A 72,089-nucleotide genomic window follows, 5' to 3' on the forward strand; every position below is an offset into this window, starting at 1 on the left:
TGCACTTTTTTTTTTACGCATTTCCGACACAAAACTAACTCCATATTTATACTCTGGCGTTAGACCCGTCTATCGCCAAAGATCTTGGAGTTTGCGTAATTTTTTAGCGTGGACACCTACCTTGCGTTAATGATATGCAAGGTAGGCGTTCCCGTCTAAAAAATGACTCCGAGGCATGTGCGCCGTATTTACACTCCCGGGCAAAAATCACGCCCGGGAGTTGGCGGGTCAAAAAAAATGACGTCCAGCCGTTTTAGTGTCATTTTTTAACGCCTGGTCAGGGCAGGCGTTAAGGGACCTGTGGGCTCGGAAGGAGCCCAGAGGTGCCCTCCCATGCCCCCAGGGACACCCCCTGCCACCCTTGCCCACCCCAGGAGGACACCCAAGGATGGAGGGTCCCATCCCAGGGAACTTAAGGTAAGTTCAGGTAAGTATTTATTTTTTATTTTTTTGTGGCATAGGGGGGCCTGATTTGTGCCCCCCTACATGCCACTATGCCCAATGACCATGCCCAGGGGACAGAAGTCCCCTGGGCATGGCCATTGGGCAAGGGGGCATGACTCCTGTCTTTGCTAAGACAGGAGTCATTTCAATGGGGGTTGGGAGTCAAAAAAAATGGCGCTAATTGGGTTGAGGCAAAAATTTTGCCTCAGCCTGACTTGCCCCATTTTTTGGCGCCCAAGCTCCATTTTCCCCTACGCCGGCGCTGCCTGGTGTAAGTCATTTTTTTTTACGCACACCAGGCAGCTCCGCCGGCTAACGTCATTCCATAAATACGGCGCCCGCATGGCGCTTTGGAATGGCGTTAGCCGGCGTTAAATTTTTTGACGCACAGCTGCGTTGGCGCAGTTGTGCGCCAAAAAGTATAAATACGGCCCTATGTTTTTTATTTTTTTTATTCCATGCCATCTAGTAGGCTTTCTGCCCCCGGGGTGTGGATTGGGGTAATTGCCCCATCTGCCCACTGGGGGGCAGAACAACTTTGGCCTCATTTCTTTGGGGTGGGGGTATGGCCATACCCAGACCCTCTTATTTTGAAAAAAAAATCTTCCCTGGTCTCTGTTGGCTAGGCAAATCTGCCACCAAGATTCATGAGATAAAGGGTAGATATTTAGCCTACAGGGTGCGGATAGATTAATTCCATTTCACAATAGCAAATATTTATGCGCCCAACACACAACAAGAGGCATTCATGACACAGGCTCTTTCTTCTACGCTATCCACCCCCGACACCGCTATACTCGTGAGAGGTGACTTCAACCTTGTTATGGACAACAAGCTAGATTGGTCAGGGCAATGACACGGGCAGACGGGGGCTCTTACTCCAGCAGGTCTACAATGGCTCGCAGACTGTGACTTAGATGATATCTGGCGGAAGGCTCATCCGCACCTTCGTGATTACACGTTTTACTCGGCTGCCACAAAGACTTATACAAGCATAGATTATTTTCTGGCTTCTTCAGAGTTCCGAGCCCGTGTTCAGGAGGACACAATAGAGCCCCATGCTCTGGCAGACCATGCCCTTATAACTTTAACGGCCCAACTTAATCTCAATCGCACTCGGGGTCCTGGCTGGCATATTCGGGACACACTCCTGCAGACTCAGAGTGTGGTAGATGCGTTGAGACACACGATCACTGACTATGTTAGCCGAAATGATGATGGGCATACCTCCTTATCGGTACTCTGGGAAGCTCTCAAAGCAGTAGTATGCGGAGAGGTGATTTCTCTCTCGGCAATGGAAAACAAGGCCCGTAGAGAAGAGAGGGCGTTGTTAGAGCAGAAGGTGGCTGCACTGGAGCACTCCCAGAAGCAGATGGGAGCCCCAAGAGCTTGGAGGGAATTGGAGAAAACCCACCTCCAACTGAAACGATTAGACTGGGATCGGGCCGAATATGCTATAGTGCGGCTCAAATATAAATATTACATTGGGGGCAACCGATGCGGGAAGCTTCTTGCCCACAAACTACGGGTGAAACATCATGCTAGCACCATTAGCACCGACATGCAAATAGCAGAAGTGTTCTCTGAATATTACAGAGAGTTACATGTGGCAGACACCGCTGTCACCCTAGATCCCTCTGTATACTTTACTGATTGCACAATCACTCCACTCTTGGAGAGCGATGCAGCTCTCCTCGACAGACCAATCCAGATAGAGGAAATGATCTCAGCCATTTCCCGCTTCAAGACAGGGAAATCGCTGGGTCCGAATGGCTACACCCCCCTCTTTTATAAAACGTTCTGCCCTGAACTGGCCCCAGCACTCGCACGACTCTTTAACTCCTTCACAGAGACCAACGCTCTGGCACCCAGCATGCTAAATGCGATTATCACTGTAATCCACAAGCCAGGAAAGGACCCAGAGAAGTGTGGCTCGTATCAGCCTATTTTAAACATAAATGCCAATTTGTTCGCTGGCATCTTGGCACAACGCCTCAACCCCTACATGCCCGGGTTAGTCGGCCCGGACCAGGCAGGTTTTAAACCTTATCGACAGTGCAGAGACAACACAAAGCAACTTTTACATCTTGTAGACAAAACGCACAGATCGCGTAGGGAGGCACTCCTCCTTACTATTGACGCAGAGAAGGCGTTTGATAGGGTGCACTGGCCCTATCTCTTCCAGGTGTTGGAGCACTTCGGGGTTGGACCGATCCTTCTGAAGTGGATAAAATGTGTTTATCAAGATCCCACGGGGGCGGTTCGAGTCAATGGCACGTTGTCTTCGCCATTCCCGATCCGACGAGGAACGACACAGGGATGTCCACTTTCCCCGCTTCTATTCGCTCTTTACATGGAGCCTTTAGCACAGAGATTGCGGGCCAATCCCCTAATAACGGGCTTTAAATTTGGGGGTGACCACCACCTTATTAGCCTTTATGCAGACGATGTGATCCATACTTTGTCAGAACCCATGGTCTCACTTCCGGCGCTAACGGACGCTTTGCACACTTTAGGTTCCACTTCAGGTTTCAAAGTGAATGCACAAAAATCACAAATTCTGAACTTGTCTGTCCCTCCTGCGCACGAGGAGGAATTACGCTCCAAATTCCCCTTTGTTTGGACATCTTCGCATGTCCCGTACCTGGGCATTGATCTAGCAATGAAGACCACAAAAACAGCCCACAAGAATTACGCTGCCCTCTCCAATGCTGTAATAAAGTACTTGGAGGTTTGGGGTAAACATAAACTCTCCTGGTTAGCCAGAATTGCTGCAATAAAAATGAGAATCCTACCGCGCATACTCTACCTATTCCAAGCACCCCCCCTTTCCCCGCCACCTAGAACCATAGCTACACTTCAGTCGGCGTTACTGAAATTCATATGGGACCGGAAACCTGCACGCATTCTGCGTCGCACATTGTACCTTCCTAAGATGGAGAGGGGCTGGCGGTCCTGTGTCTCTTGAAATACTATGAGGGGGCTCAGTTGCACTCTTTGCTAGAGTGGAACCGCCTGCTCACCGAGAAACACTGGTGTTTCATGGACGAAGCTGTTGCGGGTTCTCATATATGGAAGGAGCCCTGGCTGCAGCATAGGCACAGAGCTGTAGGGCTGTACTCTTCCCCTATCACTAACACGACCTTCTGGGTCTGGGACTCGGTGGCGACCAGAAACGGACTAACGACCTTTCCTTCCCCTATGACTCCGATTTGCGCCAATCCAGACTTCGCCCCCAGCCTAAAATCCGAGGGCTTTCAGAGATGGCATGAGGGGGGATGCAAGAGAGTGGGGGGCTTCTTCGACGCGGATAGCATTATACCCTTCGACTGCCTAAAGGAAGCATACAGGCAGATAGGTTGACATATTACCAGTTAAGACACTGGGTGCTCTGGCCAACAGTCAAGCCCTTAGTAGCGAGAACACTCATAGCATTCGAGAAGTGGTTATTGATCAAAAAAGATGACAAGAGGCTGATTTCCAAGACCTATAAGCACCTTCAAACTGTCACATCACTTCCTAAAACTAAGGGCCAAAAGAGGTGGGAGGCCGAGTTGGGGAGGGACCTGATGGAAGAGGAATGGGAAGGAATTCACTACAGGGCACACCACACAGCTCACAACATATCAGGTGCTGAAACAGCCTATAAAATAGCAACATATTGGTACTACACCCCGGCGAGAATTCACACATGAGATCCCACTAAAACTGAGCTCTGTTGAAGGGGGCACGGGCACGCTCCTACGCTTGCTATGGCACTGTCCCAAGCTGAAATGATACTGGAGTAGCATGCTAGATGAAATCAATAGAGTATTCCACATAGAAATTCCCAGCTTCCCTACTTACACTATCCTGGGCTTACCTAACCCTCTCACCTTTCCCCTCTGATCCTTACGAGGACAGCAGATTGCCCTCGCCCTCAACGCGTCTCACCAGCCGATACTAGCTCTGTGGGGGCACAGACAAGATTCCGTGCTACACATCATGGTTCCATAGACTATGGTTCATTTTAGCGATGGAGAAGCTATAGTTGGCAGCAGAAAGGCAAGCAGACGAAGCTGTCACACTATGGGAACCCTTTATACAGAATTCAATGAACTTACTTGCCCCACATATCTAAGGATCCTGCGCCTGATGAAAGACAAGTGATGCCAACAAGTACAGTCAGAACCACCTGTCAGGCTTCTGGGTCCTAGAGGGAATTGGATAACTAACTTGAGTGTCTGTGGGGGTGGGAGATGGTAGGACCTTGATGTAACGGCAAGGGGGGGCTACTTCATTTCCACCAGTTGTTTTTGTTGACTGTTGACTGTTTGGTACTACTGCATATGGGACACTGACGAAATCCTCATTAAATTGTCTGGAAGGGTTGTGTTATCAACGCTGCCTGCCTGTAAGGCTGTGCTATGGACACATATTGATGTGCCACCAACGCAAACTGCACACTGCTGCACACACTGAAAGAGCCAATTGTCCATCAAAATAGCATATGTATAGGGAGATTGCCCTTCCTGCACAGATACATCCACCTCCACAAGGCAGTTAGCCAGGTTCCCTGGAGCAAGTTCCGTAGTGTAGGTGCACGGATGCACATGAGCTACTAGCAGAGGGAACAACAAAGGCTTGCCTAGAAACAAGTCACCCATGGGACAATTGTGCATTGACAATACTGAACAGCTCAGTGCTGCCAACTTATGGAGATGTGTTGTGCATTGTCACCTACCAAATTCAAAGGGCCTCAGAGCTGCATTTCATCTGCAATGACATATGTCTAAATGGATGGATGTCCAGGCCATGTAGTGCAACCATAGCACTACCACATCTGAATCCGTTGTGTGTATGGATGTATCATGTCCCCTCCCGTGAAAGCACACTAAAACATGGGGGACACTACACAGAACAACAGTTCGGAAACAAAATCATAGATCCCAGGTCCATGAGCCAAACACAAGTTGTCATGTCAAACAACCCAGTGCAGAGAAGACCTCACAGAAGCTCAGGAACTCACACAATACCACAAACACATAAGTCACAGACGATACAAGATATCATCTGCCATGCTACATGACATTCCTGTTGCAAGCACTAACAAAATACTCACTCCTATTATCTTTTGCAGCGGATCAGGGTTATGGGATCCAGCCATGGATCATGACCCCATTCCCCAACCCAAGCACAGCAGCACAGCGTGCCTATAATGAGGCACATCGGAGCACACGCACCATTGTGGAAAAGACTTTTGGCATCCTGAAGTCCAAATTCAGGTGCCTGGACATCCAGAAGGCAGCCTCCTATACGCCCCACACATTGTGTAAAATATTACTGACCTGTGCTATCCTGCACAACATTTGTGTGAGGATGAGCATCCCATTATATGAGCCGTACCAAGAACTGCATGAGGAGGGAAAATGAGGGAGAAAATGAGGGGGAACAGCAGAACACAGCTGCAGGAATGCGCCTCAGACAGCAAATTGTACACAACTTTTTCACTTAATAGTCACTCTACACACCTTGTTAAGGTATGTAAATAAACACCTTACTTGATCACACAATCCTGCTCTGGTGTCTTCATTCTCCATGACATGTACATTAGGAATGTGAGTATTACCTCAGGGAGCATGTTACAAAGACAAATCTGACTACTTCTGATGCAACATCACTTGTGATACATATGATTGTACAGCAAAAATCACACACATAAAAAATACTCATCTCTTGAATGTCGCATATGAAGGACACAATCAATGGACCACAACATATGAGTCACATTCATGTTGCTAACATGGTCAACTGTAGCACATGACACACAACTATGACATCTCCAATCATAAGGTAAATAAGGGCCCCATACATGAGGCAGTGGGTGTGAAATATCAGTACAGGAATATATGAACAGACACCTGACATTACTAAGTGTGACACTTGCAATGTCTGCAAGGAGCTTGTGTGACAAGGGAGGACATCACTTGTGATAATGGATAGCATGATTGTCCCAGGTATGCCAAGCAATGTTCACGACACATGCCCTGTGCAGTCCATCCCTGGAAATCAGTCCTGACACTGCCAAGTGTTACGACTCTGCCATCCCATTTCTAGGGTGCGCTGTAAACTGACTATCCGTAGCCTGGGAATCATCATTCCCCCAGAGTCCCTTTCTGACTCCTGTTTGCTTCCCTTTTCTATATGGCATGCTATAGAAGAACTACGTTTGCTCCCATGGACTTCAGGTCACATAATGCACTGCCTGGTAGTCGGTAAGACCTGTAATCTTCTGTCCATTGCTTCCTATGGGAAAAGTCCAGTTGTTCCTTTATACTGGATTCTCTCCTCCAGAACTTGTGAGAGTCTGAAGCTGAGTACACCTGTAACTTATCTTGTGCAGCCCAGCCATGTGACTCCCGCCTGGGCCTGCTGCTGCCTGGAACTGCTTATAAGCTGCCATTTCCTGAAGCTCCTCATTGTGCATTGGAGTTCGATTCTTTTGTGTTCCAGACCCCTTGTTGGATTGTGTTCCAGTCCTGCTTCAGCCTGAACCTGCCCTATGTTTTCCCAGTCCTGGGCCTGCTTGTTCCAGCCAGAGTCTGCTCCCTGTTTCTTAGCCTTGTTCCTGTTTGTTTCCGCCAGAGCCTGCTTTCTGTTTCCCAGCCCTCTACCTGCTTGTTCCAGCTCTCTGTTTCCCAGTCCTGTTCTTGCCTGTTCCACCCCTCTGTTTTCCAGTCCTGTTCCTGCCTTTGCTTCACCCTGAGCCTGATCCCTGTTCCTGCCTTTGTCTCCTAGTTTGTTCCGTCTGTTTCTGTTTCCTCTTGGGTTATCGTGTCTGGTAAGTCTACAGTCCTCACCTGTGTATAATTGTTTTCCTTTGTACTGGGGTTGGCTCCTGGTTTCCAGGAGACAATTATAGCCCCCATCCTTTGTCTAGTGTTGCATGTAGTCTTTAGTGCCTAACAGTGACAGTGTGCTATTGCTGTTTTCTAGGAATTGCCGCTGTGTCTCCAGCTGGACCCACAAGGGATAGTCTTGTGTATCTAAGTACAATCCTTGTTTGTGCCCTAAGGGTCCAGAGACAGAATCACTTCTGCTGCCTCATTTCTATGGGGCTCGTGGAGTGACTATCTGTAAGAGTAATCTGCACAGGGGCATTGATGTTCCCTGTTGCTGTGGGAAGTTCTGAACCCTACCCTCTGTACAGCCTTAGTGATAACCCCAGCGTGTTTGTCCATTAATGATCCATCCCTTGTTTGTTCACACTAAGGTTGCTCTGCCTTCACTTTCCTGTTTTCCCCACCTTACCATAGCTGTCCTTTCCCCTTGTATGCCTTTAGCTGCTCTTCTGCTTTGGTACAATACCTCCTTGGGAGATACTCTTTGAACTCAAGGGGTGCCCCTACCAAAGTCCTGACTAGACCTGCCCGAAACCGTGATACCATGAAGCCCAATCCTGACACGGGGTACACATGCCCACACACTTGAACTGGACTCTTCTGTGGAATGCACATCTGAAAATATGTGAACACATGCAGCCAGGGCAGCAGGTTCACCACAGCAACACAAGTAACATAGCTAATTGTAATAAGTCAAACTGACTTGTACCAAACATTTTATGGGTGGAATTTAGGCACAGTGTCTCAAACGCAGTACGTACCAAACATGTACACATGTCAGACATGTGTATAGTCCACACACAAGTCACCATGAACTCATAACCAACAATTAATGACATATGAGGGGTAACATATCCTACATAGCACTCATCAGCCATCCTCAATGATACCTGAGTTTTGTTTGTCTTCTGAAATGGAATGTCCCCTAAATCAAACAACTACACACATCACATGAGTCAACACATGTTACAAACACATACCATGACTGTTGTATATCACTGATCATACATTTGCATGACATCCAAAGTATTGCATGTCGTTTCTTCAGAAACACACACATCGTTTTTACAGATCATTCACACCCAAATCACAAAGTAGCATGTTCTACCACATGTGGCCATACACTATATTATACACTGCAGGCCATACCATCCTATCTTCATGTTGATACAGGGTGCATCCATGTTAAATATTAGAAAATCACGCAATCACAGACAGTGCCAAAACGTTTAGTGTAAAAAAGTTTGACGCAAATGCGTCGAAAACACCCGCAAACGCAAACTAACCATACATGGGCCCTTAGAGTGAATTCCACCCGCGCACCACACTCATGCGGCTATCCATTAAAATTGAAGTATACAGGTAATGTGTGGTATTTTGCCGCACATGTACGTAATGCGTCAAAAATAGTCACGCAAACATCATATGCGTTAAAAAAATAACACATGACGTAAAACATGCTACAAGGGGACAGGAAGTGATGTAATAGGAAATCCTGCTTACAGGCATGGTATAGTGGGTGTACTTTCACTTTCACTCTCACTTTGCAGTCTGTGCAATTTGTTGACTATGTGGCTGTGTCTCGGTGTTGCTGGTGTGTTGATTGTGTTTACTGTATCTTGTGGTGTCTCTCTTGTTGTGCCTGTCGTGAAATCTGTTACGTGTACCAGTGTATGTGATTTTGTGTAGTTTAGTGTCTTTCAAATTGTATTTGTACTGTTGGGTGTCTGTCTGTGTGTTATATTAGTAGGGTTAGTTGGAGTTCTTAGGTTTGAGCAGTAAGTTTCCTTTATTTTCATTTATTTTCCTTTTTTGTTCAACATTTATTGTTTTAATTTGTGGTTGAGGGACATGTCAGGAAGGGCGAGGCTGACATGCATGGGGGAGGAGGAGCTTGGGAGCTTTGTGTGGCTGGTGTGTCACTTCCTACCTATGATGCTCAAAATAGGTGGCCGGGTGATCCAGGGGTATCACACAGAGTGAGGCTGCTGCACTGGTGCAAGGTGTTCTACCACCTGAAGAGGGTATACCATACCAGCCGGAATGAGCACCAGCTAAAGCATCGCTGGGCTGACCAGGTGGCCAGAGAGCAGGATCTGCTGGACCACCTGGGTGTGGTGATCGGTGGCCCTGTTGGTGAGTATAACATTGACAAATGTGTACAGTAGAATGCTCCTGAGTGACAGTAGCAGATGTGCTGGCATGCTGCATGCAATGTTTGTGGCCAGGTTGAATGCAACCAGAACAAAGTGTTAGTGTCCCAGTACTGAGATGGAGTCCACATGTCTATACATGTTAACAATGAAGGCCTGAGGTTTGTTGAGTCATGTACGACTATCACTTAGGGCCACATGTAGAAGATCTTTTTTATCATCACAAACAGCCCAGTTTGCAGAATTGGTCTGTTTTCGTCGAGAAAAAATGCTTTTTCCAATGCACAAACTCAACTTTGCCATTCCGCAATCACATTGCCGAAAAACAAAACAGGGTTTGCTAGTCTCATTGAGGAAGGGGCGTTCCCTTCCTATTTGCAAGTCGCAATCCGATGTATGATTGTTTTGTGACCGCGAATGCCGTCACAAAACAATGGCAGTTACCACCAGTTTCAAGCCAGTGCTCACCCATTCACAAAAGGGAAGGGGTCCGCTTTGTGAATACATGCAAAACCATTGGTTTGGAGCAGGCAGTGGTCCCATGGACCACTGCCTTAGCTGAACAAATGAAAATAAAAGTTATGATTTTTGTTTTTGACATGCATTCTGTTTACCCTTAATGAAAACAGGCTGCATTTAAAAAAAGAAAATACTGCTTTATTTAAAAACAATCACAGACATGGTGGTCTGCTGAGCCCAGCAGGCCACCATCCCCGTGAGTGCTGCCATTCCCAATCGGTTTGCAAATTGAGACCTACCTCATGAATATTCATGAGGTAGGTTATTTGCTACCCCATTTGTGAATTGCAAACAGTGTCATTGACAGTGTTGTACATCAGATTTTCCTACTCGCTAATTGCGAGTCGCTAAGTCTCGCAATTTGTGACTCACAAACCTGATCTTCGTACATGTGGCCTTTAGTAACACATTTAAAGTGCCATGGCAATACCTGTGCCCATGCATTCTGTCAATGATGATCAGATAAGACACTGTAAGCATACCACATTTCACTGGCTCTGGACACAAAGTGGGCAATACATGTTTACCGCTACATTGTCATCATTACACACACATGATCCCTGCCATTTTGTTGGCAAAGGGTGCATACCCGGCGTAGGGAACACTGCCAATGGGGCATTTGTTACCAACATACAACTGTGCCACATCTGTCATGAACCACTCAACGCATGATAATTGCAGACTGAAAATTGAGCCACATGTCCATCACACAGTAACTCAATATCCCTTGATGCATAAGCCACAATACCTGAGTCACTTGCATGCACCAGGGAAGTGCCATGGAAATTTTCACCCAAATACAAATAATGCCATGGAGTACCATCTTAAATGGATTGGCTACATATGGTTGTACTAGGGTTTTGCACCACATGATTGTTAGGCCCAGTGCATGTGTGCAGATGTGTGGCTATCACCCACCGGAGTGTCAGTGTCAATGTGAGTTTGCAATGGTGTGTCTCTTGTACTGTCTTCATGCAGGATCACCAGCTCACTCATGTAAAATGTTACACACTGTGATATGTTGTCCACTCGTATGTACAGTGATATGACATTGAGCAATAATTTCCATCCATGTCTTCCAGGTGGACCTGCCCTCTATACCATCGGAGAAGTGGCAAGATTTCAGGACCCAGACATATCCAGTAAGTGTGATAATGTCTGTCCCGTGTAGTGATTACGGCTGTTGTGTGAGTGACTCTTGTGTGTTGCATTCATTGCAAGATATGATGAGCTGGCATGTGATCAGATATCTTAGGCTGGATGGTGACATAGTGTTACGTGCAAGGGTTACCCATTCACAAGCATGTCGTATTTTGGGAATCTTGTGCTGCGCAATAGGCAGCAGTGTGTGAACAAGGTGATTAGTAGCCACAGGTAGGCCCACAAGTGACTTGGAAGTGCACCAGTGTCAGTATATTGGCACTGGGTCGTACCGTCATTCTCACAACACAGTGATGCATCAGTTACCCACACAAATTGGTGCATCCCTGTATTGTAAAGTGCATGTAGGACTGTATAGGTAAATGTCCCCCAGCATGTAGCCCCCTAAGTTGTACTCCATTTACGTGACACTTATGTGGTGTGTGATAGGTGTACATGCAGGTCAAGGCCAGACATGTGCTGGCATCAATGTGGGTGTTTTGGGAATTGTGTTGGCAGATCAGGTGTTGATGGGTGTCCACACCTGGACACATGAATGTAGATGTGAATGACCTATGGATACCTTATTCCTAGGTGTCAACCCTCCTCACATGTGTTCCACTCAATAAATCCATGTATAAGTGGCCATGCCTTCGTGGTTGACCTCAACAGTTGTGATGATGTATTGCATGCCCATTACCCCTGAGGCACAGGGGTAGAGGAACAACATATATGTAGGTAGATGTGATGGTCACAGTGTAGATGACAGTCATCTCATTCAAGCATGCATGTGTCTCAAACAACACTGACCCCTTATGATTAGCAACTGCATACCATGCTTCCAATTACATCTACTAGTCACTGGTGTTGTGTGCTTTGAAGTTGACTCAAATGATAAAGATTAGTGGGCCAGCGCCATGTGAAGTAGTTGCTGCCTTTGCATTGTGACAAATTGCACTAAATCAATGCACAGATCACTTTATTTGGTCCAACTCTTGTTGTGCTTTGCTTTGGTGTAAATTACATGATGGGTAGGCAGCATTGCCATTACATTCATCAGGGACATTGTATTATCTGGACTCTGATTCGGAGTGCATGCGCAAATCGAGGTAGAGTGTTAGAGTATCATCTGTACATGCATCACACAATGATGACACTGATGGTTGCCTGTCTCATTTTTTCAGCTGCAAACATGAATGTTATGGAACTCAGGGCATTCCAAAAGAGGGCAGTGCGATATCACCACACATTGGATGTTGAGTCTGGGTACCGTAAGATGGCACAACACTATCGTAAAGAGTGAACCACAGGGGAATGGCGGGCATTCAGCCAAGAGGGACTCGCATTGGCCACAAAGAGTGGACCGAGCACCACACCTACATAGGGGACCACAGCCGCCACCGTCACATCTGACCCACCTGCAGCACCATCAACGTCAGCACCACAGCCCACCAAACCTGCTGCAACGGACATGTCAGAAATAAAGGCCCACCAGAGGGATATGAAACAGGCCCTTTAAAAGCTGGACAGCCTACTGAAGGATGTGGACCAGAATACAAAGGGACTGAAGGACATCAAGAGGACAATCAGGAGGGCCAACCTATGAACTCTTGCCTTCCCTCACCCCTAGTTCAGTCCCCTCCCTCCTCATCCTCATCATGTTGTGTAGTGGGTTTAAGGGGTTAGTGATAGGTTAGCATAGGGTAGTTGTTTAGGTAGGATAAGTAGGTTGGGGAGTGGTTTTTCATATTATTACATGTTAGTTTGTGGGTGGGGGTTAATTTTGGGGTTTGTGTATATATATATATATATATATATATATATATATATATATATATATATATATATATATATATATATATATATATATATTGGGAGGAAGCATTTGTTATTAAAGTGAATTTCTGACCTCAACTTGCTGTCCAGGCATTTGTCTATATTTTTGGAGGAATTATGGATCCACGTCTGGACCGCCATTGATAAAGCAGCCTCGAGTTTCTGGCATCTGTGTGATATATATATATATATATATATATATATATATATATATATATATATCTTTGCATAAGTGTACAGTGCCAATTGTCTGTTAGCCTTGGGATTCCGTCCTGCATCCACATCCCTCTCTTGACATGTTAATTCCCACTTCCAACTGAGCTGTCACATTGGCAGCTACAACAAACCTAATTCTCAATGCATCTGCCATCCAATGTACCCACCACTCAAGGTGACTATGGTTCCCATTTATTGGACAGGTAGGTGTGCTTTTTAAGCTGTACTTTTTTGGATCCTGTGTCTGGATGTTGGGCACTGTGGGACGTCTGCTTGCAGCCTGAAGTTCATGTCAACACTGCTAAACTGAGCAGTGCCAATTTCAGATGAGGTCAAATATAACAATTTCACATCAATGTGTTTCCATTCTACTCCCAGCTGATGTTATTGGCCGAGCACTCTTACACAGCCATTCCTGCTGTATGTAGTGGGTGAGGCATGTATGTTTTAAAACAAATGACACATACACAGTGACTTGCTTGTAGGGGATGTGGCCAGCATTGACGTTCATCATGTAGATACCTTGTGCATAGATATCGGCCCACAATATTTCTGCACTCTTGTACTGACACTCTGTGACCATAGACATGTTACACGCATCACAAATCTCCAGCAAAGTAGATATGTCACATTACACAGCGACAAAGTGGTTGTGTATTTGCTGTTTTTTTTTAAGTGCAGTAGTGCAATAGTTACATTGTCCAGGTCTATGACCCCAATAGTGTAAATCATTCTATTGTGACACAACACAAGTGCAGGGTAGAGGGGCATGTCATTGAACATGCTGAGGTGAAGTGTCGTTCAGTTCAGGGGAATATGAATTGCCAATGGAGTAGTGTGAGACAATTGCAGTTCACTGTGGAAAGGTTAACAGTGTGTCGGTGAACAGTGCATGTCACCAACTGTAACAGCACTGGCATGTTGTAAAGCACAGGACAAAGGGAAATCACTGCCCATGTGGCATGGGCTGGTGCTACCGGGTGCTCCTATGGGTGAAGATGATCTGTTCCACATCTTCATCCTCTGATGTGTGTGTTGTCTCCTCTGCCCTTGATGGTGGTTGTGGTGGGTTTGAGGGGGCCACACACACTTCAGTGGTTGGAGAAATGGACACCAAAGTCCCAGCAGCTGCCATCTGTGGAACTACATATGGCATCACTGCAGCAAGGAGGAGCTGCTGATTACTGAGTATGGCTGCAACATCACTGTGGTAGGCAGCCATATCTGCCCTGAGGGAGGCCAGTTCCCGGTGCATGAAGTCCTGCTTGTTGTCATGCATACAACAGCAAGATTGGGAGGACAGATGCTGTGGCAACTCCCTCACGGCACTGGTTAGGTCCCTCACACACTGTTGGACTCCATGCAGTGGGGATTGTGTGCCTTGTTTGGCTGCTGTCTGTTCAGTGGCAGTTATCATGCACATGCGCATACTCTCAAGGCTGGCTACCATAGTTTGCATCCCCACCCGCACCTCCTTGGCCAGCTCCTGCTGGACTCCCACTACTTTTCTCTCAAAGGTGGTCCCTGTGTGTGCACTATGCCCCTACAATGTCTAAGCAAAACCTTAGACATTGTAAGTACAGGGTAGCCATAAGAGTATATGGTCTGGGAGTTTGTCAAACACGAACTCCACAGTTCCATAATGGCTACACTGAAATCTGGGAAGCTTGGAATCAAACTTCTCAGCACAATAAATGCACACTGATGCCAGTGTGCAATCTATTGTAACATACACCCAGAGGGCATCTTAGAGATGCCCTCTGAATACCAATCTGACTCCTAGTGTAGGTTGACCAGTTTCTGCCAGCCTGCCACACACCAGACATGTTGCTGGCCACATGGGGAGAGTGCCTTTGTCACTCTGTGGCCAGGAACAAAGCCTGTACTGGGTGGAGGTGCTTCTCACCTCCCCCTGCAGGAACTGTAACACCTGGCAGTGAGCCTCAAAGTCTCACCCCTTTTGTTACAGTGCCCCAGGGCATCCCAGCTAGTGGAGATGCCCTCCCCTCCAGCCACTGCCCCTACTTTTGGCAGCAAGGCTGGAGGAGATAATGAGAAAAACAAGGAGGAGTCACACACCAGTCAGCCCTTAAGGTGTCCTGAGCTGAGGTGACCCCTGCCTTTAGAAATCCTTCATCTTGAGTTTGGGGGATTCCCCCAATAGGATTAGGGATGTGCCCCCTCCCCTCAGGGAGGAGGCACAAAGAGGTTGTAGCCACCCCCAAGAACAGTAGCCATTGGCTACTGCCCTCCTAGACTTAAACACACCCCTAAATTTAGTATTTAGGGGCACCCCAGAACCTAGGAAACTAGATTCCTGCAACCTGAAGAAACAAGAAGGACTGCTGACCTACAAGCCTGCAGAGAAGACGGACGATGACAACTGCTTTGGCCCCAGCCCTACCAGTCTGTCTCCAACTTCAAAAACCTGCAAACAGCAACGCATCCGACAGGGACCAGCGACCTCTGAAGCCTCAGAGGACTTTCCTGGACTAAGGGACCAAGAAACTTCCGTGATCAGCGGCCCTGCTCAAAACCAGCTACTTCTTTGCAACAAAGAAGCAACTTCCAAAGACTGCACATTTCCCGCCAGAAGCGTGAGACTTCACACTCTGCACCCGACGCCCGGCTCGAGATCCAGAGAACAAACACCACAGGAAGGACTCCCCGGCGACTGTGAGCCTGTGAGTAGCCAGAGACGACCCCCCTGAATCCCCACAGCAACGCCTGCAGAGAGAATCCAGAGGCTCCCCCTGACCACGACTGCCTGTAACAAGGGACCCGACGCATGGAACCAGCACTGCACCCGCAGCCCCAGGACCTGAAGGAACCAAACCTCAGCGCAGGAGTGACCCCCAGGCGACCCTCTGCCTAGCCCTGGTGGTGGCTGTCCCAAGAAGCCCCCCCGGTGCCTGCCTGCACCGCTAGAGTGACCCCCGGGTCCCTCCATTGAAACCAATACAAAACCCGACTCCTGCTTTGCACCCCCTGCACCCCGCCGCCCCTGTGCCGCTGCAGGTGTGTTTTGTGTGCCTACTTGTGTCCCCCCAGTGCTCTACAAAGCCCCCCTGGTCTGCCCCCCCAAGGACGCAGGTACTTACCTGCTGGCAGACTGGAACCGGAGCACCCCTGTTCTCCATGGGCGCCTATGTGTTTTGGGCACCTCTTTGACCTCTGCACCTGACCGGCCGTAAGCTGCTGGTGTGGTAACTTTGGGGTTGCCTTGAAGCCTCAACGGTGGGCTGCCTATGCCCCAGGACTGAGACTTGTAAGTGTTTTACTTACCTCACCAACTAACCTTTACTTACCTCCTCCAGGAACTGTTGATTTTTACAGTGATTCCACTTTGAAAATAGCTTATTGTCATTTTTACAAAGACTGTATATGATATTGCTTTTATTCAAAGTTCCTAAAGTATCTAAGTGAAGTACCTTGCATTTAAAGTGTTTTCTATATAAAAACCTAGTGGCCTGGAGTAAGTCTTTGAGTGTGTGTTCCTCATTTATTGCCTGTGTGTGTACAACAAATGCTTAACACTGCCCTCTGATAAGCCTACTGCTCGACCACACTACCACAAAATAGAGCATTAGAATTATCAACTTCTGCTACTATCTTACCTCTAAGGGGAACCCTTGAACTCTTTGCACACTATTTCTTACTTTCAAATAGTGGATACAGAGCCAACTTCCTATATTGGTGGATCAGCAGTGGGGTCTAAGGCTTTGTGTTTTCTGGACTACTCAGCCAATACCTGATCACACGACTAAATTCCAAAAATTGTCATTAGAAACTGATTTTTGAAATTTTAGCTATTTTTCTAAATTGTTAAAAGTCCTGCTAGGGCCATGTGTAAGTCCATGTTAGCAGTTCTTTTAGAGTTTAAAGGTTTGGATTAAAGCTCTAGAAGTAGGTTTTAGATTCTTAAAAAGTTATCCCAACTTTTAGAGAAATAATGTCTAGCACAGATGAGATGGTGGTGGAACTCAACCTCACCCCTTACCTGCATCTAGGGATGTCAGAGTTAAGGACTCTCTGTAAGCTAAAAAAATATCAAGACTGGGTCCAACCGTACCAAAGTGAAGCTCCAGGAGCTTTTGGCAGAGTTTGCAAAAGACCACCCCTCTGAGAATAACCCTACAGAGTGGGAAGCTAGTGACCAGGAGGATGATTCCCTCCCTCCTGTCCTAGTTAGTGAGGCCAGGCAGGGTCCCTCAAACCCTGACTCCACGAGTGATAGTCAGAGATACTGGTTCTTCCACAGGGGAGACCAGTAACTCTGGAAGCATTGAGGGCAACCTCAATGAAGATGACCTCCTGTTAGTCAGGATGGCCAAAAGATTGGCTTTGGAGAGACAGCTCCTAGCCATAGAGAGGGAAAGACAAGAAATGGGTTTAGCTCCCATCAATGGTGGCAGCAACATAACTAGGGTCAGAGAAAATACTAATATGCTAAAAATCCCCAGAGGGATTGTAACAAAATATGAAGATGATGATGGCATCACCAAGTGGTTCACAGCTTTTGAGAGGGCTTGTGCAACCAGAAAAGTAAACAGATCTCACTGGGGTGCTCTCATTTGGGAAATGTTCACTGGAAAGTGTAGGGATAGATTCCTCACACTCTCTGGTAAAGATGCATAATCCTATGACCTCATGAAGGCTACCCTGATTGAGGGCTTAGGATTCTCAACTGAGGAGTACAGGATTAGGTTCAGGGGGCTCAAACATCCTCGAGCCAGACCTGGGTTGATTTTGTTGACTTCTCAGTTAAAACACTAAATGGTTGGATTAATGGCAGCGGTGTAAATGATTATGATGGACTGTATACCTTGTTTATGAAATAACATCTTTTAAGTAATTGTTTCAATGATAAACTGCATCAGCATCTGGTAGCCCTAGGTCCAATTTCTTCCCAAGAATTGGGAAAGAAGGCAGACCATTGGGTCAAGACAAGGGTGACCAAGACTTCCACAGGGGGTGACCAAAAGAAAGGGGTCACAAAGCCTCCCCAGGGGAAGAGTGTTGAGACATCCAAGGGAAAAAGTAAAGAGTCTTATACAGGACCCCAAAAACCTGCACAGGAGGGTGGGTCCAAAACCTCTTCACAATCCTCATTTGGGTACAAGGGTAAAAGCTTTGATCCCAAAAAGGTTTGGTGTCACAGCTGTAGCCAGCATGGACACCAAACTGGAGACAAGGCCTGTCCCAAGAAAGGTTCCACTTCAACTACTACTCCAGTTAGCACTGGAATAGCCAGTCTCCAGATGGGATCAAGTGTGCCCAGAGCAAATCAGGGGTCACATTGAATCTACATTAGTCTCAGAGGGTGGGGTGGACCTAGCCACACTTGCTGCCTGGCCTCCTAACATGCAAAAATACAGGCAGCAGCTCTTAATTAATGGGACTAGAGTAGAAGCCCTGAGGGATACAGGTGCCAGTGTGACTATGGCGACAAACAAACTGGTTTCCCCAGGACAATACCTGGCTGGACAAACTTATCCAGTCACCAGTGCTGACAATCAGACTAAAGTACATCCCATGGCTATGGTAACTTTAGAATGGGGAGGGGTCACTGGCCTGAAACAGGGGATAGTCTCTTCTGCTATACTAGTAGAAAGTCTACTTGGAAGTGATCTGGAGTCCTCAGCATGGGCTGAGGTAGAACTCAAAACCCATGCAGCCATGCTGGGTATCCCTGAACTGGTGTGTGTCAAGACAAGGGCACAGTGCAGGGCTCAGGGTGAAAAAGAAGTGTTGGAGTCTGGAATAATGGCCCAACCTTCCAAGAGAAAAGGAAAGAAGACTGGGGAACCAGCTTCAGCACAGAAAAAGAAACAGAACCTCTCTTCTCAGGAAGAAGTTCTATCTCCGAGGGAACTGAGTCCATGGAGCTAGAAACTCACCAGGTTGAGCTCTTCGGCCCAGGGGGACCCTCAAGGGAATAGCTGTGCAAGGGGCAAGAAACTTGTCCCTCTCTTGAAGGCCTAAGACGGCAAGCAGCTGAACAAGAAAAAGGAAATGTCAGTGGAACACACAGGGTCTATTGGGAAGATGGACTCCTTTACACTGAGGCAAGAGATCCCAAACCTGGTGCCACTAGGAGTTTAGGGAGTTCATTCTGACATTAGCCCATGACATTCCCCTTGCTGAGCATTTGGGACAAACCAAGACATGGGCGAGGTTAGTCAACCATTTCTATTGGCCCAACATGTCCCAGAAGGTAAAGGAGTTCTGTACCTCCTGTGTCACTTGTCAAGCCAGTGGTAAGATAGGTGGCCATCCAAAGGCCCCCCTCATTCTACTTCCAGTGGTGGGGGTCCCCTTTGAAAGAGTGGGAGTGGATATAGTGGGTCTACTTGAACCCCCCACAGCATCAGGGAATCGGTATATCCTAATAGTAGTGGATCATGCTACTAGGTACCCTGAGGCAATTCCCCTTAGGTCCACTACTGCCCCTACAGTAGCCAAAGCACTTATTGGTATTTTTACCAGAGTGGGATTTCTTAAGGAGGTGGTTTCTGACAGAGGTACCAACTTCATGTCAGCTTACCTGAAACACATGTGGAATGAGTGTGGGGTGACTTACAAATTCACCACACCATACCATCCACAAACCAATAGTCTTGTTGAGAGATTTAACAAGACATTGAAGGGCATGATCATGGGGCTCCCTGAAAAACTCAAAAGGAGATGGGATGTCCTCTTGCCATGCCTGCTTTTCACCTACAGAGTGGTGCCTCAGAAGGGAGCAGGATTTTCCCCCTTTCAACTTCTGTTTGGCCATCCTGTTAGGGGACCACTAGCTCTTGTAAGAGAAGGCTGGGAGAGACCTCTCCATGAGCCTAAACAAGATGTGGTGGACTATGTACTAGGCCTACTTTCAAGGATGGCAGAGTACACGGAAAGGCAAGCAAAAACCTGGAGGCCAGCCAACATTTCGAGAAGATGTGGTATGACCAAAAGGCTGCTATGGTTGAGTTTCAGCCAGGGCAGAAAGTCTGGGTTCTGGAGCCTGTGGCTCCCAGGGCACTTCAGGACAAATGGAGTGTCCCTTACTCAGTGCTAGAAAAGAAGAGTCAGGTCACCTACCTAGTGGACCTAGGCACTAGCAAGACCCCCAAGAGGGTGATCCATGTTAACCGCCTCAAACTCTTCCATGATAGGGCAGATGTAAACATGTTAATGGTTACAGATGAGGACCAGGAAGCAGAGAGTGAACCTCTCCCTGATCTCCTCTCCACTGACCCTAAAGATGGCACAGTAGATGGAGTGATCTATTCAGACACCCTCTCTGGCCAACAGCAGGCTGACTGCAGGCAAGTCCTCCAGCAGTTTGCTGGGCTCTTTTCCCTAACCCCGGGTCAGACACACCTGTGAACCATGATGTGGACACAGGAGACGGGATGCCTGTCAAAAACTAAATATTCAGACAGTCTGACCAAGTTAAGGAAAGCATCAAAGTGGAAGTCCACAAGATGCTGGAGTTGGGAGTGATTGAGCACTCTGACAGTCCCTGGGCTAGCCCAGTGGTCTTGGTCCCCAAACCTCACACAAAAGATGGCAAGAGAGAGATGAGGTTCTGTGTGGACTACAGAGGGCTTAATTCTGTCACCAAGACAGATGCTCATCCCATTCTTTAACAGCAGATGAGGTGATTGACACATTGGCTGCTGCCAAATACTTAAGTACCTTTGACTTAACAGCAGGGTACTGGCAAATAAGAATGGCATCAGGAGAAAAAGAGAAAACAGCATTCTCTACACCTGATGGGCACTACCAGTTTACCGTGATACCCTTTGGCTTAAAGAATGCCCCTGCCACCTTCCAAAGGTCGGTAAATCAAGTCCTTGCTGGCTTGGAGTCCTTTAGTGCAGCTTATCTTGATGATATTGCTGTCTTTAGCTCCAGCTGGCAGGATCACCTGGTCCACCTGAAGAAGGTTTTGCAGGCCCTCCAAGCAGCAGGCCTCGCTATCAAGGCATCTAAATGTCAGACAGGGCAGGGTACTGTGGTTTACTTGGGACACCTTGTAGGTGGAGGCCAAGTTCAGCCACTCCAACCCAAGATCCAGACTATTCTGGACTGGGTAGCTCCAATAACCCAGACTCAAGTCAGGGCATTCCTTTGCTTGACTGGGTACTATAGGAGGTTTGTGAAGGGATATGGATCAATAGTGAAACCCCTCACAGAACTTCCTCCAAGAAAATGCCCAAGAAAGTTAACTGGACCGTGGATTGTCAAAAGGCCTGTGACACCCTGATGCAAGCAATGTGCACAGCACCCATTTTGAACGCTCCAGATTACTCTAAGCAGTTCATTGTGCAGACAGATGCCTCTGAACATGGGATAGGAGCATTCCTGTCCCAAACAAATGATGATGGCCTTGACCAGCCTGTTGCTTTTATTAGCAGGAGGTTACTCACCAGGGAGCAGCGTTGGAGTGCCATTGAGAGGGAGGCCTTTGCTGTTGTCTGGTCCCTGAAGAAGTTGAGACCATACCTTTTTGGTACTCACTTCATAGTTCAAACTGACCACAGACCTCTCGGACGGCTAATGCAAATGAAAGGAGAAAACCCTAAACTGTTGAGGTGGTCCATATCCCTACAGGGAATGGACTTTGTAGTGGAACACACGACCTGGGACTGCCCATGCCAATGCTGATGGCCTTTCCAGGTTCTTCCACTTAGAAAATGAAGACTCTTGGGAAAGGTTAGTCTCATCCTCTTTCATTTGGGGGGGTTGTGTAAGGAAATGCCTCCTTGGCATGGTTAACCCCTAACTTTTTGCCTTTGCTGATGCTAAGTTTTGATTGAAAGTGTGCTGGGACCCTGCTAACCAGGCCCCAGCACCAGTGTTCTTTCCCTAAACTGTACCTTTGCTTCCACAATTGGCACAGCCCTGGCACTCAGATAAGTCCCTTGTAACTGGTACCCCTGGTACCAAGGGCCCTGATGCCAGGGAAGGTCTCTAAGGGCTGCAGCATGTCTGATGCCACCCTAGGGACCCCTCACTCAGCACATGCACACTGCCTCACAGCTTGTGTGTGGTGGTGGGGAGAAAATGACTTAGTCGACATGGCACTCCCCTCAGAGTGCCATGCCAACCTCACGCTGCCTGTGGCATAGGTAAGTCACCCCTCTAGCAGGCCTTACAGCCCTAAGGCAGGGTGCACTATACCACAGGTGAGGGCATATGTGCATGAGCACTATGTCCCTACAGTGTCTAAGCAAAACCTTAGATATTGTAAGTGCAGGGTAGCTTTAAGAGTATATGGTCCGGGAGTTTGTCAAACACGAACTCCACAGTTCCATAATGGCTACACTGAAATCTGGGAAGTTTGGTATCAAACTTCTCAGCACAATAAATGCACACTGATGCCAGTGTGCAATCTATTGTAACATACACCCAGAGGGCATCTTAGAGATGCCCTCCAAATACCAATCCGACTTCTAGTGTAGGCTGACCAGTTTCTGCCAGCCTGCCACACACCAGACATGTTGCTGGCCACATGGGGGGAGTGCCTTTGTCACTCTGTGGCCAGGAACAAAGCCTGTACTGGTTGGAGCTGCTTGTCACCTCCCCCTGCAGGAACTGTAACACCTGGCGGTGAGCCTCAAAGGCTCACCCCTTTTGTTACAGCGCCCCAGGGCATCCCAGCTATTGGAGATGCCCGCCCCTCCAGCCACTGCCCCCACTTTTGGCAGCAAGGCTGTAGGAGATAATTGGTCCAAGGAGGAGTCACCCACCAGTGAGGACAGCCCATAAGGTGTCCTGAGCTGAGGTGACCCCTGCCTTTAGAAATCCTCCATCTTGAGTTTGGAGGATTCCCCCGATAGGATTAGGGATGTGCCCCTCTCCCCTCAGGGAGGAGGCACAAAGAGGGTGTTGCCACCCTCAAGGACACTAGCCATTGGCTACTGCCCTCCCAGACCTAAACACACCCCTAAATTTAGTATTTAGGGGCACACCAGAACCTAGGAAAATAGATTCCTGCAACCTGAAGAAACAAGAAACACTGCTGACCTACAAGCCTGCAGAGAAGACGGACGACGACAACTGCTTTGGCCCCAGCCCTACCGGCCTGTCTCCAACTTCGAAAGCCTGCAAACAGCTACGCATCCGACAGGGACCAGCTTCCTCTGAAGCATCAGAGGACTGCCCTGGACTAAAGGACCAAGAAACTCCAGTGAGCAGCAGCCCTGCTCAAAACCAGCTACTTCTTTGCAACAAAGAAGCAACTTCCAAGGACTGCACGTTTCCCGCCGGAAGCGTGAGACTTCACACCCTGCACCAGGTGCCCCCGGCTCGAGATCCAGAGAACAAGCACCACAGGGAGGATTCCCTGGCGACTGCAGCCCGTGAGTAGCCAGAGACGACCGCCCTGAACCCCCACAGCAACACCTGCAGAGAGAATCCAGAGGCTCCCCCTGACGCCGACTGCCTGTAACAAGGGACCCGACGCATGGAACCAGCACTGCACCCGCAGCCCCCAGGACCTGAAGGAACCGAACCTCAGTGCAGGAGTGACCCCCAGGTTACCCTCTGCCTAGCCCAGGTGGTGGCTGTCCCGAGAAGCCCCCCCCCCCCTGTGCCTGCCTGCACCGCTAGAGTGACCCCTGGGTCCCTCCATTAAAACCAATACAAAGCCTGACGCCTGCTTTGCACACTGCACCCGACCGCCCCTGTGCCGCTGCGGGTGTGTTTTGTGTGCCTACTTGTGTCTCCCCAGTGCTTTACAAAAACCCCCTGGTCTGCCCCTCGAGGGTGCAGGTACTTACCTGGAGGCAGACTGGAACCGGAGTACCCCTGTTCTCCATAGGCGCTTATGTGTTTTGGGCACCTCTTTGACCTCTGCACCTGACCGGCCCTGAGCTGCTGGTGTGGTAACTTTGGGTTTGCCTTGAACCCCCAACGGTGGGCTGCCTATGCCCCAGAACTGAAACTTGTGTTTTACTTACCTCACCAACTAACCTTTACTTACCTCCCCCAGGAACTGTTGATTTTTGCAGTGTCCACTTTGAAAATAGCTTAGTGCCATTTTTACAAAGACTGTATATGATATTGCTTTTATTCAAAGTTCCTAAAGTATCTAAGAGAAGTACCTTGCATTTAATGTGTTTACTGTAAATCTTGAACCTGTGGTTCTTAAAATAAACTAAGAAAATATATTTTCCTATATAAAAACCTATTGGCCTCGAGAAAGTATTTGAGTGTGTGTTCCTCATTTATTGCCTGTGTGTGTACAACAAATGCTTAACACTACCCTCTGATAAGCCTACTGCTCAACCACACTACCACAAAATAGAGCATTAGAATTATCCAATTTTGCCACTATCTTACCTCTAAGGGGAACCCTTGGACTCAGTGCACACTATTTCTTACTTTGAAATAAATATTTGTATATACAGAGCCAACTTCCTACACTGTGTCATCAGAGTCCTCAGCTGTGTTTGAGCAGGCAGGTCATACTATTGGGGTGGTGGGTCGGTCATCTGGGATGTCTGCTACATGAATGCTCCTCCTTGCGACTGGAGATGGTGTCTGGAGGGTTCCCAGGACACCTTGGAGGGTTTCCTGGCTAATGATTGTCAGCTGGTCATCCAGATCATTAGGGTAGTCCAGGACAGGCAGATCCACAGGAGAGCCATTGTCCTCTGCAATGAGATATTGTACAATTAGGCCCATATTTATACTTTTTTAGCGCTGCATTTGCGCCTCTTTTTGACGGAAAAGCGGTGCAAACTTACCAAATACAATTGTATTTTGTAAGTTTGCCCCGCTTTTGCATAAAAAAATTACGCAAATGCGGCACTAAAAAGGTATAAATATTGGCCTTAGTGTGCCTGTGTTGTGCCAGTTGTAATGTGACGTCACAGACTTCCTATTGGTGGTACATGGTCATCTTGGTTCCCATGCATTGTTCCTGTCATTAATGTTCGCAGTCTCTCAGCCCTATGCCCCACCTGCATGTCACATGTAGTGAAGGGCAGTTTGGGCTATTGTCTGCGTCACTTCTTCTAGGTGTGAGTTCTTTCCAAATTGTGGATTGCCACCTTCTTGTCCCCATCAACCCTCCCTCTGCTTCCATTTGCATGGGGAAGCCTTGCAATGAATGTTGGTGTGCTGATGCCACAGCACCACACATGACAATATGGCCATGCCCCAGTCTTTCATTTTTCACATACACCTATGCGGTGCAGAGAGCTAGCACCACACCATGCACGGCATTTCCATGAGACAATGCCTGTGTTACCATTGGTAGTTTCTCATGTTGATGTTTGCGTATGTGTTCTACATTGCATTGCACTGATGGACCTGGCAGAGTTCCGTTTCCTCTTGTGACTTTGCGGGTGTGTTCGTCTTCCTAAACACATATGTCCTTCCCCTCAATGCAGTTGTCTTTGCACTGTGATACCTGAGATGTAGCATAGTGGCTTTGCAGCTTATTGTGACACAGGCACAGGGGTAAACCCAGTATGGGTATGAGATTACTGCTGTATATATCATTATGTATGTGAACAGTGCCTGATGGTGATTGAGTCTATGGACATGACCAGTTGACAGGAGTTGCACTTGGATAGGGATTGATTACGTAGTCATATTGCACCCTCATTTCGAGTGTGTTTGTTCTATGGGCACCTAACTGCGATTTCCTAATTGACCAGCGCAAACAGCACAGGTAGTTTTGGCAACTGTTGTCAATAAGGAATGCCGCTTGAGCCAATAGTCTGACACTGGGCATTTTCCTATAGTTTACATTCTGACAATACCAGCTGTCCTGTGACACCAGACCAGTTTTACGTTCTACCCTACCCTCCTGGCCTGCTTCAGCATTTCCACCTACCTTGGCATGGTGGTGTACCCCCATGCAAAGGTTGTTGGTGTTGTGTGTGCTGTGCCCCTGGATGCCCCTGCACAGCCCATGCACCTGGAATGGGCAGGGCAGGAAGTTCCATGCCCTGCCTCTGAGCCCTGCAAATCAGAGAGTGAAAAGGACAAACATGCAATGTATAGTAGCTATGTGCCTCCCCCTTCTCGCACTTGGCATTTTTGCATTTTGGTCCCACATGCAACTTACCCTGCATATTTGTTGTTTCCTGGTAGTCTGCGCTGTCCTGTCCTGCGATACGAGTGACGATTTCCTCCAGGATGGCGGCTGCAACCATCTCCTCCATCTCGTCCAGGTCCTCTTGTGGTGCTGGACTCTCACCTCCGGTCTGCAGTGCTGCCTTCCTGTTCCTAGCCATTTTCTCCTTTGTCCTGCGCTTGCAGTCATGCCAGCATTTCTTGCACTTAGTGACAGTTCGCCTGACCTCTGCCACACTGTTAATCTTGTCCACAATCTGCTGCCAAATTGCCTCTCTCCTTCCAATTGGCAATTTAGAGGTGATGAAGACTTGATGTTGGTGCTCCGTCACCTCTCTCACCAGTATGTCATGCTCCAATGTGCTGAAGCAACACTTCCTCTTTTCTTGTCTCTCCCCTGGGTCTTGTCAATGTCCTCCTGGCTGGTTCCTGGTTGTCTGGGGGTCTCCCTGGGGTCTCTCCTGGCTTTGTGGGTCCATCTTGCCTCTCCTTTGCACTGTTTGCTCCATTACCGTTGCTTTTTGACGCTATTTTGTTGTAAACCGGATTAGAGTCATTTTTCCGACGTTAACATAATTTTGCCTTACGACAAGGCGCAATAGTGAGCATCGAGAAAAATTACTTTACACCTATTCTTAGCGCCACCCAGCATCATAGTATAAATATGACACACGGGTTGTGTTAAAAAATGGCGCTAGACAACACTAAACTTTTTTACACAAAACTGCGTTAACACAGTTTTGCTTCAAAAAGTATAAATCTGGCCCTATGTTTTGTGATATTTAGGTCACTATATTCTGGTAACATACCTTATAAAGGCTTATAATGTTTGTTATTGAATTTGTCCACTCTTTGGCATAACTCTCTATTGTGGCTTTATATATATAAAGGAAGAAAAGGTGTTATTTTGTCATGCTTCATCTCCTTCTTTTAACAGTTTTATACAGTGCTCCCATACTTGCAAAGTACAAGAGTAAACAACAAATATATTAACAACAACATAGACCCAGGATACATATGTGTGTTAAATAGGGATCAAGATAATACATCGTTAATTCAGGTACATTTGGAAGAAATTGCAGTTTAGATGTCCCTGAAACTGCAAGAGAGAAGGTTTAGCCCTTAGATCCACTAGAAGAGAGTCCCAGAAAGCAGTTGCAACTATTGAAAAATACTGATGTTAGGTTTGGATCATTCTGAAGTTGGGTACTTTTAAGTATGGCTAGTCCCTACTTTTTAGAGCCAAGGGCTTAACAAAGTGTTTGCTCCTTTCTGGTTCTGGGCATGGAGTGATCAATGGTTCCACCCTGTGCAGTTCCAGTATGTGATAGATGAACAGTGGCTTCTGGAACTGGTGCAAAGGAATTAAAAGCCAAAGGCAAAACAACTCCTAGGCACTCCTCATTTAAGATGAGGAAAATGTTGAAGAATTGTGCAAGGAAACATTATGCAAAATGCAATAGAATAGCCACCATCTTGGTTTAGTTTGATAAGTTATAGGAAGTCTAGCCACACCCACCAAGGCACCAGAAGAAGACATAAAGGATCCCACCATAATTGTATTGTATAGCAACATTTATATAGAGCTTACTACCCCATGTGGGGCACTGAAGTGCTTGCGTATATGGGCAGCATGCAATGCTTTATAGAATGCGTGGTTGAAAAGTTGCTGTCTTTGTTTTTTGACCCTATGTGGGAACTGTTTCCAAGTTCTGCATGATGACCATGAGGTGCGGTAATCGTGTTATGAGCCACAGCTCTTAGCAGTGTAGTAGGTGAAGACCTATGAAAGAGAGATGCCAAGTTTATGGTATTTCTTAAGATCATAGTCTAATTAGCTGGTTACTGCTCTGGGATGTCCAACGTTATCTTTTGTTAAAAGATTTTTGGTCCTGAGTAGGCATGGCTGGAGCGAAAAATGGTGAAGTGATTTGCTGGTTTGGGCTTTGTTCTTATCATCCCATGTCTGAATGCCATTATCATATGTAATGAAGCAGTCATATTGTGTAGCTAGTTGGAATGTTCAGTGGTGGACTGGATTAGAGTTCTCCGGTTGGCTAACTGCATGTGACAGATCTCTTCAGTTATGTCATGCCTGTTCAGTCAGGGATGGGTGATTTATTGACTGCTACAGTAGTGGGTGATGGTTGAGACCTATTGTATATCTTTCTTATGTGAGTACAAGAGGATTAAGCTATAGTTGGCTGCTGACTGCTGAGTGTTACTACTATTGTGGACCAGAAGGGTTATATCTGAATTGGCATTACTACATAATGGCTAACCATAGTTCAGCCCTTCTTAGCTGACCTGAATAAAGAAAGTAGTTTGCTGGTTGGCTTATTGCTCATTGGTGAGTTTTAAAATATACATTGAAGTTGTGTGCAATTATTATTCTGGGGTCAATTCCAGGTTTAAGGGATTATGTTGTTATCTTAGAATTAGCCATGTTTTCAAATGCTTTCTGAAGTGTATAGGATACTTCGAATCTTGGCTGCTTACAAGTTCCAGAGCTTGGCAGCTTGTACCACAAAAGTGGTTCCTCCCACATATTTCTTATGTTAAGGGGGTATGGTGATATGTAGGACAAGCCTGGAGCATAATGTTCTTTTTTTGTATTGCTTGAATGTAACTTGTAGGTGTAGTGGTCCTTTTCTGTGGGAACGTTGGTGGACAATGTAGAGCGCCTTGAAGATTGCCCTTCTAGTTATATGTAGGGAGTGAAGTGATTGCAGGACTGGTTTATGCTTTCTCGTGAAAGCAGGAGAAGAGACTTGCCACAGCATTTTGGGTTAGTTGTATTTTGAGTTTATGATGAGTCTGGTTGAGGCAAGGTATAAACTGTTGGCACAGGCAAGCTTGAAGATTACGAGAGTGAGGATGGCCTCAATAGCAGCTAATGGAAACTATAAACGATTGGGGTGATATGGTTGAATTTCATTAAAGAAGACAAGAGTCTGGCTCTGGAATACAAAACTGCCTTAAGTGTTTTGGGCAAGGTTTGTCTGTCCAGCAAGAAGGTGTCAAGAATTATTTCACCATTTTAAATAACTGATTTCCACCACAAAGCTATCTCATCCACCTTTGAATTTTCACTTCTCTTCCCACTGAGCCTCCTTCCCCAGACAAACTACTATAAGGGAGAATCCTTGGGGAATGGGAAGAGACATGCAACTGGGAGTATTTGTGCAACTGCTATATGAGATGAAATAATAGGTGAAATGCTAATTATTTCACATATGTTCACAATTGGATTCATAACACACCATTTTTACTTTCACTAAAGTTGACGGTCATGTAAACTATCTTTATTGACCGCTTTCCAATTTTACTATGTTTTTTCTTTCAGGATATATAGTATTACATTTAATATCATACTTCAGATTTTCAAAAGCAAAGCACATTCTCCAAATTTCTCATCGCTCATTACTTCACTCTTGAAAGATGTTAAGCATCCAGTTGAAAAAGAAATGTTCATAACTCTCAAATAACCAAAAAGTAAAGTGGTTACAGTCTGCAAAATAAAAATAATTGTCCCAATTAAAAAAGTAGAGTTAATGGTTAAAGCCTACAAAATAAAATAATTGTCCTAATTTAAAATTTAAATTGTTTCAAGTGATAAATATATTAAATATTACATTGCTTACTGATAGTCGCCAGTAGGTAATTATAGTTGGAAGCTAGTTTCCATACGAACAGCGTTTTGTGTTTTGCCAATAACTTTGGTGCCACTTGACGAATCTTCATGAAATTTTAAAGAAATTTTCATTTTCATTGAATTGTAAGCTACAGTTTACAACACAAAATATGAGATCCAGTGGCTTCAGTCGGTTCAGCTGCTGTCTTGAAAGTTTCCGGGTGATTCGTCAAGTGGGGGCAGAGAAAAAGGGAGGTGTCACAAAAAGTTTTTTCCCCATTTATTTTCCCATAAGATCTTTAGACATGCCTACAGGCCAAATTGCTGAATAGAATTACACCAAATTTGGCAGGAAGCTAGATCCTGTTCCGCAGATTGTGCTTTTTGTGATTTGCTGTAAATCCACTCAGTAGTTTTAAAGATATTAAAGGTTAAAAAGTATAGGTATCTAAAGACATGGATCCTCCGTGGATCCAACTGTTCCCACGCTGCTATCTGAGCCCGTAGCCTTGGTGTAGGGCTCCCCCAGGGCCCCTGCCAGGGCTAAAGAGCATCTGTTTTAAATATCGGAAAAATCTGCAGAGGATGGATGGATTTTTCTGAGATTTTCCTCTTCAGGTCCTGGGGTCATTGGGCCTGATAAAAGGAGGAGGACACACGCCACCCCCCCCCCCCTCCTCTGGCTTACAGAAGCCCTGGGGACCACCACCCTGCTGGGGCACTGCTTTTTAAGTATACGGAGGTGCCTTCTCAGCAGCCCCGTGTCGAACAGCTCCCGCTTGCAGAAAGCAGAGTTTTCATCTCTTTCCCTGCATGCATATTTGCAAAACATTGCTTCTGCAAGCAGGGAGCCGCTGTTTAAAGCAGCTCCCTGTTTGCAGGAGCAATCCCTGCTCCCACAGGAGACGGGAGCTGGCTGGGACAGCGGGGGCCTTAATGCCCCTGTGCTCTTGTCACTTTCTCTCTCTCTTCCATCCCACTACAGGATGTAAGTGATTTGAATGTTAAATATTCCTAATGTTGGATCATTTATGTCATTTTCCAATCATGATCTTTGGTTTGAATGTCATAGTTATATCTCAAGACAGCTTGGGAAAGAGTCACCTGTGGCCTAGTGGTTAGGGTCTCAGACCCCTACACCAAGGGTTGAGGGTTCCCGTCTAGATGTGTCAATGGTCATTTCCCTCCGTTAATTTCTTTTCAACTTCAAATATTTATGGTACATACCGAAAGGTGATCTCACTCTTTTTATCTGAGAAATACATTTTATTTTTTAATTTGTCCAGAAATATCTCATTCTAAGTATGTCATTCATCAAAACCTAAAAATCTCTCTCTCTCTCTCTCTCTCTCTCTCTATTTCTCTCTCTCAATCTCTTTGTCTAATTCTCTCTCTGTCCCTCAATCTCTCACTTTCTCTTTCTCTCTCTCTCTCTCGTTCTCACGCTTTCTTCCATCCCATAATGGGTGGTTATAGTGGGTTGACTACATGGCCTGGCTGCAGGGCCAGCCCCCACCGGCGGTTGCTGGATTAATGTATAGTAATTAAAATTACTTTATGTTAAAAACACAGAGGAAATTCACTGAGGTAACCAAAGGTTTCAGGGACATTATAGTTAGGGAATACATTTTTTTTTAAACATAGAAATTAACTTAAACAACCAAAGGTTATAGGTACCCCTGAGCCTGGGTGTTATATAGGGTTTCACCTGGACAGCTGGGCGACACACAGATGGTACGCATAACGCGGGTGTGATATAGGGTTCTGCTTGGACCGCTGGGTGAGACACAGATGGTACACCTGACCCTGGGTGTGATATAGGGTTGTACTTGGACCGGTGGGTGTGACACAGATGGTACACACCTCAGTATTATTTTTTAGTCTAAAGAGGTTTCTCAGCACTACCGGTCTAAGTGGATTTTTTTTGACAAAGTCATCATTTTTCTTCTCTTTTCTTTTCATTTCAATTGTGGTTTCCTATATTCTCTCTTCATGTCCATTGTGGTTTCCAATTGGTGCATTTTTTTGGTGCTGATAAACTGTTGCAACTATATTACATACTGAAATGCTATGTCTTGATTGTGTTTTTATGTGCATATAAGAAAGTCACTATCTTTCTCTCACAAAGATTTATTCCATGACTGCTAATCCACTGCTAAAATGGTTTACAATGTTTAAGTTAACCATTGCACTTTCTTACAGGTTGTGATTCTTCAAATGCGTTGTTTTATGTATCGTGAAAGTCTATTTGATGACTCTCTGTCTAAAGTTGAGCTCATAGCTAGTAGTTATTGCCGGCATAATCCCATGTACATTTTTCCCCACAATTAGAATTGGATTTAGGACTCAAAGATGTTAGAACTTACCAGTCTCCTAAAAAGGTTACCAACTCATCATGGAGTTGCCGTTAAGCCACATGCAAACTAGATTCCTCACGAAGACTAAAAAGCTAGATAAATACACCTGCATTCCCATGGCCAGATAAGGGAATCTTTGATACCAACACAATAGAACACACAAAGGCACACATTCAGACAAAATTTGTAGCGTGAGAAAAGGCTGAAAGAGAAGCACTGTTAAAGCTGTGGGCCATTTCCGATGTGGCCCCTACCTGCAACCACCCAGTACCCAGAAGCAAGGTTTCCACCCCACCCCCACCATATGTAGGTACGAAGGTGCTCTCTCTGATGCCTGCCATCCCTGCCCTAGGGTACACCAATCCACAGGTAATGTGGCCCGTATGGCCCTCACGGGCAGCAATCCAGTACTGGAGGGACACCAATTGCAGACCAGGTTGGGGCTGGAGTGCCGCTAAGCTCAAACCCCCCCCCCCCATCTGCCATGTTCTATCATTCAAACCCTGCAGGCCAGGGAGCATACACTCCAACCCCTCCAGGTGGATGCACATAGGGGACAGAGAGCTTCATAACGGACCTGAAATATGACACCACTAGTGATAGCGAGGACAAGGGCACCAGCCCCTCGGAAGCCGAAAGCGATAGGGAAATTGGGCTGGTCCCACCAACCAAGGGGAGAGGTAGGGAGCCCACGCACATCACCACCAAAATTCCTTGCGACGTACAGACACCACTGCCCACCCTAGTCTGTCGGGAAGACTCCTTTATGGTTACTGTTGGAAATGGCCATGTCTGCTATTTTTATGACCCTCTTTTTGTTGGTTTTAGAACTGTGGGCACTCTACCACTGCTAATTAGTGCTAAAGTGCATGTGCTCTCTCTGCTAAAACTTGGTATAATTAGCTTACACTTGTTTGGCGTATTTAATTTACCTGTAAGTCCCTTGTAAAGTAGTAAACCATATACCCAGGACCTGTAAATTAAATACTACTAGTGGGCCTGCAGCACAGATTGCACTACCCACAGAAGTAGCCTTTCAAACTTGTCTTACGGCTGCCACTGCAGCGTCTAAGTATGCAGTTTACTGCCAGATAGACTTGGCAAGTCAAACTATTTGCCAAGGCGTAAACTCCTTTTGACTACAACTAAGTCACCCCTAAGGTAATCCCTAGATATCTCGAAGGGCAGGGTAGTGAGTATGTTAAAGGTAGGACATATACTTTAATGTGTTACATATTCTAGTAGTGGCAAACAGCCTACTTCGTTTTTCACTACTGTCAGTGGTGCCACTCTCATAGGTTTGCATTGGAAATTCCCTTAAATATGTCTAAGTGGTAATTTCTGATCTGTGAGGAGTAGCATGGGCATGTTTGATATGTTTGGAATGGTAGTGAGAAATCCTGCTTAGTGGGCATTTCTCTGTGCTTGTGACTCTAGTGCTCTGCAGCCTGACTCCCATCCACATCTGTGGCAGTTACAGCTTCACTTTGTGCATACTCTCCAGACAGCCAGCAATCAGGGAAGTTTAGGTGTGACAGGTTTACAGAGGGCGTTCACACTTTACACTTGTATAGGCTCCGTCCTGCCTTCACACAAAGGGTTTGTTTACCCTCTACTGATGTCTGGAACCAGAGTAGGGGAGGAGGGAAACTCCTGGAAATGGTCAGACCATTTTGGGAATTTTTCCCACCTTCTAGAAGCAGGGTAAAATGGTGTAGGTACAGGGGCTCCGACCCCATTAGGTTAGCACACTTTGGGAACTGGGACTGAACCTCTGCCAGGAGGACTGCTGGACTGCACAAATGACTCATCTGGACTGCTCTTCTGTTGTTGTCCTGCTGCCTGCTGGGTGGCATGAAGAACTTACTGGAGTGCTTTTCTGCTTGTTCCATGCTGCCAGCCGCTCCCTAACTTTGGATGACCCTGGCACTACCAGGACTGCCAGGAGCAACCACCATCCATCTATCTGAGCTAGACTGCTTGCCCCGTTTGTGCCCCCCTTGAATGCCTCAGAGGGTGCCCAGTGAAGAGAGGATGCTGTTTTCCTGCTCCCTGGCAATCTCCTGACTAGTGTGTGGTGAGCGCTTTGTATTTACACTTAGTTTGGCCACTAGCACCCGGTAAGCGCTTTATACTGTCCCTTCATTTTCTTTTCATATATACACAGCCAAGCGCTTGATGAGGGCTTTACATTGCCCTCAGGACACAAGGTCCAGAGTGTGGGGGGCATGTTGAGCACCTGAGGATAGGCGTTCCCTCTGCATGACCTACAGGAGAACAGACCAGTATATTGCCTAAAAAGGTCAGCGCTCTCCGTGTTGTGGACAGCAAGAGAGCGAGAGCTGACAGGAGCTGACCCACTGGCTTCGGCCTGGCTTAGGTGCATTGTTTTTGGTACATCACCATCAGAATAATGAGTGCTATCTCAGTCCTTACATGATATGCACAACCTCTGTGATTTATGTTGCCTGGTAGTGATTTATATTCGTTGTTCATCTTGCCCATGGGGCTTACTGGGGCTCACTAATGTGGGGATATTATGGCCCATATTTATACTTTTTGACGCAAACCTGTGCTGGGGCTGGTTTGTGTCAAAAATGTTACCACCGGCTAACGCCATTCCTACGCGCCATACGGGTGCCTTATTTAAGGAATGACGGTAGCCGGCGCTGCGGACTGGTCTGAGTAAAAAAAAAAAATGACTCAAACCAGGCAGCGCGGGCGTAGGGGAAAATAGGGGTTGTGCGTCAAAAAATTGTACAAGTCAGGTTTGAGGCAAAAATCATGCCTCAAACCGGACTTGCGCCATTTTTTGACGCACAACCCCCATTGAAAAAGCAAAGACAGGAGTCATGCCCCCTTGTCCAATAGCCATGCCCAGGGGACTTGTGTCCCCTGGGCATGGGCATTGGGCACAGTGGCATGTAGGGGAGCCCAAATTAGGCCCCCCTATGCCACTTAAAAAAAAAACAAATACTTACCTCAACTTACCTGGGATGGGTCCCCCCATCCATGGGTGTCCTCCAGGGGTGGGTGAGGGTGGCAGGGGGTGTCCCTGGGGGCAGGGAAGGGCACCTCTGGACTCCTTCCATGGTCAGAGACCATGGAAGTGAGCCTACAGATCCCTTAACGTCAGCCCTGACCCAGGCGTTAAAAAACAGCGCACATCATGCTGTGCGCTGTTTTTTAAGGCCTGCCCCCTCCTGTGCGTCAAAATGACGCTGGAGTACAAATAAGGCGCATAGGCCTTAAAGTCATTTTTTGGGCGGGAACGCCTACCTTGCATGTCATTAACGCAAGGCAGTTTACCGCATCCAAAAAATTACGCACACTGAGGAATTTTGACGATCGCTGGCTCAGGCGTCAAAGTTTAAATATGGTGCACTGTTTTTTTACGCATATTCGGCGCAAACAGAGATTAAATATGCCCCTATGTGTCTTCTTTTACTATGACTGACTGCATTTCATAATATAGCATGTGTCATTCTGGCATGCATTAGGAAGATATTAGGAACTGTTCAGTAACTGTAGAGCTGCATCATATTAATGACCTATAAGGTTGTGTGACCTAATGATATATTTACAATATATGGCATATATTTTAATATAATCCTATGTGGGGTATCTTTTGTTGTGTATTTATTGTGTCACTGGTGTGAGTGTGTTAGGGAAAAGCTTTACACATGACCTCTGGGGATAAGCCTGACTGCTCTGTGCCACCTACCAGGGGGTGAGCACAGGTTCTCTTTGGTGTGTAACTGACTCGCCCTGACTAAAGTGGTCGGTTCTGCCTGGGTTAGGTGCATACCCTAGGCAACCGGAAACCCCATTTCTAACAGTCACACTATCAGTAAACAACACACTATACAACTTTCTGGTAGACACAGGGGTGACAAGGTCATGCCTACGAGAAGAGACAGTCCCCTCATCAGAAAACACCGCCACCATACAAGGGATCTCGGGTACAGTGGCAGGGGTCCCTTTCATGGAACCCCTTGAGTTGGAGATAGAAGGGAGCAGGATGAGGGAAGTTGTTGTATTCTCACTCATCCCCAATTAACATATTAGGACGGGACCTAATGTCCCAGCTAAAAATGTCTATCCATTTTACTGAGAAAGGGATTATAATCTGCTCCTCAAATGAAGCACCCTTTCTAGAGCACCAACCAGCGAAACACCCTTGCACTACATGGATGCCAGCCAGGAAGGTCCTAGACAATCAAAAGCCCTTCGGGGGTATCATCCTGGAATATACAGAAAGCTTCTTTGAGTTATGCAAATTGGCTCTGCAATGGGCATGTCACATGCGCCACCTCCTAGAAGGGACCGCCACAAGGATAAGGACAAGGTCTGCAAGGAGCAGGAGATCCAAGGCCACGGCATGCACATGCCTACCTAATCCCCCAACGCGTGGAGGGGAGTCGGTCCAGGGCACATAGGGACAGTGGCGGTAGCAAACAGACTGCGCACCCTCCGTGCCCAAAGGCTGTGTGCAGTGTGGGGTTAGGTTGTTATCGGGTTTGGCTGCAGGCCCTGCAGCCAACCGCCGCTGCGCACGGCCAAAGGCCGTGACCGGCGGTGGTTGGATTAGCCTATAGTAATGAAAATTACATATCGTTAAAAAAATGTAGTAATTCACCAAAGGTTACAGGGACGTTATAGTTAGGAAACAGAATTTTGTTTTTAAAACTTACAAATTCACTGGAAAAAACAAAGGTTACAGGGATGTTCTAGTTAGGGGCTGAATTTACTCGTACGAAACCAAAGAAATTCAGCATTTATAGTTCTTTCAAGTAACTTTAACTCATGCCATAAAGTAACTATAACTTGCGCACTTGCCATGCACTGCTAATTACCCCAGATATTACAGCAGTCATGACAACTTCTATGATATCCTTATAACCATAAATGAAACATTAGCAGTTACATTTTTGAAGAAAAAGCTGTGCATGGCGAGGGCCCCAGTTATAGTCTCCTTAGGGCTTGAGTAATAGTTACTTGAAAGAACTATAACTATAACTGCTGAATTTCTATGGTTTTGTACGAGTAAATTCAGAAACCAACTATTACACCCCTATAACCTTTGATAGTAGCGTGGTTGGATACTATTTGCTTAGATGCAAGGATGACATTTTTATACACAAAAAATGGTGGTCTCATGGTAGGAGAATTGAAAGTTTTGCTAAAACAAAATTTGGCTAACGAAACTCCAGAATTTTGATCAGTGTGATTATAACAGCGATTTTTCTGAATCTTGATTTATGCTTTCTGTCTGATTGTTAGTTTGGAAGTGATGAGTGGAAGATAAAGCTATTCTAAAATGCAAAGTCTTACAAATCACTGCTCAAATTTAGATACAAATTGAGCTTCTCTGCCACACAAAATCTTCTGAGTCAACCTACGCAATCTAATGATGTGTTGTAAAGACAAATAACTATTTTTCTGCTTTGCAAAGACCCTTGATGAATGAAATGATCCAGATTGGAAAATGCGTCTGCAACACCATAAATATTATTTTGGCATCTGATTTAAAGGCATGTCATGTATTAAAATCCATCCAAATTGCTGTCCAAGGTTGAGAAGGTGTTTCAGTGATTTGTAGATAGACTTTATTTCTTTCTTTAGCGTGGGAAAAAACAGAGAACGTTTTTAACATGATTACAGCAATAATCATCTTTCCAACCAATAAGTGTGTTGGAATAATCTCAAAGGATTTGAACTCCATTCAGAACATATAGACAGTATTCAAAAGACTCTTCTAGGACTTTGAGATTGAAAATGAGGCGAAGGAATATACAATTTATTTTTTAAAACTAGTAATACATTCATTTTATGTCAATCTTTTCCACATTACTGTCATTTTTGTAATTGTGTCTCTTCTTGACTTTGAGAACCACATCATTGCGATTCATAATTACAACATTCTTACTTGGAGAACTCTTAGTACTTGAAGCATTCTTCTGTCTTCATCAAATAATCTAGTTAATGCAGCTGCTTTCATATGTTTACCTCCTGGTCTGTGTACAGTAATACAAGATCAGGTCCCAGAAAGACTAGTGACCAATAAATCTATTTCGGTGACATGATTTTGACTGATTTTAGTAAAGTTAGATTCTTATGGTCATTATACAATATAATTTATCCTTTGGGCCCAACACAATAATGTCTCTGTTCCTCCAGTGTAATTTTGATAGCACGTACTTCTTTGTCAGTAACCATATAATTTATTTCAGCTGAATTGAACTTCCTTGAATATAATTGTTTAGTAGTAGGATGCTGTTGTAATAAAATGCCCATCTCTGCCATATCAGAAGTATCTGTTTTACAACAAATGCTTGTGATATGTCTAAATGTCTTAATATGGGTGCTGTAGTACTCCTTTAGTTTACCTTTGAAAATATTCTTCAGCCTCTAATTTCTACATAAATTGTGAGGCCCATATTTATACTTTTTGACGCAAAACTGCGCTAACGCAGTTTTGCGTCAAAAAAATTAGCGCCGGCTAACGCCATTCTGAAGCGCCATGCGGGCGCCGTATTTATTGAATGACGTTAGCCGGTGTTAGCCGCCGGCGCCGTCTGGTGTGCGTTAAACAAAAACGACGTACACCAGGCAGCGCCGGCGTAGGGGGATATGGGGCTTGGGCGTGAAGAAATGGGGCAAGTCAGGTTGAGGCAATTTTTTCGCCTCAACCCGATTTGCGCCTTTTTTTTTCACTCCCAGCCCCCATAGAAATGACTCCTGTCTTAGCAAAGACAGGAGTCATGCCCCCTTGCCCAATGGCCATGCCCAGGGGACTTCTGTCCCCTGGGCATGGTCATTGGGCATAGTGGCATGTAGGGGGGCACAAATCAGGCCCCCCTATGCCACAATTGTTTTTAAAAACAAACACTTACCTGAACTTACCTTAATGTCCCTGGGATGGGTCCCTCCAGCCTTGGGTGTCCTCCTGGGGTGGGCAAGGGTGACAGGGGGGTCCCTGGGGGCATGGGAGGGCACCTCTGGGCTCCTTCCGAGCCCAGAGGTCCCTTAACGCCTGCCTTTTGCAGGTGCTAAAAAACGGCGCAAAAGCGGCCGTACGTCATTTTTTTTGACCCGCCCACTCCCGGGCGTGAATTTTGCCCAGGAGTGTAAATACGGCGCACATGCCGCAGAGTCAATTTTTTAGACGGGAACGCCTATCTTGCATATAATTAACGCAAAGTAGGTGTCCACGCTAAAAAATGACGCTAACTCCATGGACTTTGGCGCTAGACGCGTCTAACGCCAAAGTATAAATATGGAGTTAGTTTTGCATCGGAATTGCGTCAAAAAAAACGACGCAATTCTGGCGCAAACGGAGTATAAATATGCCCCTAAATGTTTCCAAATAGTTTGAGCAATTGGAAGTACACATCTAGGCAACCCTTGTATGAAAGGCCTTTGAAAATTATTGAATCCAAAAAGTTTTAAAACTATTTGATTGATTAAAGGGATAGCCAGGATAAAATAGTTTTTACCTTCTTCTCATCAATCTGTATGGCTTGTCCAGAAATAATGAACCCTAAATATTCTGTGGAATCTTGGTAAAAAAGAACCCTCCTCTGCCTTGACAAATGACCCAACGTCTCCTCTGCTTCAGACATCCATGGTCTCAAACACTGCTTGCACATCATCCCTAACGTGGATGTTCAGTGCCTACATGTCAAGCAAGGGGCATCCAACACGCCACAGCTTATCCAGGTCCTGAGGAAATATGAACACATCAACCCCATTATGATGGAACTCGATTAGCTCCTTATGCCAGCCTGCACCTTATTCAGAACCAGAGGCATCCTTTACAAACCTATTGCAACTGCACCCACTCTTATCTTGCAGACAAGCCACCATCTCCTGGGGTTCTTGGCACACCTGCAGGCAAGACAGCATCATACAGCAGACTCAAAAGTATAAAAAAGAAAAAATAGGACAACAGATTGTTTCCATGTATACAGTCAAATTCTGGACCGAAATCCCTGTATGTATTGAGACTGCCCCAACTCTGCTCCAGTTTAGGAAAGAGTTGAAGACTTATCTCTTGAGAACATTATATCACAATGCATTAACAATGCGCAATTCAGCTTTCTCTCCTTTTATTCATTGACTCTGAGCTTGCCTTTGAACACATACAGCACTCCGCTGCTTTTTTGGCTTGGTTCACTCTACAGAAATACCATATACATACATACATAAATGTAAGGGTTCATTAATTTAAAAAAAACTGAAAGGCAGCAGGGGTCATTCTAAAACCAAAGGACGAGGACTGATAGTCGAATAACCTAAATTTGGTCTTGAAAACCATCTTCCATTCAGCTTCTTGCCTGATTCAGACTAAATGATAGGCTCCTTTTAAATTCAGTTTGGTGATTATTGTTTCTCTCTTCACTTGATCTAACAGGACTGGAATTAGTGGAACAGGTAATCGGTTTTTTTACAGTAAATGCACTAAAAGATACTAACACATTTCTTGTGAATGAAAACCAAAGGGGAAGCACCCGGAGAACTGGAAGGTTTTTTGAAGCCATTTGATAGATATTCTTCTTTGCGTCTTACATATTTTGTTTTTTATGTACTATGTGGGGTTCTGGGCTTTGGTGGCTCGTTATATTTTTAAATTCCAGGATGGTTTTATACTATTAGGCAGGAATGTCTCTTTTTTAACATGTTACGTGTGTTTGAATCACGGTGTGTTTTTAGAATGAACCTAGCCTCTGATTGTGCTTGCATTTTTTTATTGTCTCTTTCTTTTTTTCTTGTTTAATTGTATTGGATTTTATTATCTGTACAATAACTTATTCATTTATTCATTCATTCAGATATTCTTCTAAATACCTGTGCAACTATTCCATGTATTTTACTGTTAAGGCATAAATTGTGCAACAAGGTAGTTTGACACCAGGAGACAAATCAATGTGACAACCATATTGTTGATGTGGTGGTAACATTTCAACTCCCTTCTCACTAAGGACATCAATGAGTTCATGTTATTGAGAAGGACTGACATCAAGATCATTAACTTAAATATCTTCTCAGTAATCTAATTGATTTTGGGGTTAGGTTTCTTTAACCAAGGCAACCTTGGTATGATTTCATCAACTAGATCAAACACTATTGTTTTCAAATGAACATGTCTGCTTACTAAGCATAACAAATGGAAGCATGCAATGGGTAATGGGCTGAGAAGTAAGAGTTGTTCCATCAATAGCTCTAACTGGATATTCTTCTTCTTTCATCTTCATTGGCCAATTCAGTTATTGTATTCTTCCCCAATAAGCAACATGCCTATATCCCCAGAATTAAGCAATGCATGGAATTTAAGTTCACCTTCATCAATAGACACAAAGGATAACTTATAGTATAGGAGCAGTTTCTGAAAGAGATGGGATCTCTGTAGGAACTTCCAATATTTGGGTTCTTGTTATTGTTAGGAGAACTTGTTTCCAGACCAATGTTTGACTGCTTTTTTGGGACACTCTCATAAAAAAATTCATTTTGGACCAACAATAAAGACATAAATGTTTTCTTCTTTCCTTCTCATGTTTGATTAAAGAGGATTTAACAACCCAATTTGCATAGGTTCTTTTCAAATTTGTACTCAACCTTATCAGGTGTACAGTGGTATGTTCTAATCTCAAGTCTTTCATTTTTCCCTTTTGCTCACATTGTGGATGATCAATGTGTAAGACTAAGGCCCATATTTATCGAAAGTTGGCGTCGCCTTAGCGTCATTTATTTTGACACTAAAGTGGCGCTAACTTAACTCCATATTTATATTTTGACGCTGGACCCGTCTAGCATCAAAATATTGGAGTTAGCTCCATTTCTAGGAAGCGCCAACCCACCTTGCGTCATTAAGATGCAGGGTAGGCGTTCCCTTCCTAAAAATGACGCTAGCCCCCCAGCGCCATATTTAACACCTGATGCAGAAACAACGCACGACTAGAAGGCGGGCCTAAATAATAGCGGTAAGCCCAATTAACGCCATTGTTTAACACCTGGTCAGACCAGGCGTTAAAGTGCAGGTCGGCCCATTTCCATGTGAAAACACCATGGATGGGCACATTGATGCCACCCAACCCCCAGCATCATCACCACCCACACCACAGGGACACTACAGGAGGAGGGAGTCCATCCCAGGTAAGTGTGGTGTGCGTAAGTGTGGTGTGCCACTGGGGGCCCCTTACATGGGGCCCCCTGCCTGACACTGTATTTTGGGCTTGCCCTGGGGACACTGGTCCCCTGTTGTGGGCACTGGGGTAGTGGTAATGACTCCTGTCTATACTTAGGCAGGAGTCATTGTTTGGCTGTCTGTGCGTAAAAAAATGACACTAGGCTGACTAGCGGCAGATATTTTGCCATTAATCATCCTACTGTCATTTTTTACCCACTAGCACCATTTCCCCGAACGCCATCCTTCACTGGCTAGCGTCTTTTTTTGAGACGCTACTCATTCTTTAGTGCCATTATGCGTAATTTTTTTAATATGGGCATGGATGGCATTAGGGAATGACGCTATGTAGCGCAGTTGTGCACCATTTTTCATAAATATGGGCCTAAATCTACTAGTCCCTCATAAGCCACAGGTCGATTTGGTATTATGATAATACGTCTTTCAGTTCTTCAACTTTACTTCACCTGTTACCTACACCAGCATTCTGATTCTAAAATTAACCTATTAAATTGTGTCAAATAGGTGACAGCATCCTTCTTACCTAATGTAACTTCAACAATTAACAAATCACTGGGTTTTATGAAATATGTTCTTCATCTCCTTGCAACAATCATCATAATTAGGCAGACGAAAACTGCCATGCTATATAAGAGGCAAGGACCATGCTGTGCCATCTCAAGTTAATTAAGACAAATAAACAATTTTAGTCTCAGAGAAAGGAAAAAGTAAAGCTCTGGAAAGGAAGTGTAAGATACATTGTGTAAGAACAATTTTTAACTTGCTCCAGCACAACTTTTTGATGCGGCCAAAGGAATCAATGTCAAAGGCAAATTTAGGACCAGATGTACAACAAGAATTTGAGGTTGCAAAAGGCGAAAATCACGGTTTGCGATCACAAAATGGCCTTGTACAATGCATCATCCCTATTTTCCGAGTCAATATCTAGTTAACGACTCACAAAATAGGGATTGCGACTCGCAATTAGGAAGGGTCATCCCGAGGGCATCCCTTCTAATTGCAACTCGCAGGGAGATGTATGATTGTTTTGTGACCGTGAATGCGGTCGCAAAACAATCGCAGTTAAAACCAATTTCAAATTTGTGCTAACCCATTCACAAACAGCAAAGGGTCCCCATAGGACCCCTTTCCCTTTGTGAATGGTAGCAAAAATGTTTTTTCAGAGCATTCAGCGGTCCCACGAACCACTGCCTCTTCTGAAAAAAATGAAAAGAAAACTTTTCATTTTCGTTTTTGAAATGCATCCCGTTTTCCATTAAGGAAAAAGAGCTGCATTTATTTTTTTTAAAACCTGCTTTATTGTATAATTGGTCACAGACATGGTGGTCTGCTGCCTCCAGCAGGCCAGCATGCCTGTGAGTGTGGCCATTTCAAATGGGTCACAAAATGCGACCTGCTTTATGAATATTTCATGAGGCAGGTCCCTTGCGACCCATTTGCAAATAGTGTGTTTAACATTGTAGTACATTTTGTTTTGCGACTCGCAATTTGTAATTCACAAACAGGTCACAAATTGTGAGTCGCAAAACAAAAGGTCGTACATCTGGCCCTTAGTTGGGTAGGTACAGAAATTGCATCTGCTTCAGAGGACAGTCCTTGAAGAGAACTTTGAGAAGTGCTTAGTCTATCCATCCTTTGAGAAAATTCTGATATTTTTATGACTACTTCGTAATATCTCACCAACATCTCTCGGGGAAATCCTTCAGCATCCATGATACCCAGGTAATTTGAATTTGTGGTCTTCCTAATCTGTCAAGATTTAAACATTGTAAATACCTTAACTCCACTACAGGCGGGTATTATGTCCACCACTGAATTGTTCACTTCTCTTGCCACTGTGCCTCTTACCCCACCAGAGTAAGGCAGACACCCTGGAAAAAAGGGAATGGAAAGAGACTCTGCAATCAGTAGTATTTGAGCAACTACAGTAGCATCTGAAGGAACAGGATTAGTAAAATTACTTCACATATCCTCACGATTGTTTAATTAACACACCATTGTTACTTTCACTATCTTTTATGATTGTATACGCTTTCTTGGCTGACTGCCCTCTGATTGTATAGTGCCTTCCTTTTCAGGAAATATAGGCCCATATTTATAGAAGGTTAGCATCGCCTTAGCACCATTTATTTTGATGCTAAAGCAGCGCTAACTTAACCCCATATTTATATTTTGACACTAGACCCATCTAGCTTCAAAATTTTGGAGTTAACACCATTTTTAGGAAGCGCCAACCCACCTTGCGTTAATGAGATGCAAGGTAGGTGTTCCCTTCCTAAAAATTACGCTAGCCCCAGAGACATATTTAACTCCCGACGCAGAAATGGCGTGCAACTAGGAGGAGGGCCTAAATAATGGAGCTAAGCCTGTTTTGGGTTATTATTTAACGCTTGGTCAGACCAGGCGTTAAAGTGCAGGGAGGCCCATTTCCACGGGAAAACACCATGCCCACCCTGACTTCCAGCAACACCACCCCCCACACCACATGGACACTACAGGAGGAGGGAGTCATCCCAGGTAAATTGCAGGTAAGTGTATGTGTGGTGTGCCATTGGGTGCCTCTTACATGGGGCCCCCTGCTTGGCACTGGGTATGTAGGCCTTGCACAGGGGACACTGGTCCCCTGTGGTGAGCACTGGGTTAGTGGTAATGACTCCTGTCTATGCTTAGACAGGAGTCATTATTTGGCTGCTTGTACATCAGAAAATGATGCTAGGCTAACTAGATATTTTGCCGCTAATCAGCTGACCCACTAGCGCCATTTCCCCTAACGCCATCCATAAGGTCTTTTTTTGAAACACTAGCCCTTCCTTAGCGCCATTGTGCATCATTTTTTAAATATGGTGCATGGATGGCATCAGGGAATGGCGTTAACTCATGTTAAAAAAGATGACGCAGTTGTGCGCCATTTTTCATAAATATGGGCCTAAATTTTCAAGAACATAGCACATCTCATACTTGTATTCTCCAAACATCTCACTGCGTCGTACCTGAAAGATATTAAGCAACCATGTAGAGTCAGCGGTGAGTCACCAATTCAAATGTTTCATTGTAGCAGTGTCAGCCCGTCCTTTAGGGCGGAGGGGCCACGCCCCTCCACCTTTTGCCCCTCATGAAGAGTGTCTGTCAGGCGGAACAAAGGTCAGCCTGACAGACACTCTCCATGTTCAGCTCAGGCAGCCAGGAGCACACATGCGCGATTTGCGCACACTCCTGGCTGCCTGAGCTGAACTTTGCTGGGCTGAGGAGGTCACAGCTCCTATGGGTGTGACCTCCTCGGCTCAGCAAAGGTGCCTTGAGGCCCTCCCCTGGGTAACGAGGAAAGCATCACCAATTGACACTCTCCCTGGGCGCTTCAGGTTTAAGCCCTGAAGCGCCCAGGGCAAGTGTCAATCAGTGACACTTCGTCACAGAGTGGGGTGAGGTCAGCAGTCTCACTGACCCCATCCCACCCTGTGACGAGGCTGGGACTGCTGCCTTCCCTCACTGGCTGACCTAAGTTCAGCCAATGAGGGAAGGCAGCCGTCCCAACCCTCCTGGGACCTGGAGGCTGAAGGTAAGTGTGTGTGTGTATGTGTGTGATGTTTTAAATTGAATGTTTGGTGCATGCATGCATGTTTGAGTGTTATGAGTGTTGTTAATGGATGTGCGTGCATGCGTGCGTGTGTGTGTGTGTGAAAGAATGAGTGTGCGATCTTTTAAAATGAATGTTTGGTGCGTGCGTGTATGTTTGAATGGTATGAGTGTTGTTAATGGATGTGCTTGCGTGCGTGAGTGTGTGTGTGTGTGTATATATCCCGCCCGCCCTCCTCCCTCCTAAAGCTGCCTGCCGCCACTGCATTGTAGCAAAGCATATATACAGTATATATGCATGCAAAAGATCCGTAGTCTTTATTTTAAAAAAAGGGGCAAAATAAAGATCACCTCAAACATGGGAGTACAATCTGGTGACTGGAATGACAAAAATGAAAATAGGAAAAGAACCAAAAGACTGAGGCACACAATACTTTCCTGTGGCAACGATTTCTACTTCGGCAGAGGTCGTGAAAAAAAACAAAAATAATCTCCTTCAGCCAAAATGTACAAGTTCCAACTTAAATGAAATTAGCACTGTAGCCACAGAAGAGATTGGGAAGCGAAGACGCTATGTTACCAAACCTTTCTAATACACTGCCAAACCAAATAAAGTCTAGACTGTTGATCCAACAGGAACTTCAATATGCTGTGAAGCAAGAGCATTAATTTGCATTCTCAGTTCCTTCTGATGTTGATGTTGTTACGCCCACCATAGAATTATTCTTGACTGAAGTTTGGAGAGAACTCCCCAGCAGAAAGTCTTTTTTAAGAAACACTTGCATTTTCAGGAACAAAGCATGTTTATGAAATTGCATACACAATATATATAGAATGTATATTAAATATGACCTATTTCAGACAGAATGGTTCAGTTAAAATCCAAATATGAAATAACTAAAGCAGTGGCAGCTATTCTTGCATTCGAAAAAGCATGGGCAGCAATTCTTAGATGGGAAGTCAACAGAAGAGGTTTAATTTTTCAGAGAGTAGATATGGTTATTTTTGCAATTTTGTTTACATGGGGAACTCTGGAGAAAGAGTAATCTTGGCCAATCCCATAGATTTAACTGTAGGCTCCAGAAGTAGAGAAGTCTGTTACTTTGAGTTTGTCAAAGGACACTGGGTCAAATATGTTCCTGTGTTTTGGGGTCAAGAGAAGGAATCTGGATCTCTGGCACTGAGCTTCAGAAAATTGTAAGCCATCAATGATTGGAGTTTCGTGAGGGTAAAGATGTAATTAATGGAAGATGATTTTAAGTTGATTTGGGCGCCATCCACAAACTGGTGCATGGAACCACTTGTTCCCTTGAATAACAAACTCAGGGGCAGATTTAAGACCCCTAGCGCCTCCTTGCACCACATTAGTGTCATTTTTTTTACTGTAATGTGGCCCAACGTGGCCAAAAGCGCAGTGCCAAATTTTCAAAGTGGCACAATGCATGCATTGCACCACTTTGTAACCCTTTGCGCTACATTATGCCTGCACCAGGCATCATGTATGCAAAGTGGGCTTTTCCCATTAGGGGAACCAAAAAAATGGCGCAAAGAAATCAAAGAGATTTATTTGTGCCATTTTTTCGGCACTTTTAACGCCTGACACTTTTAACGCCTGCCCAGAGCAGACGTTAAAAGGAGACACACCATTGTTTACAATGTGCCTTAATGGGCTTTGCAGGATTAGCGTCAACATTTTTTACGCTAATCCTGCAAAGCGCTTAACTAGCATAAAACATTTTTACGCTAGTTCCCTAACTACAGCCATAGTGCACTGTGTCTAAGATACGGCGCACACATGGTGGTGTTAGGAGGGTGCTAAGAGGTGCAAGAAAAGTGGCGGGCACTGGGTGCACCACTTTTCTTAAATCTGGCCCTCAGTACCTTGAGGTATAGATTGAACAAAGTGGGTATCAAAATTGACATTGATGTATGCTGCAGGGGATTAAATAGTGCACAGAAAAGAGAAACTATGAGCGCAGGGCTTTGAAATCCATGCATCATTTCAGGGTAGAGATCAGTGTCCTATGAATAACTGTTTCGAAAGCTAATGGGAAATTAAAAATGTCAGGAACACAGCAGTCCCTATCTCCAATTTATGAAGCACAAAACCTAATTTTGTTGTAGCCATAACAAGGCTACTGCAGGCTTGGAAATCAGATTGATGGCCGGTCTGGAGCTGCTCTTTTTTGTTGTAATCTGGGAGTTGTGCAGATAAACACCTTGTGATGGTTTCTGGATTGAATATGTCAATGGTTCGAACCAACCGTCAAAACTAGACAGATTGTACATCAGGACGAGAAGAACAAGCTAGTAGAGATCACCAGTTACAAAGATGCAGCAGGAGCTATCCATGAGTAGGGATAACCTACAACTAAGCTTGGAATTCTTTGAGTAACATACTTAAAAATACTTAGTGGCAGATTTAAAAAGCCCTTAGCACTTCCTTGTGCCACATTAGCGTCTACATTTTTTACACTAATCCTGCAAAGCTCCCAACTAGCGTAAAACATTTTAACACTAGTTCCCCTAACTACCATCATGGTGCGCCCACATGGCCCACACATGGTGCACACATGGTGTGCTAAGGTGCTCAAGAAAAGTGGCGCTGCAAATCAGGTGCACACATGGTGGCGTTAGGGCGGCGCTAAGGGCCACAAGAAAAGTGGTGCTGCAAATAAGGCTCTTAGGCCCATATTTATACTTTTTTAGTGCTGCATTTGCGCTGCTTTTTGACGCAAAAGTGGCACAAACTTACAAAATACAATTGTATTTAGTTTGTGCCACTTTTGCGTCAAAAAGCAGCGCAAATGCAGCACTAAAAAAGTATAAATATGGGCCTTGGTGTGGATATTCGTTACCTAAAACAGTTTTGAAATTCAAGGTATTTAAGTCTTAAAAGATAACTACAATAGCAAAAACAGCATTTAGATAATGCTGAATAGAAGAAGGTCTTTCCCACTCCTGGCCAGACTGGATCTGCCAGCTGCAGCACATTCTTCTTGATAATCCTACGTGCTGAAACACGTTAACCAAACTTTGTCCTTCTGCACCATTCCAGTGGCTTGTCCATGTTTGTTTTTTTAACTCCACAAATATTAAACACTTACATTTAGTTTTACAACACAGTTAACGACTTTTGAGCTACTTTGAACAATGACCTTTATCCTGCTGAAACATGTTCAAACACTGTTTTTCAATCAAATTTCATTGCAACCCATAAACAATGAAGCTGCCATCCTCATCATGATGACTAGCATGATGCCTTTTTTGCCAGCAACAGTTCTGTCTCTCTAAGCCCACGTGCTAATATCTTCATTTCTCAATGAGAGAGGAGTGAATGTGATCTAATGGTAAAGCTGCAGACTCTGAAACCTGAAGTTCTGGGTTCTAACTCAGGCTTTGACAGCTGACTGCAAATGCTGTTTCTTGGCACATCTCTTAGGCACTCATTTAGAGTCGGACAGCAGGGCTGTCAGTCAGCCAGGGCAGCAAAGAGATGAACTCCACTGTCCTGGAAGAAAACCAATCACCATACTTAAATATCTTCACCACATAGGTGGAAACCTCTGTGCTTTCACCAAAGCTGCTGCCAGCAGGTCTGTTTTGAAGGCACTGAAACTTTGATGAGAAGGCACCATGTTTAATGCACCCACTCAGTAATGTGTTTTTTTTTTTTTTTTAAAAAGCGTGAGTTTGGTATTGAACAACAAAAAAGGAATGCCCTTGACGCGGTGGGAGATTTTTCCCAGCATGTGGGGTCATTGCTTATTTTCCTGTTTGGGAACACCATACTTCCTCTTGCAGTTTTTAACAGAAAATAAATTACATTGGAACTGCCACACAAAATAGGGTTGATGGTCTAGGGTACTTTGACTGACAGTCCAATATCAGATGAACCGTTGGACAAAGGTTCCTACCAATGGAGCCAGTGTAGGCTCTGCACTTGGAAACATGGTGGTTCTCCCAACCTCTAACAGTGGGGAGTACCACAAGTTTGTCAGATGGAATTTTGTCCACGTTTTTGAAAGAGAATCCTGCTTAACAAACTCTATATGAGTCATTGAATTGTCCTGTGCATAATATTGTAATTATGTGTAACACAATTGTATATGTGTGAAATGTTAAGCAAATGTAAACTATGTAAATTCCCACTTGGTTTATACAATCTTCCAACACCACCCAACAACATACAGTGCATCTTGCTCCCCAGCCCACCCAACAACGTACAGTGCATCTTGCTCCCCAGCTAGATTTGTAATATACAAACAGCAATAAATACACACATGAATCTGTCTGAACGCATATAAACAACTCGTCTGACTCTGCAGTTCATATGTGCTCATCTAATGACAGTGACCCCGGAAGTCGTTCTGTATACATTGCATGTCAGTATTTCAAGCTGAGTACAACTCTACTTCATCTCAACCCACATCAACAGCCTCCTAGCTATTCTCAGTTCGTTTGACTACACCATGGGGCATATTTAAGAAAAGTGACGCTGCACACAGTGCAGTGCCACTTTTCTTGTCCCCTTTAGCGCCCCCCTATCGCCACCATGTATACCCCATATTTAAAACACGGTGCACCATGGCGCAGGGTGGGAGGCAATAGCATAATTTTTTTACGCTACTGATGTACTATGCAGGAGTAGCACCAAAATGTTAAATGTTTGTGCTACTCCTACAGAGTACATAGGGGCCCATTGTATTCAATGGCATGCCTCCTTTCAACGCCTGCTAAAAGCAGGCATAAAAGTGGCAAAATAATTACGCAAGGAAATCTATTAGACTTCCTTGCACCAATTCTTTGATGGTGGTGTAGCTTTCCACTGAGTTAGTTATGCCTTAGGGTACTTATCATCCAGGCGAACAGACCTGTCAAAATATTATTCCAACCAAGAACCTTATAACACAAACTCCACTCAGGTATGAAAACAAAATTCCAAACCACAAACAAAACAAAAATATAGTGAATGGTGGAAGAGGTTATGATTTTGGGGCCCTCTCTAACCTAGTGTGACCCAGAAGACGGCAGGGACAGAAAGAGCACATCATTCTAAATGTTTTGATGGTGGTCCCATTCTCTTAGGACCACTGCAGGATGAGTTATGGGGGAAAATGTGTGTTAAAAGGAATGGCTGCAAAGCATTATGGGGTGAGTTTGGTGACGGCCAGTGAGTCAACAGCAGAAGGTGCAATACCACTGATCGTGGCTAGATGTCCCTATAGAATCAACAGCAGAAGGTGCGGTACCACTGTTCGTGGCTAGATGTCACTGTAGAATCAACAGAAGATGCAGTACCACTGGTCTTGGCTAGATGTCCCTGTGAAACAAAAGCATACAGAGTACAGTCTCAAAGAACGCAGCCAGAAGTTCTTATGACATCAGAAGCTCAAAATGTCCTCCAAAACCAAACATTGTTAGAGAGGTACTAGATCCTCAGTGAAATGGCTGAAATATTTAGAAATGCAGCAATTTAAACCTTTATCAGAAACTCCTTTCAGCTGTAAAAACACAACTGCCAACCACAAAAGAAAGATTAATATTGAATGGTGGAAGAGGTTATGATTTTGGGCCCCCTGCAACCTAGTGTGACCCCCAAGATGGCCTGGACAGAAAGAGCACATAATTCCAAGGGGCATATTTATACTATGTTTGCGCCGAATGAGCGTCAAAAATTTTGACGCACATTTGGCGCAAATCGGGCACCATATTTAAACTTTGACGCCCGAGCCCGCGGACGTCAAAATTCCTCCATGTGCGTCATTTTTTGGATGCAGGAAACTGCCTCACGTTAATGACATGCAAGGTAGGCGTTCCCGCCCAAAAAATGACTTTAAGGCCTGTGCGCCTAATTTATACTCCTGCGTCATTTTGACGCACAGAAGGGGGCAGGCCTTAAAAAATGGCGCACAGCCTGATGTGCGCCGTTTTTTAATGCCTGGGTCAGGGCAGGCGTTAAGAGACCTGTGGGCTCACGTCGATGGTTTATGACCATGGAAGGAGTCCAGAGGTGCCCTTCCTTGCCCCCAGGAACACCCTCTGCCACCGTCACCAACCCCTGGAGGACACCCATGGATGGGGGGACCCATCCCAGGTAAGTACAGGTAAGTTGAGGTAAGTATTGTTTTTTTATTTTTTTTAAGTGGTATGGGGGGCCTAATTTGGGCCCCCCTACATGCCACTGTGCCCAATGACCAGCCCCGGGTCCCCTAGGCATGGCCAATGGGCAAGGGGGCATGACTCCTGTCTATGCTAAGACAGGCGTCATTTCAATGGGGGATGTGCGTCAAAACATGGCGCAAGTCCAGTTTGAGGCATGATTTTTGCCTCAAACCTAACTTGCACCATTTTTTGACACACAACCCTCATTTTCCACTACGCCGGCGCTGCCTGGTTTGAGTAATTTTTTTTTACTCAGATCAGTCCGCAGCGCCGGCTAATGTCATTCCTTAAATAAGGCGCCCGCATGGTGCGTGGGAATGGCGTTAGCCGGCGGTAAAGATTTTGACTCAAACCAGCACCGGCGCTGGTTTGCGTCAAAAAGTATAAATATGACCCTAAATGTTTTGGTGGTGGTCCCAGTGTCCTAGGACCACCACAGGCTGAGTTATGGGGAAAAATGTGTTGTAAAAGGAATGTCTGCAATTATGGGGTGAGTTTCCCGAGTGTAGTGTGTCAACAGCAGAAGATGCAATACCATTGGTCATGGCTAGGTGTCCTTGAGAGGCAACAGCAGAAGGTGAGGTACCACTGGCCATGGCTAGATGTCCCTGTAGAGTCAACAGCAGAAGGGGCAGTGCCACTGGTCATGGATAGATGTCCCTGTAGAGCCAAAAGCACTCACTGTACAGTGTCACAGAATGCTGCTAGTAGTTCTGTCGTAGTTTGGACTCTTGCTCTGAGCAAGACTGCTGGTTTAAGGATGACAGTACTTTTGTTTGTAGGTGACTGAGTCTTTCCTACAACAAGTCGCAACTGTTGTCCCAACCTTACCGGCTCACTAGCAGCACCTCACCAGAAACACTATAGTAAAAAGGTGATTTATGGCAGTCGTTTACGCATGGACTCAAAACAAAATATCTCAGGGAATGTCGTGGTTAAACAGAGATTTACCCTTTTCTCACAGATATATTATGTCTCATACAAACAAAGGCAATAACACAGATGCAGTGGAGTTTAAATAGTTTTTATTTAACATAACTGCAATTTGCGATAAGTTGCGTGGACTGCAATGATTAGGATAATGAATATAGCAAGTAACAGTATTGTGAAGAAGAGAGTCATTGTTATGAAGACCCCCACCATTTTGCAATACATGAAAGAGATATATAAGATGGGATATGCCCTAATATGAATAAGCCTAACCTCCTACCTAAAGGAGAGCTGGGTTTGCTAAACCTAATCTGCCAAAGCTGTGTCCATGAGAGGAGCCCCCAACCCTCGTTACCTTGGAATGAGGTCTCTATCTCAGACTCCGCAGGGACACGAAGACTGGGTCAGCGTCAAGATGACTGCAGCATCGGTATCAGCGATGGTGGCGATGCCCTCTGGTCGGAATACCTCGGATTATCTGTCTAAAGTGTGATGTATTTATACAGATCTACAAGGTCCCCTAACGTAGGTGAATTCCAAAACAAGAGATAACAGGCATGCTTGGGACGGCAATTAATATCAACAATCCCTCGAAAGTATAGAGAGGGAAAATCCCTAAGTGTGAACACCTACTGTTTGTTTGTCTTTTGGTGCTTGATCTTGGCGCGGTGACACTGATAATGAAACTCATAACAAGTGGCCTAACTATAAACAAGGCAGCCATCTTAGAAGAAATAAATAATTAAATGGGCTAAGACAGAGCAAGCTAAGTAGGTTAAAGGTCACTAGGTGACGGGGGGCACGAGTCTACAAGCCAGCGGCTAAGCTAACTCCTGCTATCCCATTAAAACAAAATAGGATTCACTACACCCTCCCCATTGCCGTAACAGGTATGGTGAAGGCACAGGAATCCAAAAAGGTAAAAAATTGCTCCTGAACTAAAAGCTAAATGTTAAAACAAGGCAAAAAAGCATTTGCATGTTTTAAAAATATGTCTAAAACCAATCCGTCTAAAAATACATACAGAGATGTTAATATCAACTATGACAAGTACAGCGTGCAACAGCAAATGTCTATTTAATTGCATAATTTGGAATCGAGAATGGCAAGTCAATTCATCAAATTATGTGTTATATGCATGATCTTGAAGAATGTCATCGAAGTCACCAGTCAAGGTCCTAAAAAATTAGTCAACATCGTCCGAAGTTAAGTCTAGTGCAGGGCGGACAAACGGATCCACAGAGCAGAAGTGAGCCGTATTTCCTGGTGCATCAACACTTGCTGCAGTGTCCTCATCCATGGTAGATCTCATAACGGAAGGCTCATAGGTGGCCTCGCGGAGCAACCTCAGTCTCAAGGGGCATGACCGTGCATGAACCCTCATCGGGGACATCAGCAGTTCATAGTCCATAAGAGATGTCGGTGCAACAGCAAGACAGACCATAGGCAGATGTTCAAAGAGACACCATATGCAGCGGAAGACTGGTTGTACACATCAGAGAAGTGGCTGAAATGACAACGACCAGTCAAACTCCAGTTCCACCAGCAAAGGTGCACCGAAGATCCGAACCATGCGCTCACAGCACAGTGGAGCTGGTGGGAGCGGCTCCATTGCTCTGCGTTGCTGGAAAGAAACAACCACTGCGAATCAGAAGAAATAGCAGGAGTAGTCCGCCAATCAAAGCCAAAATAATTGGAAAGCCACCAAACACACTTGAAAAGAGAGAATGGATGGTTGACGGGATGACTCCGAAGACAGTCTGGAAGATGGACACGAAACCAGACCCGACAGCCTTAAAGAAATGAACAATCCCAGTGGTACTCGAAGCATTGAATATTCTGGATACCAGCTCTCCAAAGTGGTTGGGGAAATTGGTATTTAAAAGGGATTGTATCTGTGCTGATGATCTCGCAATCTGGAGAGCATACGTCTCTTTTGCGGATGTCAAGGCGACCTGTTTCTGAAACAATAACGCCTTTAGTCTACTCAACTTGTCATAGTTCACATTAATAGTATCTATGTGGGGCCACATGTCAGATACTTTTATCTCTCGTGTGGGGGGAAACAAAACATGTCCACAACACGTAACGACCTTCGTGACCGAGATTGCGTAGGCAAATCAAGGGGACGGGAGTACCCTTCAGAAAACAGGCCAAATTTGCCACCCCCGCATTGCAAAGACCGTGAAGAGACACCTGTTTGCATATCATAGAATGACGAACAGCAGTCTCACATTCACTTCCGCTAAGAAAGACCTCCTTTTCACCGTTCAGACATCTATAGTCAAAGGGCAACTCCCACTCTTCCTTAATAAAGCTATCTCCTAGTTGCTCATATCGTCCCACTGCAAGATGTTTCAGACAGCTCGAGAACAGAAAGGTCGAAATCGGTAAATGAATAATGCTGTGTAAGAGCCAGATAGTTGAAGAACTCTCTGCTACCGTGAAGGGCAACTTATCTAATTTTTCTACTTGAAGCAGGGTGAAAGTAGCCTCCCTTTTAGCCATTGTCTCTTGTTCCCTGGAAAAATTAAAAGCAGTGAAGAATTCATTCCCATTAATATATCTCCACGGAATGTGTCCACTTTTCAATGTCTGTAATGTCCAACCCAGCTGTATGATGGAACGTAGCTGTGTTTGCCCATGATATAACCGGGACAAGTCTGTCTGAGTGATATCAATAGCAGACAACACTAAGGGGCATATTTATACTCTGTTTGCGCCGAATTTGCATCGTTTTATTCGACGCAAATTCGACGCAAAACTAACTCCATATTTATACTTTGGCGTTAGATGCGTCTAGCGCCAAAGTTCCTGTAATTAGCGTCATTTTTTTGCGTGAACACCTTCCTTGCGTTAATGATATGCAAGGTAGGCGTTCCCGTCTTAAAAAATGACTCCGATGCTATTGCGTCGGATTTATACTCCCGGGCAAAAATGACGCCCGGGAGTGGGCGGGTCTAAAAAACCCGCATTTGCGCCGATTTTAGCGCCTGGGTCAGGGCAGGCGTTAAGGGACCTGTGGGCTCAGAATGAGCCCAGAGGTGCCCTCCCCTGCCCCCAGGGACACCCCCTGCCACCCTTGCCCACCCCAGGAGGACACCCAAGGATGGAGGGACCCACCCCAGGGACAGAAAGGTAAGTCCAGGTAAGTATTTTAAAAAAAAAAAAATTGTGGCATAGGGGGGCCTGATTTGTGCCCCCCTACATGCCACTATGCCCAATGACCATGCCCAGGGGACAGAAGTCCCCTGGGCATGGTCATTGGGCAAGGGGGCATGACTCCTTTCTTTGCTAAGACAGGAGTCATTTCAATGGGGGATGGGCGTCGTAAAAAAAATGGCGCAAATCGGGTTAAGACGTTTTTTTTGCCTCAGCCTGACTTGCCCCATTTTTAGACGCCGGCGCTGCCTGGTGTACGTGTTTTATTTTCACGCACACCAGGCAGCGCCGGTCGGCTAACGCCAGCTAACGCCATTCAATAAATGCGGCGCCCGCATGGCGCTTCAGAATGGCGTTAGCCGGCGCTAATTTTTTTGGCGCAAAACTGCGTTAGCGCAGTTTTGCGTCAAAAAGTATAAATATGGGCCTATATTTCATAGTATATAGATCCTGTTGGACAGTGTGTTCATGCCATTGTCGACAACAGCTAATGTTTTTTTCAAATTTTCCTTATCCAGTTGCCTTAAACGTGCAGTAACTTCAATCTGGGAAAGTTTCAAAATTTCATTGTACATAGCATACAAAAAACGTTTTGAGCGCTGTTTTCTAGGACCTAACAGAAAATCCTTTAAGTCTATACTGTCAGAAAGAGTGTTCAGGTGTTTCTTAACTGCTGTTAACGTGTTTGTTTGCACCCATTGCTGGCACAGTTTACCCACACTGTATGTTGTAACTATACCTGTATGTTGTCCTGATAGAAAGCGAGGGTCAGGCCTATGTATCGAAAAAAAAACCTGAATAGTTCAAGAAACGCTTTTGACACTCATTAGTATCTGTGGGCCATACCAACCACCAGCCAGGACTGGAAAGTGAAGAATTATAGGTACCAGCCTTAACCATTGCATCTAGCTTGTCCTCTGTGATATTAAGGAAGCGTTGCCAATCTCTAAATTTTGTCGGAGTAGGGATACTGGGCGTGTTCAGGTCTTTCATTTTTGCCAACCCCAGACAGGATGTCTGCTCAATAGTGTCATTTAAGAAAATCATTTGCACAGGAATCAGGCATGCTCGAAACAAAGCCTCCCTACCCTGTATCTGCCAATCTTGTGTTCCCCATATACTTTTCAAGTCAATAGTGCTTTTCCAATATTCGTAACCCTCAATCAAGAGGCGGGAACAAAGGGATCTGAATAAATCAGTTTTGTATCTGTTAGCAAAATTTTCCTAATCTGTGCCGGAGGTATTTTAAAATAATACGACTCTGCTTTTTTTTGTATCATGCCCGGAAAGTATGTAAATTTATCGCTATAATACTTTGGACTCCCCACCTGTGGTGTCGAACAGTATTCCCACTGTGTGTAGTTCAAGAGAGGCCTATATCTAGTGGCACGGTGTAGGTAGTGATGTCCCCAATTGTTGTAGCAGAACATTTTATTACACAAGGGAGAGTAATTGGGAGCAAGGAGAGAACCAAACCGTACTCGACTCTTTCTCTTTCCCCTTGAACTCTAGAGTCTGACTATAAGGGGACGCTCCCTCTCCAGGATACCAGAGGCTAGTAGCCTCAAGTGTGAGGGTAAGAAATTGTCTTCCCTTACTTAGTGTACGCCGTGCATAACCTTGACACAACTGTATTTATATTTGCAACTAGCACCCCTGCAGCCTGTATGAATTATGTCACGTGTGGAGTGGTGTGTTGTGTTTTATCTTTCACATTGTTTTTGGTCTGTTTTTCATCCCATTTTCTTTAGGTCCTCCCCAGATATTCTCTTGGTTAAGGTAGGCCCTTCCTCTTTCACGTATTTGTGTAGCGGTCAAGTAGTAATTACTACAGGGATCCAATGCCCTGATGAATGCCCAGAGACTCTCCATAGCTCAACCATAAGGGCAGAAACATGTCGGCTACTCCTTTTAGTTAGGTGACCTTGTGAGTCATTGTTCTCGCACTGGTCCCCCATTCCTTTTAACCACACCGCACAGGACCCCTATTAAAAGTTACCCGGGTACCTGAGTAGGTGTTTTTATTCCCCTAGTATAGCTGGATCCCTATTTTCCAGAATTAAGTCCAATTTACGCACTCCCTCCTGTTCTTTTAACAGTGAGGTTGAGTCCGCCCAGGTGGCACTGTCCTACCTGGGTGGGGCTAGGTGGTCATATGATGAAGCATGACACTACATAGTGTGTGAGACCACCTAGTCCGTAAAGGAAACTTTCCTTCCCCTACACCCCGCAGACCTCACACCACCACACAGCGTACATAATTTACACCTCTAGTCGAGGTTTTTTGAGTGGACTAGCGTCATAATTAGTACATTAATGACCTACCCACATTACAACTAACCCGTACTCCCTTTTTGTGATTGTGTAGCAGAACATTTCCCCATAATTCATTGTATAATCATATGCATCATCACTTTCAAAAGCGGAATAGTCCTTCATTTCAGTTAGCATGGAATCAACTGTTTGGACATCCCAATCATCAGAGACAACATTAGGTGTAATAACATCAGACATTGAAATTTTGAACACGTATGGTATTTGAATAATCTCTGTAGGCCCGTATATATCGAATGGAACTTTGTCCCACACAATCCCATCAGTAATTGGTATTGCTGTAATATTTACTGGGGACAAATCTCTCCGGACCTTATGTGAAGAATGATGAGGTGTTAAAATTTCATAAACAGGCACCACTGAGGAGCGATCAGGAATATAGTGACCATTTATAAGCAAAAAGAAAACAGTCACAAAACCAACCCATAAAAATAATGCAATAAATGTCAAACAGAGCCAAGAATAGTTCCATGGGTAGATCAAATAGTTCTTCTTAAGCCATCGATACAGCTTACTACTTTTTTAAATGTTGTCGACCACTGTAGAGGATAAATCCGAAGAAAAATCATCAATGTCAACGAAATAGCCAGAGGCAGTCTCTGCAAACACAGGAGCCGGTACATTCTGATCCATCGCACGCTGAGGCTCTTGATGGACAACGTCATTAGTTGTGGAAGTGTTCGTGTAAAATACAGCCAAATCTTGAAGCGGGGTGGTCACTGAAGATGTGACCGGAACCAACAAAAGTTCATTTTCCGCCCTCCCCATGGTCGAGGAACTGTCTGGAACAGCAGTTGACATAGTTGCATAATGAGTAGTGATGTTCATCCTACTATGTAGAGGGATGTCCTGTTGGGCAGTGAGAGGGGATCGGGAACCACCCAAGGGACCTCCTGGTCTACTGTGAAGGATCGGCCACATGGTGTAATTTGATGTCATCAATGGAGATGAACCTGTTCGATTTAGAACCAGGCAGTGGTGGCAAGATGACAGTCCTGGTACCTTTTATTCCCAAAACTGGCACAGGTGCTCTGTACGATGGACCAAAATTCCTTCTTTACAGCAATCTTCTCACAAACCAGATCCCCAACGTTAGGAATCCAGCCAGTCGAAGTTTTCGCCAAGTCCCTTATTCCTAAGGTGGCAGCACTTGCAGATGATTTATCATCACAAAATTGTTGAAGCTCCTGTAAAACAGTGAGATGTTCTTTTATGTCAAATGGTGTTTCTGCTGCCACCATACCAGGGGCATCAAGATCTGGGACATACATAGGTATCCCAAAGAGAACCTCATATGGTGAGCGTCCCCCCAAGGACCGTCTTGGCAGATTATTCAGTGCTCTCTGGACCCCATATAGGTGATGTAACCAACTACGGCCTGAACCTAATACTCGAGCTGTTAAGGACTGCTTTAGATCACGATTCTGCCTCTCCACGACCGAATTTCCCTCGGGATGGTATGGTGAGGAGTAATGGAGTTCAACACCCATCGTCCCCATGGTGTCCCTGAATGCTTTAGAGGCAAATGCAGGGCCCTGGTCCGAATGGAATGCTGCAACCGCATATGTACCGATAAAGATCAGCAAATCTTTTATAACAGTTCTGGCGTCAGCCAACCGCTGTGGCCATACCCACAGGAATCTAGAACAGGAATACACAGCCACTAGAATGTATTTGTATGCACCATCAGGTTGTAAGGGACCACAGTGGTCTAGGTACACACACTGAAGTGGCTTGTCTGACACTAAGAGGGATGTCTGCAGAGGGTGTTTGATATTAGAGCCCTTAATCTGCTGGCAAATGTCACAGCAAAGGACATGCTGCTTAGTACGTCTGCATAGACCAGGCCACCAGTATCGTTGCTGTAGAATTGTTATCGTGGCCTGTATACCAGCATGTGCAGAAGCGACACCCTCATGTGCGGCTGTAATCAGCTCCAATCTCTGGTCTTCATTGGGGATCACTCAATCTCCAACCCCAGGAATTGTTGTATAAGCAACATTCTGTGCACTGATATGGTAAGTATAGTTTGTAGGGTAACCTTTCGGAAGGGTCTTGCCTGCAGCCGAAGCTTTAACGGCAATCAGTATTTCATTATCCAATCTCGTCCGAGAACGAGTCACTGCAGCCACAGAAGCCGTAGCTACTGATGCTTTGGCTGCTTCATCAGCCAACGTATTACCTGCAACGTGTATTCCTACACGTTGGTGTCCTAATGTATGAACTACATGGACATCTGGTAGCTTATCCTTAAGATCACCCACCCTTCCCCACAATACTTTGTGTTTAATGGTGTTCCCTTTAGAATCACTAAACCCGTTCAGTTTTCAATGATGGAGATATTCATTGTATGACTGGACGCAGTAATAGGAATCACAGACTATCAAAGTCTGGCTTCCTGCCTCAGTATGTTCGAGCGCTAGAAGAAGAGCTTTAAGCTCAGCCAACTGGGTCGTGCAGTCCCCTAAGGTCTGCGTGTAGGTATTGTGAGGGTGGAAAACTCCATCTTCCATCACCCCGCATACGGCTGCACAAGCTGCCGAGTATTGATGTTTAGTACCTACAGCCGGTTGTGCTGATCTGTCAGTATAAACGATAGTATTATACTGTTGAGTGGAAAAATATTTAGAGGAGCAGGGTACTCCTGTTCATACTGGAGAAATTCTTGTGTCCGAAGTCTTGGATCGAATATATAATCAACATCAGTGGGGGTCAGAGACGTTGCCCATTGAATCCAACGTGGATGTAATGCCTTAGCGTTCGGAACGCTCGTTTTAGTGACAGCCTTTAAGGCTGGCACCGGGGAGACAACAATAATGCGTTTCCCCTGGGCAAGCGGCCTCTCCTTTATGACGGCCATCTGAACTGCTGTCAGAATCTTTTCAGTAGGTGCAAAACGTTTTTCAGCATTTGAGTATAAATGTGATTTATATGCTATTGGCACTGTGTCACCCTCATTAAAGGTGACATAAGTAAACCCAAGGGCACCAGCAATTATTCTGATGACCAAATTTGTTGTATTGTCATGTGTGTGTAAGTGTTTTGCTTCTAGTATGTCCCATTGCATGTCTCTAAGGATGTGTGTGTGCTCAATCGTCCATCGCCTGCTAGAAAAATTGGGCTGAATTAAGTCATAAAGAGGCTTAACGCGCTCTGCATAATCCGGGATGTATGTTCAGCCAAAATTGAAGAAATCCAGTAATGACTGTAATTTCTTAAGTGTGTTGGGAGGCTGTAGTTGAGCACACTTTTCTAGAAAGTGTGGGGCCAGGCTTTTCCCTTCGTTCGATAGCTCATATCCCAGGAACAACACACTAAGAAAGGCTATTTTGCTTTTCTTAAAATTAAATTTATAACCGATGTCCGCAAATCTAAAAATTATCCGATCGACCCTTGCAAGATGAATGTCGAGGGTGTCGTCGGTGAGATAGATATCATCCACATAGGACAAGGCATCGGAATCAATCTCGTTCCAAATTGATGTTACACGGGCTGAAAACAGGCCTGGGCTATTTTATAGCCTTGAGGTAAACGACAAAAGCGTTTCTGAGAGCCAAATGAAAATGCACTTAGGTCCCTACTTTCATTTGCTAAATTCTGGCAGAAAAATCCATTAGATATATCCAATGAGTTTTATATTTTTTACGCACTATATTGTTTATTAGTGCCGTGCTATGTGAGTTCTGTATAGCATATGTGCGTGTATGACTATTTAAGTGTCTGTAATCAACTACTATTCTATATGAATGATCAGGCTTTGAAACGGGGAATAATGGGTTATTCATCGCAGATGTACAGGGCTCTATTACTCCCTGATACTCAAGTTGTGACAGGATCTCTTTCACCGGAGCTTTTGCTTCATGTTTAACAGGGTATTGTGGCTGCGGTTGGGGAGTTGACCTAACAGGAATAACATGACAAGGAGACTCCTTGTCCCAACCTACATGATTGCGGTATAGCACAGGTGCCTGCGCTAAAGCCCATTTAACAGCATAGGCTTCTTTTGCTGCTTCTGGAACAAGATCGGAGAAAGAAGGCAAAATTACATCTTGCCCATGCGGGAGCTTGCGGACGTGATCAGGTGGCCAGTCTCTCTCGGCCAATAGGATATCACTAGTAAGTTCATCCCAAAATATCACACTAATAGTGCGTTTCACGTCTCCCTCTATCTGAATCGTTAAATCATAAACCTTATCGGGGGAAGAATGCGGCCATCCGCTGTTTCAACCGCGATGTAATCGCTAGTTGCTGTCGTGTCCAGATGATCTTTCAGACTCTGGCGACATATCGTGACCTCTGCCGCGCTGTCTAACAGAGTCACTGCCCATGTCCTGTTCCTCAACAGTGTTCTCAGTACTACTGGCATTTTTAACTGTTAGTGCTGCCACCTTCTTCTTTTTAAACTGTGGCTTTTGTTGAGGAGTCTTTTCTTCTTTTTTAATGGTAGACTGTGGCGAGTCTTTTTTTTCTTTCACGTATTCTGGACGTCGATCTTGACGGCCCCCTCTCTCGCTACGTCTATCCGGTGCGTCCTGAAAGGAACGAGAGGGACGTGAATCAGTATATCTGTCTGGAGTTCTAATGTTCTCCCTATTTCTGAGATTATACCTCCTTTCGGAGTACTCCGGGTGTGGAGAATCAGATCTCTTATTTCTCTTTTCTTTGAAATCTTTCTGTTTTTCCCAGTGCTTTTTAGAGCCCTCTCGTGCCTGCTTTGTACCCTCCTTATGGGAAGTACCTTGTAACTCCAATTTTTTAGGTTTGGCTCCCAAACTATCCCGTCCTATACTAGTATAAGTATCGGAAATTATTTTCGGTAGCTGTCTCTCTTGTTCTAAATTTGGAGTTTCCCGGAGACGCTGGCGTATTGCCAGTGCTACTGCTTCCCCTTTAATATTACTCAGTATAATTGAGGAGACGGCGTCAAAGTTAAGCATTAATTTCAACCCCAGATCCAGGGCTGGTACAGCCCCATGCTCATTTTGTATTTGTTTTAACACTTCTGGTAAATTGGCAAGTTTCGGGGTACCATGTGTGGTAGTATATATGGCAGCGAAGACTGTACCCCATGTGGCACAGTCATCCACTGAGGGAACCATTCCAAACGGCAAGCACATTGTGAGCAGTCTATGTTTTTCCTGTGGTCCCGTATGGGGAAACACAGCTTCCAGCTGATTAGTTTTCTGGGCTATCCAGAACTGTATTTTTTCCCGTTCCGTGGGCACTTTACCCATAATAGTATGCACTGTTTGTGGATTAATCCCAGTAGCCAATTGATAACCACCAGCTACTGGCGGTGCTGGACGCGCTGGTGTTGTGTTCAATGTTCGCATTACGAACTGAACCAATCGTCTATATAATGCCACTAATTCATTATATAAAACTCGTAAATCTGCGATCGGCATAGTCTGTATGCCTGGGTGAGGTGTATATGTGACGAACAAAGGCCATGTAGGACCCTCATTACTTAAGGGACCTAACCTCACTCTTCGTAGTACATGTGGTAGGGCGCCTTCAAACCAGTTCTGATGCTCTTGATATGTGAGCGATATTTCATGATACTGGTATGCTTCGTACCGTACAGGCACGTTTGCAACTTCTTATGTGTGAAATGTGTGCGTTCTTTGGTCAACCTCAGGAAAGGTGACCAAACAATAAAATGTTTCTGTTTGGTATGCTTCAGTTGCCTCTATTATCAGAGTAACATCCCCGCCCTCTTCTGTAAGGCCATGTGCTAATAAATCTTGTGTCAGTGCATGTCTAGCATTTGCAGGAATATCTATGGTATTAGCCATAGTTGTTTTAGGGAAACGGAACACCAGATGGGGGAAGTATTTTCCTTTTTATGAGTTCGAGCTCGAACAACCCACAGCTTAATTAGGTGTTACCTTTTCAGCTGAGGAGGATTCTCCCAAAGACCACGGACTTTTCTGTATAATGGTACTTAGGGTACCTGTTGTCTGTGAGACAGTGATAGTCAGGGTATCCGTAAATTAGTGCCTAAACACCATCGTTGGTGGCGCCATGTCGTAGTTTGGACTCTTGCTCTGAGCAAGACTGCTGGTTTAAGGATGACAGTACTTTTGTTTGTAGGCGAGTGAGTCTTTCCTACAACAAGTCGCAACTGTTGTCCCAACCTTACCGGCTCACTAGTAGCACCTCACCAGAAACACTATAGTAAAAAGGTGATTTATGGCAGTCGTTTACGCATGGACTCAAAATAAAATATCTCAGGGAATGTCGTGGTTAAACGGAGATTTACCCTTTTCTCACAGATATATTATGTCTCATACAAACAAAGGCAATAACACAGATGCAGTGAAGTTTAAATAGTTTTTATTTAACATAACTGCAATTTGCGATAAGTTGCGTGGACTGCAATGATTAGGATAATGAATATAGCAAGTAACAGTATTGTGAAGAAGAGAGTCATTGTTATGAAGACCCCCACCATTTTGCAATACATGAAAGAGATATATAAAATGGAATATGCCCTAATATGAATAAGCCTAACCTCCTACCTAAAGCGAGCTGGGTTTGCTAAACCTAATCTGCCAAAGCCGTGTCCATGAGAGGAGCCCCCAACCCTCGTTACCTTGTAATGAGGTCTCTATCTCAGACTCTGCAGGGACACGAAGACTGGGTCAGCGTCAAGATGACTGCAGCATCGGTATCAGCGATGGTGGCGATGCCCTCTGGTCGGAATCACTCTGATTATCTGTCTAAAGTGTGATGTATTTATACAGATCTACAAGGTCCCCTGACGTAGGTGTATTCCAAAACAATAGATAACAGGCATGCTTGGGACAGCAATTAATATCAACAATCCCTCGAAAGTATAGAGAGGGAAAATCCCTAAGTGTGAACACCTACTGTTTGTTTGTCTTTTGGTGCTTGATCTTGACGCCTTGGCGCGGTGACACTGATAATGAAACTCATAACAAGTGGCCTAACTATAAACAAGGCAGCCATCTTAGAAGAAATAAATAATTAAATGGGCTAAGACAGAGCAAGCTAAGTAGGTTAAAAGTCACTAGGTGACGGGGGCACGAGTCTACAAGCCAGCGGCTAAGCTAACTCCTGCTATCCCGTTAAAACAAACTAGGATTCACTACAGTTCTTCTGATGACAGTTTTGCCTACGATTAAGTGTAGGTTTCCACTGAGTTAGTTGTACCTTGGGGCAGATATGACCCGTCAGCCCCTGAAGAGCATAGTCTATCATCTATTTGCAGGTCTATGAGATCTGTCAAAATATTATTACAAACATGGCCCTTATCACACAAACTTCTCTCAGCTATAAAAACAAAATTCCCAACCACAAAATACATTAAATATACATTGAATGGTGGAAGAGGTTATGATTTTGGGCCCCCCTCTAACCTAGTGTGACCCAGAAGATGGCCGGGACAGAAAGAGCACATCATTCTAAGGTCCATATTTAAAAAAAAGAAATGATGCACAACTGCATTTTGTTTAGCGCAAGCAAACACCATTCCATAGCACCATCCTTGCACCATATTTAACAAATGACGCACTTGGCGCTAAGTACTGGCTAGCATAAAAATAATTACTCTAGCCAGGCTGAAATTGGCATTAGGGGAAATGGCGCTAGAGGGTCAGAAATGACGTTAGGCTGGTTAGCAGCAAAATTTCTGCCGCTAATCAGTCTAGTGTCATTTTTTGACGCACAAGCAGCCAAAAGCATGACTCCTGTCTACGTATAGACAGTAGTCTTCCCCACCACCCCAATGGCCACCACAGGTGACCAGTGTCCCCTGGGCAAGCCCAAAATTCCCTGTGCCAGGCAGGGGGCTCAGGTAAGCGGCCCCAGTGGCACACCATAGAGTTAAAAAAAAATACTTACCTACATCTTTCCTTGAATGGGCTCCCTCCTCCTGTAGTGTCCCTGTGGTGTGGGTGGTGGTGTTTCTGAGGTTTGGGTTGGCGTCCTAGTGCCCATTCTATGGTGTTTCACCATAGAAAGGGGCCTATCTGGCCCTTAACAGCTGGTCTGACCCAGGTGTTAAATAATGGCGCTAAGCAGGCCTTGCGCCATTATTTAGGCCTGCCTCCTGTTTGCGTGTTGTTGCTGCAGTGGGAGATAAATATGGCGCTAGGGAGTTAGCGTTGTTTTTAGGACGGGAACGCCTACCTTGCATTTCATTGACAAAAGGTGGGTTCACGTGTCCTAAAAAATGTCGCTAACTCCAATATTTTGACGCTAGACGGGTCAAGCGTCAAAATATAAATATGAAGTTACATTTGCGCTGTTTTAGCATAAAAAAGGCAAAAAAGTGGTGCAACAGACCATAAATATGGGCCTAACTGTTTTGGTGGTGGTCCCATTGTTCTAGGACCACCACAGGCTGAGTTATGGAGGGAAATGTGTTCTAGAAGGAATGGCTGTAAAGCATTATTGGGTGAGTTTCCCTGATTGCAGTAAGTCAACAGCAGAAGGTGCAATACCACTGATCGTGGCTAGATGTCCCTGTAGAATCAACAGCAGAAGGTGCAGTACTAGATGTCCCTGTAGAATCAACAGCAGAAGGTGCAGTACCAGAGTTCATGGCTAGATGTCCCTGTAAGGTCAACAGCAGAAGGTGCAGTACCACTGGTCTTGGATAGATGTCCCTGTGGAGCCAAAAGCACTCAGAGTGCACTGTCACAGCATGCTACCAGGAGTTCTTCTGACATCAGAAGCTCAAAATGTCCCCCAAAACTAGAAATGGCTGGAGAAGTACTAGGCCCTCAGTGAAAAAGCTGAAATATTTAGCCATGCAGCATATTAAACTTTTATCAGAAATAAACTGTGTTTGTGCATTCCTTCGAACACTTGACATTAGACTGTAATGGTTCGAACAGCCCCCACAGAGCACCACATTAAAAATAGCATTTGGAAGAAACATGGTCATATAACCATATAGTCAGCCACTAAAGGCCATAATCACATGAGAAAAGAATGACAAAGAACATTGCAGTGGAACTATATAATCAGCCCGTTGAGGGCATAGTGTATTACACATTTCCAGGCCTAGCAGGCATTTAAAATAACATTTTAACTGTGGAGTCAGTGGCAAAATGGTGCAGTGCCCCTTTAACTGTGGAGTCAGTGGCAAAATGGTGCAGTGCCAGGGGTTGGTACTAGACGTCCCTGGCTACATGCCCCTGTAGAGTCATCAGCAGAAGGTGCAGTGTACACAGCACATGTGTTTAGCCTAAAATCAAGTGTAGCTTTCTACTGAGTTAGTTGTGCCTTGAAGTAGTGACCATCCTTCAGCCACTAGAAAGTATAATGCATTACACATTAGCAGGCATAACAGAGCTGGAAACAAGACCTTGAAACCACAAATTCCGCTCCACTATTTCAAAAAAAAAAAAAAAAATACAGCCATAAGAGAGATTAATTATACATTTACTAGTGGAAGAGGTTATGATTTTGGGACTCCCTCTAACCTAGTGTGACCCCGAAGATGGCCTGGACAGAAAGGGCACTTCTTTCTGAATGTTTTGGTGGTGGTCCGATTGTCCTAGGACCACCACAGGCTGAGTTATGGGGAAAAATGTGTTGTAAAAGGAATGGCTGCAAAGCATTGTGGGGTGAGTTTCCCAGAGTGCAGTGAATATATAAAAGCAATGCCTGCAAAGCAATATAGGGTGAGTTTCCAAGGTTGCAGTAAATATTGTAGTATGGACTCTCCCGCTCTGCAGGGAGAGCCGCTGTTGAGGATTCAATATCTGCACCGATTTCATGCTATATAAAGCCACAAAAAAAGTCCAAAACACACAAGACACAACTACATGTATTTACTGATTATGTAAAGTAAGGAACAAGTGAAGGGCAAATGCAGAAAACAAACTGCAAACCATTCACACAAGTGCAGGAAACCATTAAAAAAATAGTCTGTCCAAACAACAGAAAAACAATCTAGGCGTAATTCAATTTTACTTTGCCAGTGCTCCTTAGCCAAGAACAGGAAGTGATGTATGGGCTGCCAAACCAGTTAGGAGGCAAATAACTGCTATAGTAAGCAAATGATAGCGGTAGGTGGGAGCAAAAGTCCTTTACTCATTCCAACAGGTCTTGCAGCCAGGCATGCTGTTGTCTAGGCTCGACCTAAAAAGGTCCCTGTGTGAGGAGGTTGCTTACAGTGGAGGGGGCGGGACTTGTGCTGAGAAGTAGCTAAGATGCGCTTTTACCACCTGCTCCGACCAAACCTCCTCCTCAAAAAAAAAAAAAAAAAAAATATTTGCGCATGTTCTTCAGTGTTTCACGCCAATTAATGAACATTGGTCGTTCAAAGCCTCTTTACAGTTTCCAGCTTGTTTTCCCTTCCGCCGCATGATAGCGGCTCATCACCGGGTGACGTAGCTGATATCGTGTAACAAACGTTGGCACCATGTGAGGTGGCAGGTTTGTGGTTTTGCGGGGAGCAATAACCATGTCTTGCGCGATTTGCAATCCAGTTTGGAAGCAAACATGTTACCAGACTGTTTTAATCGGGGCTCGTGTTTCACGAAAACACGTTGCAAATGCGTAGTGAGACGCATAAGTGATATGTGCCATGAATGTATAACCCCACCCCGTTTGGTTGCTGTTTCAGTGTAACTCGGAAAGCGGCTCTTTGAGGCGGGAATCGCACATGCAATAAACAGACAGCCAGAGGAGGCGCCCACACGTATGGTGCACAGGGCGCTAGTAGAGCTGTCTGTATTGACAACAGACACAGAGAGCCTTAAAAAAACATCAATGGAGTAATCTGGGGTTGAGCCACTTAAACCAAAGAACATCTTAATTGTTAAATGCAGGTTATTTCTTGTCTTCGGTGATTGCAAGAGTGGTGCTGAAATATGCAACTTGCAGACGTACTTGCTTAACCGTCTCGTTTTCTTTGTCCAGACTGCAGACTCTCTGTCACCACTGGAATACACACGTGAAGTGATATAATTCATTTCCCACAGTGCGTGCCAAAATGAAAAAGATACGGCCGTGATGTTATTATTGACTTTAGGGGCATAAAGGTTACGTCTTGCTCAGTGAACCGCAACTTTCGCTTTCACATTCCTAGGAGGGGATCAATATAGTTTTAGGGCATCAAGTCCCCGCTTTAATACAAAAAGAATTGCTCACTTTGTCAGAGTGCCCAAAAATCCAGAAAAAATATGTAAAATATGTTCGACGTACGGTAGTTACACTCTCCATACCACTATGCAAGAGAATCACATTTGGCGTTCCGACTTAAATGTGCCTATATGTGGCTGGAGAATAAACCTCTTTGTTTGACTTAATACATTTGAGCTAAACTGACTTTGATAAACGCTGAGCAGCATCCAGATCGTTCTTTTTTAACAGTTTTCACAGTGTTGACGTTAACGGTACAGAGTACCAACAATACACATAGACAAACAGGATGATCCCAACTCCCCTCAACTGGTGATACAAGATGCAATACCCAAAAAACACCGAATTCACTTCTGATTTCCTTCTAAAGATAAAAACTCAGGGATTTGAGATAAGATTTTCCATGAGCAAATACCAGCCGTGATATGCTGGTTCTTTTGACCACCAGTAGATGTTTTTGCATGAGAAGTAACACTGTTGCCCTATGAGGGTCACAATAATCACCCAACTGTGGTGGGTCTATCACCCAAGTTCCAGGCACTTTCAAAAGTAGTCTCTCATTTTTCATCAGGGTCTGCAGTTTCCAGTGTACTGGCTACAGTTTCCAGGGGCAGTGCATTCTGTGGCGACCCCCATGCAGGCACCAGACACTCTGTTCATACCGATCAAGCTACTTACCTTCGGTAATGCATTATCTGGTAGAGCTTATGGCACTCATTATGACTTCAGCGGTCGTTTCAGCAGACTGCCGAAGCCACGGGCGCCAGAAGGCCGCCAGTGCTGACGGTCTTCCGACCACCATATTACAAGTACTAAAGGATTTCCTCCACAATTTAGGTGGAAATCCTCCAGTAGTCGTGCTGGCGGTCGAAGCGCAGGGGCGGTTCCACCACCAGCCCCACCAAAGAGACTCCACCAGCCGTATTACGACCTGTAATACGGCCTGGCGGTGTCCTGATGGTGGGGTGCTGCTGGCGGTGGAAGCACCTTTTCCTATTCCCTGTCGGATGACCTCCTCACTGGACAAGGTAAGTCGATCGTCCAACAGGGTAGGGGGCTGGAAGGTGGGGGTGTTGTGTGTGCATGTGTGAGTTGGTGGGTGTTGTCCGTGTGTGTGCATGTAAGTGTGTATGCATGTGTATGGGTGTTTGAATGCATGTATGATTGTTGAAGAGTGCGTGTATGGATGCATGTGTGTGAATGCGTGTATGGATGATGAGACCGCCACCGTGGCCCTGGCGGTCTTCTGACCGCTAGGGTCATAATGAGCGCCTATATCTACCTGCAGATTCCTTACCATCGAGTTTCCCCAAGTGTCAGACTGGATCCAGAAACTTTTGCTTCAGCAATACCTCTGCGCAAGCCATCGGGAGGCTCCGTTCAGTTACGAGCATCATCGTCAGCATTGTTGCCGCCAGATGTGATGTTGGGGCCACCTATATACATGCCACCCAGGCGGGCGGAAGTCAGTTACTATTTTTTTCATGACTTCCACGAGTGCAGAGCCATGAAATGAACTGATGATTGTGTGTCTAATCTAGGGCCCTGAAAGGGATCACCCTGACCCTAGCAAATGAGTCCGCAGAGTGGGAGGCATGGGTGGGTGTAAGGAATCTGCAGATATAGTCCATACCAGATAATGCGTTACCAAAGGTAAGAAACTTGATCATCTGATAGAGACTAGCTGCAGATTCCTTACCTTTGAATAGATACCCATGCCATATCCTCCTGGCAGTGGGCTGCGGACACATTTTCTACACTAGGATGTCCTGCAGGACCGAACAGGCGAAATGCCCGCCTCTGCGGACCTGACAGTCTAGGCAGTAGTGTTTCACAAATGTGTGCAGTGATGCCCATATTGCTGCCTGAGAAATATCCAGGACTGGAACATCGTGTGCTAACGCCGTGGTCACAGCTTTGCCCCTGATGGATTGGGCCCTCAAGCCCTCAGGAGGCTGCTTCTTGGCCAGTGCGTAGCAGATTTTCATACAGAGAACGACCCAGCGCGTAATGGTCCATTTCTGTACTGCCCGACCTTTCTTTGCTCCCACATATCTCACAAAGAGTTGGTCATCGACCCAGAACTCTTTCATGTGGTCAAGGTAGAACAACAACGCTCTCATTGGGTCCAGCCGGTGGAGTCACTCCTCTTCTTTAGAGGGGTGCATGGGAGCAAAGAAGGTGGGCAGGGTGACAGTCTGTCCCAATGGAAATGGGGTCACCACCTTTGGGAGAAAAGAGGCACAGGTGCGCAGCACCACTTTATCAGGAAACACTGTGAGATATGGAGGCTTGGATAAGAAGGCCTGCAGCTCACTCATCCTCTGGGCAGAT

The sequence above is a fragment of the Pleurodeles waltl genome, chromosome 1_1 (genome assembly GCF_031143425.1).
Source record: "Pleurodeles waltl isolate 20211129_DDA chromosome 1_1, aPleWal1.hap1.20221129, whole genome shotgun sequence".
NCBI classification, from domain to species: Eukaryota; Metazoa; Chordata; class Amphibia; order Caudata; family Salamandridae; genus Pleurodeles; species Pleurodeles waltl.